This window comes from Diadema antillarum, unplaced genomic scaffold (assembly GCF_040938485.1).
Source record: "Diadema antillarum isolate AM-2024a unplaced genomic scaffold, OU_Dant_1.0 seq00000923_RagTag, whole genome shotgun sequence".
Classification (NCBI taxonomy): Eukaryota; Metazoa; Echinodermata; class Echinoidea; order Diadematoida; family Diadematidae; genus Diadema; species Diadema antillarum.
The window spans coordinates 798329-870417 of record NW_027271774.1 but is presented as its reverse complement, the minus strand read 5'-3'; the positions used below and the strand labels follow the sequence as shown (position 1 = coordinate 870417).

The window sequence follows — 72089 nt, the reverse complement described above, 5'->3', positions numbered from 1 at the left end:
GTTTCATTAAATTTGATTTTGACTTGTAAGTTAGTGTTCAAATTGTGTTCTATTGTCAACCTTCTGTGCAAATTTTAACTTTTCACAAGGTCAATAATGTGTGTGTGTGGGAGTGTGTGGTTGGTGGTGATAGAACACCCAGACAATGCCCACGCAGTAGTTGAATGCTTCATTATTTATTTACGAGGAATTCCACTATCACAGCTGGTGTTTATTCATCCTGAAATGTAGTGTACATGTGCTTACTTTGTTCATGTGCATGTATTTCACCCTTTACCATGAATGCAGCTACGCTTGGTAGCAATGCCCAGGGCAATCCATCAAGAGTTTATTGATAAAACATTCAAGTGCCTTGGAGCAAAAGAACAGACGGCTAGTCAGCTGAGCTCTTAAAAGGTGATATTCATGTGTATTGTTCAGGGTTATTGCAAGCGCACACTCACATGCTATGCTCACAGCACACACTCACACTCACGCACACCCACTTCACGTTTTGTACAGATTGTTATTTGACCAAAATCTGGAACCTAAATCTAGCTTTAATCATGGTTGATAAAATTGATTTTATATGCTTTCATATTAAATCACCTCCAACTGAATTGTATACACTATTCAGTTATTACTCATATCAATATCAATGACAGTGTTTAGTTTTTGAACTATCAAGGATCAAAAGTGGGATTTTTTTATGTCGTGTATATAAATACTTGTATATACACTGTATAATAAAAGTTTTTATGTGTATTTTATGTAAAGAGTGCTGTTTGTCGACCAATTGTAAGCCTACTCTGACATTATTTTAAAAAAAATGGGCTTTGTCAAAAATAAAACTTTGAGGCTTCTACGCTGTGGAATTTCTAATCAAAATGTCTAATGCGACATGCTGGCAATGGCAACAGCACAAATTTATGACCATGCTCTATATCTCTTGATGTACATTTTCTCTTTAGCACGACTGTACCTCATTATATGCCCAAGGTTCTTTATTCCAAAAATGAAACAAGGTTCATTTTTCCGAAACACGCAAATTCCGTATAGATGTTTGTTAATCCGAAAATGAAATAGGGTTCATTAATCAGGAGCATCTATGCGCAGTGTAATTGAATGCACAAAGAACAATTTTAAACTTATGTCAGCTAAACATGTGAGCTGATCTTTTGCAAAGAGGTGCAACATTAAAGGGGGAAATCCAGTCCAAATATAAGTTAGTCTGATAAGAAAGAGTAAAATGTTACGAGTTCAATGATATAAAGTTGATCGAAATCGGATGAAAAATATGGAAGCTATGACATTTTGAAGTTTCGCTAGTTTTGGAGAAAACAGTTCTTGAACAGTCAACATAAATATGTAAATGGAAAGTGAGCATGTCATTCTCTCACAACTTACCATAATTATAGTCTGTATAACATTTTGAAAATTCACGTTTTTCATTCAAACGCAATTATGCCTGAGGCTCAAATCCTCACATATCTAAGTGATCACTATTCTGAAATTATTCAACCAGCAACAACGTCATGTTTCAGACTTCAATGACAGAAACATTGAATTTCCATCATTTTTGCTTGTACTCGATCAATGCTAAATATGTGAGGGTATGACATGGTTAGCTCACTCATTTGCATATTCATACCAGTCCTGCACTGTACAAGAACTGTTTTGGAGAAATTATTGAAACTTCAAAATTTCATAACTTCCTTATTTTTCATCCGATTTTAGTCAAATTTTTACCGTTTAAGTCGAAAGATTCTACTCTTTTTTGTCAGACTAACATATTTGGACTGGATTTCCTCTTTAAGGTGCGATAAGAGTCGTAGACTTAACGCGTGAAGCACTGATGATTACCAGCATACTATGATGCCTTGAAAATAATGTGATCACTTCTTGTAAAATGTGTGTGTTTGTCCTTATCAGCTATACGTCATGTCGGATGTGTACATATGAAGAGTTTGTTTGCAAAAACCGATAAGTCCATATTTGCCAAATAGAGATATTTGCGATTAAAGGTGAAGAAAAATAAAGAGAATAATAAAAAAAATTTGCTTCTTTTAACCATAACTTCAAAAATGTACCTTTATATGTAGTGACCAATGTATCATTTAAAAGGTGTTATTTAGTACCTTATGACAGACACCGTACTTTAAAATCTTCAAAAATGGACTTATCGGTTTTTGCAAAAAAACACTTCATATGTTAATCTTTATCATTTTCATATGTCGTTTTAAGGGTTCAATGACATCTTCTCCAGCAACAATAATTGCTCCCCAGAAACTGTATCTGCTCGACAAGCCAAATATAAATTCTACCCACAAACATGATCCTTATCCTAGTCAGTGGCTGCCCCCTTATTTTTTTCCACGTAACAAAAGAAATAAAAGAAAAATAGGGCCCTACAATTTGTAAAGGCATTCCCTTATACGGATTCCAGGATCCGCCCCTGCTAACTGCTAATGCTAATCCTCACATCAAACTAAACCTAAAACCCTATCAAGACCATAGACTTTACCCTAAACCTAGGTCCTTGGAGGAAATGATACCGGATCAATTGTCGCAGAAGCGAATGTCGTGTCATTTTAAAAAAAGTGTTTACTAAAAGTCAATCGATAACTATTTCATAATAAGGAATGATCATTACAACACGCGTTATACCTAAAATGCCGGTTGCAGATTTCTTTTTAATTTCTGCTTTTGTACTGTTCTTGCAGCTGTGACCGAGAAGCTTTGGCTGCCAAGCACACCGTGTGTCACTAGGCATGGAGTCACTGGCGGGTTCATCGGATGGTACAGGGGTGAAGCTGACCTCTTTGGCACAGGCAATGGTAGAAGGTAAACTTACCAGCCTTGAGAGCATCAAGAACTATTTAGCTAATCACACTAATGAGGGAATCATAGATGCCGCTGCTTCTGATGGAAGGACAGCCCTGATGATAGCATGTAAAAATGGTCAGCTAGACATTGTCACATTTCTCCTGGAGAATGGTGCAAACCCAAGTGCATGTTCTCCCAAGAGCGGCGACACGCCTTTACATGCTATCTTTAGGGAAAAAGAGTTTTCTAAGAAGGACATTATGCGCCGTAAATTTTGCGGTATCGGTGAAGAGAGTGACGACGATCCTTTGGGAGACTACATTACCCACAAAACCAGAATCGAGATCGTGCGGACACTTCTTCAGCATGGCGCAGACCCAAATGCCCCTTCTTCTAAGAGTGGTGACACACCTTTGCACATAATCTGCGGGAGTCAAAATTACGACACTGACATTGAAATTATGACCAGAATCGAGATCTTACGAACACTTCTACAGCATGGTGCGACCTTCAAGAAAAACGGAGCCGGACTGACTCCTCTCCATGTAGCAATATTGTCTCACAGCAATACCTTTGTGGAATTCCTAACATCTACAAACTGCAGTGACATGAGAAGAGCAGAAGCAGAAACGATTACCTCATTAGAAATGACTGGCTTTTCACAATGCATGGACACAATTTGTGACTCTGAGTACAACAAAATCATTTATAATACATTGTGCAAGGTCATTTCCAAGCGCCAGAATTTTCCCAAGAATGGAGCAGACCCAAAGCTTGAAGCCATTTTTCAGTGCACGGAGATGTACTCACTTCCTGATGTTAGAGCTATCAAAGGTGACAAGCATGCCTTAGTATCCCAGTGGTTTCTTATGGGGGATAGAATCATACCCAAAGGGGTTAAAGGGCAATTTCTCTTCGGACACTTGGCCAGTTATGCGTATGAGTGTATGCGGCATGGCGACGCCACCAGAGGTTATAGTCTATTCAAATACCTCCTCTCATTTGAATCACAGTCAGAGGCAAAGCTTGGGACGGTTATGAGTAGCATGTACCCATTGTTTTGGTCATCGTACTTGTATAAACTTGACCGAAGTGTTATCTCTCAGGCGTGTGAGGTTATAAATGGATATCGAGATGTCGTTCAACAAGTGATCAAAACTTGTCTAATTGAACAAGGACCAGAGCTCCTTCTAACTTTAGGACAAGTACTTCAAAATTTCGCAGCCTATTTTTGCGGGCCTGAACTCCTTGAATCTGTAATAGAGACAGCGGGGACAGTAATGACTCACGTTCGAAGTGCATGCTCTTCTCCAGGCCTTGATAAGTGTACAGCTGGCTCCTTGACTTATCAAATCATCTACAATTTATACCTAAACTATCGCAATGATGTTGGCGTTCGGGGGGTTCATTGGTCACTGAGTCGCGTGAAGCGTGTAATGTCCAAACTGCTCTGGTATGATGACGCAACATACGTGGAGGCGGACGGTAAAAACAAAACGATGCTTCATTATTTAGCTTTCTCGGCAGTGCGTTCGCGTAAGATTTCTCCCTTTGTTGACATGGCACGGATCCTGATACGCCATGGATGCCCTTTGAACAAGAAGGATTGTAGAGGCGAAATGGCTGTGGATATAGTGAAGGGATATCGTCCGTATTCGGGGAAAAGTGTAGATACTACGGAGCTTGTGTGCCTCCTCAGTCCTCCGACCAGTGCCTTAACCTTGGAAAAACTTGCATCGAGGGCCATCCTCCTGTACAAGATCCCGTACCGAGAGTTGTTTCCAGAGAGGATTTGTAAGTTAATTTTCCCAAAGACAATGGACTTGGACTTGAGTGATGATAGTAATGATGATCCGGCGACTGTAAGAGATTTTAACTTGAGACATGACAGTGTTAATGATCGGGAGGCGATGGATTCTGACTCTAGTCATGATAGTTATTATGATTGGGAGACAATGGGTTCTGACTTGACAGATGATAGTGACCAAGAGTGATGAAACAGCATTTATAAAGCGCTATTTATCGGTAGAGACATATGCACTCTAAAGACTCACGAAAAGTCTGAAAACTGATTCAAAATCGGACCCCTCCACCCCCCCCCCTCCCAATCGCCACACAAAAATCTTCATTTTCATCGACGGTCATACAACAGGATCGGTATCAGAGAGGCAGTCCAGACGATTTATAATTGTTTGTGGTCCTTGAGCAGAGAAATATATAGGCCTACTCTATAAACCCAGGTACATAACGCCACACAGAACAAGGTTGATGACATAATGCAGTACCTGTAGCAGGCTCACATATTCCAATAACGTAGCAGTGTAATTTCATTGTAATACCACTTGCTTTACTACTTTACCTGTATAGAATTCATGAAAACCCCTTTCTTTTGTTCTGCTCCTTCGGCCCTAAATCATCCTCTTTTATGTGAAGCTGTTATGTCATCAGTCTTGCTCACTGTGATTTCTAATTTGTTACGAATTTTGAAAACATTAATTCTGTTTCTTCATCCCAATGACTTCAAATTCTGAAACTCTGTACCCAGTGTAACCAATTTATAAATGTTCAAATGCAAAAGTCTTGAAATCATCCGAAAGTCTCCTTTAATGACTGTTGCCGTCTTTGTCTACGCACTGGAGAAAGTTGATTCATGTATTATAACATGGACGCTGGGGACAAGCCATTTTTTTCGTTTTTCCCGACATGTGGTCCTCTATAGTGTTCTCTAGATATGACTCATCTTAATAGTGCATTAAAGAATGTGGCAAATACCTTTGGTGTAAATCATATAGCATTGTTATCATACTGCAAGTTCATGAAGATTTTCAACATCAAGTAATTCTAGGGTGTGAATAGTGGCCAAGAACTTGTTTGAAGTGGAGAAAATGTAATTGCTTTCATGGACATTTCCTGTGCCAAAAATACACAATATGTTAGATGGCTTCTGTAACCACTTCCCTAAACTTCAGTTACATTATAAGTATAAGTGATTGTTTAAACAATACAATTTACGCATAAGAATATGTCTGGGTACGGAAAATCGACACATAAAAGGCAAAACAAGCTTCTTGCGAATAATACATTTATCAGTATATTGAATTTGATCTTTCCACATCAAGGTGTCTTTAATTCGAATTCCTAAGAAAGTTGTGACATGAACTTTATCTACAGTATAAGTAGATTATGATAAGTGTGTCAGACTTTTAACACACCTTCTATTACTATTGATTGTCTTGGTCCTTTTATTTCAAATTTACTAATAATCAAATGACAATGCAGCATGTCTGTGCCTCCTTTGATTACTTATTACATTTACATCATTCACGTCACTTTCTGTTCGACTTTAGGGGGAAGTACGAAAAATTGTAGAATCATCAGCAAAATAGTATAAATTGAAACGATAGCAACAATAATAATAACACATTTATATGGTACATTTTTCATAGATGTAGACTCTAACATGTTCAATGCGCTTTACTGTTGGATGATTGATTAAACAAACTAGTATAAAACTAATAACATGTACAGCATTTGTAATGCGCCATCAATCTAGAGGCCTATTCTGGGGCGCAGAGGACACATAAAGAGCATAACATACATTTTATAGTTGTACATAGAAAGGTGATGAACAATTTTCTTCAATTCAATTCAATTAAATTTATTTATTTTCATTCTTCTTCTTTTTTTCTTTTTCAACAAAAACATAACACAAGATAAATCAGGTTTTACATCATAAACAAAGAACATTTGCCTTTGCAATTAATAAAATTGTATCAATAAACATAAGAGCACATACTGGCAAAAAAAAAATAATAATACAAAGTCATGCTTCAGTTGAAAAAAAAGGAAGAAAGAATAGAGAGGTCCACTAAAAAGTAAAGCTTGTAGATTGTGAACCACTCATAAAACTTATGAATTACTTATTTACAAACACTTGTGACAAATATGATACACGACAGGACGGGACAAAACAGAAGAAACACAACAACATGACACAACTTGCCAGAATAGATGAAAAGTATGGAAGGAAAGAAAGAAAAAAGAGAGAATGAGAGAATGCCTACACGCTGAACAAGGGAAATGGAACAGGGGATGGTAGAGAAGGGAGATATGAAAATATGTATATGTTCAATGAATAGTCAACCAAAAACAAGAAGCAAACATATGACTTCAAACGTGTTTTTTTTTTTCAATGTTTCAATGGTTTCTGGTGATCGGATCCTCAGTGGAAGAGCATTCCAGAGAGATGGGGCTGCAGAAATAAAAACCCATTTCTCCGAAAGTCGAGATTGTTCTTTTAACTGTTTATTGTTTACTATTACATGAAAGGACTGATTTCTGCCAGGGACGTATTCTGAAATAAGGTTTTGCAAATATTTTGGAGCTAAAGAATGTGCTGCTTTCCATATATGGAGCAGAATTTTAAACTCTTTCCTTTTGGATACTGGTAGCCAGTGAAGATATTTTTTTTGAGAACCGGGGTAATGCTGGAGAAGCGAGATGTTCCACTGAGGACCCGAGCAGCAGAGTTTTGAGCACGCTGTAGTTTGGCCATTAAGCATGCAGCCTTGAACAATAATGCATTTCCATAATCAATACGAAACAAAACATACGAATGAATAACAGAGGCTGCAACTTTGTGTGACAATGATTTCCTGATACTGTGAATATTGCGTATTTGCAAATATACAGATCGACATCAGAATACTATACGGGGGGGGGGGGGGGGGGAGGGGGCTTCCAAAGAAGAACAAAAGCACTTTCAATGGGTTATGCAATAAGTCAGGTGCGTTGCTATGTCAGTGCAGCAATTATTATTTCTTAGGCATATTTGAACCCCAAGTTAGGACTTGCCATTAAAAAAAAAAAACGAACAGTACCAAAATCTAATTGGTCTATTGGTTTATCTGCTCAGGGACCACAATAGATTTCACAAATCTACACCCTCCACTATCTCATGGTGTGAAATCATGAAAATGGATTGCCCCTTTATTTCAACAGGTACATGCAAATGCCTGTCTCGAATTACTTTCGTTTCCTAAAATCTGTAGCTGAGTGTGTCTTATTTTCATTATCGCAGATTGGTTGCGCATCGTTTGGATTGTTGTGATGTATAAGCGAAACTTAGTTCTATCATTTTACGAGACAAAGGCAGCTACTTAAAGATGGCCCTTCCCTTTTGCATTCCTTGCCAAATAGCACAGAACATGATATATTCCACCAGAATGACAAGACTATTGTAAATCTATAACATTTCTGTGATATTTGAAGGTTGTTAGCCGTTAAAATTCAGATAATGCACCAAACGCTCACCGTAACGTATTCTGTGTACTAGGCACAGCTCACAGCTGCTTACATTAATCCTCCTGTGGTTGTAATATGATACTTATACTTCGAAAAGAAGAATTCACCAGCTTCTCTTACTTCATTATCAATGGCAAATAACAACACACCTCTTACATGAACCTCATGTACAAGTAAGTGCATCACACAGGTCCGTAAAACTATACTAGTAGTTTAGATTTGTAATTTTTTCGTAGTACGAAAAAAAGTATTCAAATCTTAACGGTCAATTTAACTAAACAAATAAAGACCCTCTTGAGTTCAAAATTTACAGGAGTTTTCCAAGTAGTGTTTTCTTCAATACCTAAGTGTTCTCACCATTTTTTTTGTTCAAAAATTTGCATGCAAAAGGGATTGGCTGTCTTTAAGAAACGGTTTTGATGTAACTAAAATTACATCTAATTCTGAATTTCATATCTCTAAGTTGGAAATTTATCATTTAACTATTCGTCAAGTTTTTCAGTCATTTTGTAAGTATTACTGACTATAAAATGGCATGAATAAGTTCAGAAATTAGCATATAGAAAAGTTATATTCACGTGTCACAGTGTGCCTTGCATGCGCTAGAGCTGTTAGACATGTAAAGAGGAAAGATCGCTTCGTGAGCCTACGTACTATTGGTGTCAGCCTACTCTCGGTGATAAACTACTGTGTCAGACGATTTATTTATGCTCTAAAGTGCATAATTATTGCAATAATTTATGCAAACATTGACCTCTTCAATTCGTGTGTATAAAATAGAAAGACATTGTGATTAGCGCTTAAATTCAACTTTCAGGGGAAAATGTCAAATCCCACCTCCTTAAAAGGGCAGTCCACATACATTCATATTCTGCCTGCACAGCTTACTCTTTGAATAACAGTGAGAAAACGTTCAATTGCGAAGGAGTGGATTTCAAAAAAGAGTGAATTTAGAGTGAAATTATAGTGAATTTGAGTGAAAATATGTTATCATTAACTTATTTTGGATTGATCTCAGGGATCACTCAGAACTCTTTGAGTGATCCTTAAGGTCACTCCAAAAATTAGTGAAAATAATGATTTTTCTGCCAACAGAAGTGCAGCAAGCTTTTACGGTGTATTGGCAAAGTAGATATGATAGGATTGTTTCGAAATATTGGTACAATTATTATTCTATGTCTTTTAACACGCAAATAAATATCGTTCGAACTGTTCATGTATTTGGAAGGTTTGTGTTCAGTGTGTCACTGACATCAATACGAGAGATCATAGACGACTGCCTTCCTATGGTCTAAGACGGTAAGTACACATGTACTCTAATAGGTTTATGTATATTCATAGACTGCCTGTAACAAAACGCATGTACACGGTATATGTATTAATCTATGTGTTGTGGCTTCATGATATTAAATACACAGTTGTATGCGTGAAAATAATGAAAGGAGTAAGTGACCGCGAGAGGGCGTGAGATATGTAAGAGGTAATGTAGCACATGATGTGGAAGAATTTAAAGGAGTGTCAGAATTTATCAAGAGAGAAATAGGAGGTGACTACAACTGCGGTGATATGGCGTGGAATGAAGTCATGAGAGATATCACAATTCCGCATGTCCGCGTAAAACAGAGTGTAAAAAGGCAATAGGGAGTTACCGAGACATTGATCTGCGCTTGGTTTCAACATGGACCTACGTCCATGATACAACAAAAGGAATGATTTGTTAAACTTTATCTACCCGGTATACATACTGTACCACTACATTTGTTTCCCATACACTTCTTTCTGGAAAGCTAGAAGCTGGTCAGCACGGGATGGGTGGACAGTTACAAAGCCGTACACGTGTTTGGTGCACAGGTGGTTTGAGGGTAATGTAATTTTTACTTCATACAGGCAGATTCTAACCTTATTCATGCTACATGATTGTATTGGTCTTGTTTCCAATTACACTATATTACGTGGTCCCCGCACCTGTGCCCGTTATGGTGATAGGGCTTTTTTCTGTTATTTCCCCATGTTCGTAATGCTGAAAGTGTTGATAGATTCAAATCACTGTTGAAAACTTATCTGTTTACTCAATCCTATTTTTTTTATTGTTGCTGCTGCTGTTACACCATGTACATAATGCTGTATCTCACCGCAATATTTTTTTTTGAAACATCAGTATTTTAAGCTGTATATAAATGTTAATCATTATCATCATCATTATCATTATCATAATTTAGTCATTAGTCTCAGTTTGTCACATCCGTTTGCGAGACACGGAATAAGGAGTTACTAACGGCATGGGCATTTGAATTTTTGCTAACAGTGTGAGGTATTTAATCCATAGATCATACCGTAACTTGAATCTTTTCCTTAAACATGTTAAAGCTAATTTTATGGGGAAAAATAGAATGCTTAATTTCATTCAACACGATTGTGCCAACTTGTCAATTTGTCCACCATCATAGTTAAACAATTGTTCAAATTTGTCTAAAAGCACAAAATTATGCACACAATTTACATGTAGACTGACATATTATTCCAAGCAAATTTGGATATTGGGCCCTTCAGAATTTTGACGTGACAAATTAGAACAATTATTTATTGATCTGATATACAGTTTATCTGTGCCACTGAACTAGATATGCCCCACGGGCATGGGGGTGCAAAACAAAAGATTGAACAATATTAACAGAAAAAAATCTTTACAACCAGAAATCATAAAATAGAAACAGTACATGTATAATTATACTTCGTTTATGAGAGCGGTTTTAAGTTTGGTTACAGCTCGTTATTCCGAAGGTTCGTTATTCCGAAGGCTCTTTATTCCTAAGATTCGTTATTCCGAAGGTTCATTGTTCCGAATTTCAGTTACAGATTAACCAATCTTCGGAATAACGAACCTTCGGAATAACGCCACAAATTTTCGGATTAACGAACCCTTTTTCATTTTCGGATTAACGAACCTCTAGGTATAGGGAATTTGCGTGTTTCGGATTAACGATCCTTCGGAATAACGAACCTTCGGAATAGCGAACCTTCGGAATAACGAACAGCACCCTTAAGTTTGTAGGCCACTGTGACATGTCAGGGCCTGCCAATCCGGTGTGACGACGCGTGTACAGTGCACTTTTGAATTGGTAACAGTCTATGCCAATACATGGACGTGTCTATTCAATAGCGCTCTCTACGACCAATGTGAGAGACTTGAATCACGCCGATTTCTCACCTCTTCTTCAGCCGAGCTGAATTTGATACCTTTATATCAACACTGAAGCTTGGATGCTGAATCGCATAATTCACTCCCATCTAGTCCGAAATTAATATGTTTAGTCTAGGATATGCCGGCAAAATTGCAAGAACAGATTGAATTCGAGGCGTAGTCACTCCATGGAGGTTTGCCTGAGTCGTCGTTTGTTATCATGAAAATTATTAGACTCGGGCGATATTTTTTTTTTTTTTTTGTCGAGGTGTGCTTTTCATTTGACACCCGATGGACAATATTCCTTTGAGAGCTGTAATAAATAGATTCGAAAATTACCGCTGATATTCATCATCTACTTCCTTTTCATTTTTGTTTTGTCTTGCTCACTCTGCTCTCCTTTATACAATACTTTCTTCTCAGCTACCCTCACCGTAATGCATGTACTATAAAAGTATCCTTTACCTTCTTAGTGTTAGTCTAAACTGTTCTCATCCTCCTCATCCTCCTTCACCTCCTCCTCTTCCTCTTCTTCTTCTTCTTCTTCTTCTTCTTCTTCTTCTTCTTCTTCTTCTTCTTCTTCTTCTTCTTCTTCTTAATGTTTTCCTTGTATAGGTCCTACTTGTTGGTATACTATTAATGTAAAACAGGCGATTTCTATTATAACGAAGTCATTATCGGGACCGGCAGTTGTCTTTCCGTTTATCGAAATTTCGTTATAGCCGAACAGAATAAAGATTCTGAAAAATTGTCATTTTGCGACCTGTAATATACTTCGTTATGATTTCGTTATAATCGCGTTCGTCATAACGGGAGTGAAATCCTATGTGAAGCGGCTACGTCATCACCCTTACTCATTATGATTTGTTTTCAATTTTGAAAGCATTTTATTCCTCGTCCCACCAGTCACTATACACTCTGCAGCTCTGTACCCAGTATAATCAATGTGAATGATGTTCAAACTATGAAAGCCACCAAATCATCTGCAAGTCTTTTGTTTAACATGGAACGTGTCCTTCTTTCTACAAGAACATTATTATTATTATTGTTATTATTATTATTATTATTATTATCATTATCGTTATTATTACTATTATTATTATTATTATTATTATTATTATTATTATTATTATTATTATTATCATTCTTCTTATTATTATTACTTATGGTCATGACCGGCTGAACCGGGGGGAGAGGGGGGGGGGGTGTTCCTCGGACCCCCGCTTTTTGTTGCATGCACCATACAAAAGAATACATAAGGTGTCACCACTTTTTACCAGGGAAAGTGGAAGGAGAAAGATGAACTGAGACTTTTTTTTTCCAGCTCATGAAATCCGTAAGTATGCCCCCGCCCCCGTACTTTTGAAAGTGCTCCGCCTACCCTGTTTGTTACTATTTAATCTTGTGGCAATGGCCCTGATGCATGTGCCAACTCCCTGCGTAATGTGGTGCAAACTGCGTTATAGATATCAGCGCAAAAGAAAAAGTGACAATGATCACGCAGGAGAATTGCTTGCATCTATACGTGCCAAATCTCTCGAATGACTCAATAGAATTGTTGGCCGCAAAAATAGGAGGAAACACACTAATTCAATTCAATTAAATTCAAAGTTTATTTCATTTTTCGACAAAATATATAAGTTACACTTCTTTTGACAACAGAGAATAAGGTAAACAGAACATTATGTATCAAAAAGAATGTACAACAATTGAGAACCTTATGGTAATTATACAATGTAGTAAAAAAAGAAACAGAAGTGATCGAAATGAAGTACATGTATAACTTTGCTTAAAGTGCTTAATGACTGCATTGCTTAATGACTGCATTGAGAGTTAAACAGTTGAGGGGTCGTCTAGAGCGATAACAGTTCAAGACCGATTCAGAGATTGATAGATAAACGGAGAGAGAGAGAGAGAGAGGGGGGGGGGGTTGAGGTGAAGGGTGGGGGTGGGGAGGGGATTAGAGAGACGAAGAAATAAATGGGAAGTGTCAGAAAATCTTGAAACAATGCGTAGCGCTATAAAGAAAAGAAGCTGCTTAAAACAAACAAACAAACAAACAATTAATGCTTACAAATGGGGTATGCAAATCTGAAGGTTTTTTTTTTTCGTAAGTAATGCTATTGTGTAGTTAATACAAATATTTGCATTCATGATTCTAAATCGCATATTTCCAGTTAAAAAGGAAGAGGACCAAGATAGGCAAGGAGAGAGAAAAAAAAGAGAGAAAGAAAGACGGAGCAGCCACACAGAGAATAAAGAGCGTCAAGCAGGATGAAAAAAACAAAAAAACAAAAGAAGAGTTCGCCCATCCGGGCACTTATCCGTTGTGAACACGCGCATTCTTTTCGAGAAAAGATATACGCTCAACATTTTGCAGAAATGACTCGTATCTTCTGCCACTAAAATGATAATTAAAAAAAGGTTTCGGGCTACCATATTATTTCTAGAAAGGGGGCCCAATTGGCAACTATACTATCTTACTACTACACTTCTACTATTTCAGTTTTGACACTACTATAGAGGGCTAGCCCTTCCATTATTATTACTCTAACGTTGTCAGGTAACCATACAACTGAGTCGAGAGGGACATGATGGGTAAAAAACCTCCTGTCCTAAGATCTTGTCATAAGATTTAGACTGGATTCAAACTCGGGTCTATCAACTGAAAGTCAGAAATCTTATTCGCTATGTCACATAGAGTACGTTCATGGGCACTTAAGAAGCAACATTGTAACATTTTTGTGGTCTGATAAAAAGACCGGAAGTAACATATCAGAAACATTCCTACATCGCACATAAAGAAGAGAATAGAAGAGACAAAAAAGAAATGTTACTGCATCAAATTATTATTTTCTGTAAAATCCTGATAAATGTATCAGCTTCGAAATAGGAAGAAAGAATATTATCTTGCCCTCTCTGTTGTCTTATCATTTTCCATTTCTGATAATCCTATATACCTCAGAAGGTATTTTTGCCACTTAAGTTTTACACTTCGCAGTTTAGTGCATTTAATGAACTTTCCTTTCTGACCTTTCAATATTATATAATCTCTATTATCATTATTAGCATTATTATTATCATTGTCATTATCATTATCAACATTGGTGTTGTTGCTGTTTCGCACTCAGTTGCCAAGAAACAGTATTTGCTGTTACATGTTAAAAGTGTGAAATACTAGGGCCCTGAAGCCAGGCAAACTCATTGGAACTGGATTCGGGCAAAGAAAACTTTTCTGGAGCTTCTTTACGCTCCATTTAATGAAGACGAGTGGTACGAAGTCATCGATGAGGGCAGCACAACGATGGAAATGATGTTGATCATCACATATCAGTTGGCAATTTCTCTCTCTGATACATTTTTTTTTTTCCAGCGGTTTTTGACGTGATAGATCTTGGCGCGTGTTTGGTGTCGTGGTTGAGGTACGTCGACGGGCTTGTCGTCTGCTGGTCAATGTTCTGTGTCTAATGCACGCGCAAATTGAGGTTAGGATCCTGCGCGTTTGGATTGCATGATTTCCCATCGAAACCGCGACGCCTGAGATTTTGCACCGGGCAGTCGTCTGCGCCAATCGTCACGCATCAGAAATATGCGCCGCAACACCGAGTATGTGATGGCAGATACTCGCAGTGTCTCTGATGAATAGGATGTCTTATGGTCATAGGCCTACATGACATTACTCTTGAGCTTGATTCGTGCAGGGAAAACCACACGCGGAATGGTATCCGGATTTTACTATTCGATTTTTACTTCGGAGTGCTGACTGCCGATTTGGCTAGCAAAAAATCAGGATGCGATTTCATTTGAAGCGATTTGTTCTCGCCGTGATCTGCGTTTTCGGATTCGTCGGCGTGTTTCACCCGCTTCTCAACGAGAACGTCCGCCGCACTGTCGGGGAGGAGCAGTGGCAACCGAGGGGAGTCGAGCTGAGCTTCGAAACTTTGGCAGTCGCAACGCGGTGAGTGAAGTTTATTTCGATTGTCCCAGGATTGTTCCGGGAAGAGTTGATGTGGTTTTTAAAATCTGTGACATGCAGACGATGACATGAGGTCGTAATAGCCACCAATATCTAATCATCGAACGTGGATTCATGTCTTTCTAGGTTGTTTTTTTATATCTTTGTGTGAGTGTGTGCGTGTGTGCTTATGCTTCTCATTGTTTTTAGTTGTGAGTCTGTTTTGATGTATCCAGAGTTCGGCTAGCTCATTATAGTTAAATTTCAAACAGCTTGTTCAGACTCTAATCGCAACCTTAAGTTTCGCGCTCTGCGTACCGAGATAAATGTGCATGTACCGATTTTATGAGCAAATCAGATCATGAAGGGTAACAAAACTTAATTTTTGGATCATGATGGTGCACGGGGCTGAGTACTGCCAAAAAGTGAGCATCTTTAAAAGGGATGGCTAGTAACTGACCAGTGGGAATCAGTGATGAGTGGAAATGCTGGGGGATGATTGGTCCAATTCTTGTGGGATTCATTTAAGAGTACATTATATATCTATTGTTGTGTGAAAATTATTTGCTTCAGATTGGTCTCATATTCAAGTAATTTGCAGTTTAATGTTTCCAGGTTAGCATGCCTGTACAGTGATGGGGTATCAAAGTCAAGTACTTTACGTCTACCTCGTTATGAGCTTTTTGACGACAATTATCACAAGAATGCAAAAAAGTCAATTGCACCTGACAAGCGAATCGCTGTTTCTGATGGACCACCTGTATATAACATAGTTAATGCTATTTGAGTCAACAGGTCAGTTTCTATATTGTGTACTGAATCGATGGGATTTTTAACCAAAGGATCATGTTTGATTGTAGTTTCAATACACCTTTTGATTGCACTTAATACATCCCCATGTCTTGAGAGCTTTTGTTATGAATCAGTGGTTCTCATGTCGGTGGAGCGATAGGACCATTGCCATAAAAGAATGGCTAAAATTTCGATAGATTTTGCATGCTGCAGCTGATCATTATTAAGTCCAACCACGGACCTGGTATAGGTAAAGCCTGGTATAGAGCTACAGCTGACAAAGTCAATTAATGGTTTTGTATCCGGACGGAACACATGGACAATGACAGCGTGTGTTGGAAGTTGGTTCTTGTTTCATCTTCATTCTTTCTTTTCTTTTCTTTTCTTTTCTTTCTTTCTTTCTTTCTCTTTTTTTAAAGGCCAAAAGTGCATAATTTTGGGTGATGGCAGTGTATGGGGGGGGGGGGGGGGGGGGAGTAGTAGTGCGACGGTTCCGTGGCCCATGTTGACGCAAGAGACAACGCGAAGTGCAATGTATTATTGTAACTTCTCTTTATCCACCTATATCTGGATACCCTAGCATTTTCTGTACGTATGGTGTGATTGCGCCGCATCCACGGAATTCTGTATAATATATACGATGTCTATATCACACGTGGTTAATGATTAACCGAATGCTTTGTGCAGTATCATAAGTGTATTGTTAAAATTTAATCTTGGTATACACAGTAAGACGTCTGCAGTCTGAACGGGAATAACGATCAAGGAATACACCGTACTTCTTTTACAACCATCGTGTAACTGCGTGATGAGATAGAAACAGTATTATTCATATTCTAAACTGGGATTTTGTTCTATCGATTAAAAGAAGTGTCGGTGAAATAAGAAATTGTCGTGGCACACATACCCAACGTGCGCCTTCTTTAATTAACTCTTTGAATCTTGGTCACACGTTTAACACATGGTATTATATAAAGTACTTTAAATATGCTTGCTGTCTGATAGTTTTAGGGAGTCTGTCCTGTATGGACGTTGCTTAAAGGGTAATTGCAGACTAGTTTAAATTAGTCTGAAAGAAGGAGTAAAAATTCACACGCGCAACAATGAAGATTCGATCAAAATCGGATAAAAATCAGGGGAGTCATTATAGGCCTACTGTGTAGTTTCGCCAATTTTCACAAAAAAAAATCTTGAACAGTCACTGTGAATATACCAAAGGTGATGATGTAGTCACTTCATAACTTTCGACATACCCTGTACCTATAATTATCATCTTTAAATTGTCATTATCATTATGACATCATTTCTTTTTAGCCAAGGCAATTGCTTCCCTGTCTCGAATTCTTTATATCTGACTGATCATTGTTTTGGCTTATTCAGCTATAGGAATAACATTAGGTTTTACACTTTTATACCAGAATAAATGAATTTTCGTCATTTCTCTGGTATAAAATCCAATGAAACAGTGTAGTTTATGTGATGACATCATCGGCTCACTCATTCGCATATTCATATCACCTGTTCGAGATTTGTTTTGCAAATATTAGCGAATGGATTTTATAACTAAAAATGTAATAGCACAGAAACTCACAGTGACTCAACATTTAACGGAAGCCAACCACTCATAGGGGAATCACGTGTGGAAAATGTAGCGCCAAGCATCATGCATCCTCACCTAATTTTAGTTATCATTAACCTGTTGTGCCACTTGCTGGTCGACAGCATCCCAAAGGCCAATGAAAGCAAAACCCCCATCGTTTACTCTTCACAGCTTCCCCGAAACCCCTATGATCTACAAACGTGATCTAGCCATGTTATTGTGTTGACCTTGAAGTTGAGAATTAGGTGCAATTATACAGAGGCTTACTTGGTGCAAGGACAGGCATTATTTGTCTGCTGATTTCATTGCTGTACAGTGCGCCAACATTATTCAGCGTTCGCCAAATCACGCTTTGGATTCGTCGCGACATCAAGCATGTAGGTACCTGTATCAAAATTTCACGTGTTGGTCATCCAACGGAAATGAAATGTCCCTAATGACCGAGAAATAAATTGGATCAAATTCCTCCCAGTACAACTTCTTATATCAGTCATCGAGCATACAACCCAAGCCAAGGTCACCTCTTAGATTGACTGAACACTATACCAGTGGAACCTCATTAATAGAGGTTGAATATAATGTAACAAAAGCCTCTGTGAATGAGTTTGCATGTTTTTGTACCTTGATATAGCGAGAAACCTGGTATAACAAGCTTATTATCATTTTTTTCTGTAAGGACCTATACCTGCAATGAAGTTCCCTTATGCCTCAAGTTAATACTTTGTCAACACGACACCAACAAGCTGGTTTCGGGACTTTAAAGGGGCATTCCAGACGATTTATATTATTTCATATCATTTAGAAATCTATTGTGGTCCTTGAGCAGATAATCAAACCAATATTCTGAAAAGACCCGAAGCATAATACACCGGACAAGGATTATGACATATAGGAGGCTTACATATTCCAGTAATTTAGCAATTTCATTCATTATAAAGCCACTTACTTCACAAGTTCACCCGTGAGAGTGTAGAATTCATGCATACTTTCTTCTTTTGTTCTGCTCAGTAATTCCTTGAGCACCCAATCATACATTCTCATGTGAAGCTCCTATGTCGTCATCCTCGATCACTGTGATTTTATCATAAATTTTGAAAATATTCTTATTCCTCATCCCAATCACAATTAACTCTGAAACATTGTACCCAGTATACCCAATTTATAGATGTTCAGGTGAAAAAAAAAAATAATAATCTGGAGGTCTCCTTTAACCAGCTAAACACTGAACCTCTCTGATTGACAGAATGTAATCGATGAACCCACTAGATATGATCACATAAATGAATCCTTGTCAAAATCATTATCAACGTCAATGAACATTACTGAAGTAAAAGGCTGGGATCGTCTGATTTACAAGTTCATCTGATTAATCGATACACTGGCAGTGGTACATTCATGTATGGAAATGAAAATAAAGATGAATGAATAAATGAAATGAGTGAATCAGTTAAATGAATGAATGTTAAACCTTGTAAGGATGGTGGATTAGTTCACAGTGTTGGCGCAATATCGCTAATGAGAAACACTCGTGCTTTCTTTGCTTTACTTTCTGTCCGCCATTAGCGACACTTCAGTCGTGTTGTTGTATAAAAACCATGACTTCCAGAATTGAGTTTGTTTTTTGTTTTGGACGGAAAATCTGCCTTACATGACAACAACCTGGCAACACGAAGGAGGTTGAGAAATACGATGATAGGAAGTATAAAATCAACCCAAAAGAAATATTGATATACTACCGTACTCTTGTCGCATTCAAATGAAACATTCATGAACGTTGGATCAAAATGCGAGTGATGCCTGGATAGTATACAAAGAATGGAGCTCGCACAAGTTCCATGACAAGACTCGGATGATGACTTTGAAATTTTTAAACCGTGACAAGTTTATCTCAGTAATATCCGATATTCAATCAATCAACAGTGATTGTGCAATGGTATACAGACTGCACTTTCGTATCACTCCCTCATTTGGTGATGTTTTGTTTAAATTTCACAACCATGTGAATAGATTTTGTTTTGATTTGAGACGCAGAATAAATACGAACGAACGAACCTCAAACAACTTCCCACTTACCTTCACGTACCTGGGTATAGTTCTGTCGTTATTTCCAATATCATGCACATCAGAAACGTCCGTTTTAAAGAGACCGGCTTCTCGATACATTCAAATAAGCCGGTTTATCAATGAAAGTCAAAGAAAACATCAAAGAAAACAAGAACAACTCGTTATTTTATATAAGGGATTCCTTCAGTACGTATCACATGGTCTCGTCATAGGGGTGGCATTTAGTTTTGGTTGATGTGAGGAATCAGCTTTTGACTGTATTTGAGAGATACTTAGAAAACGCTTTAGAGGAATTCAAAGTTTACTTGATGAAAATCGGTTTTGAAATAGCTGAGATATCCAAAAACAAAGAAAAACGAAGCGATCCTGATAAAGGTGGGTATCATTCCCCTTTTATTAGGATCGCTTTCTTTTGGATGTCTCAGCTGTTTCAAAACCAATTTTCATCAAGCAAACTTTCAATTCCCCTAGAATTATATTCTCTGTCATATTTCATAAGAGGTTTCTCATTATCTAAAAAGATTATCATCAAAAGTTGGAAACCTGAAAGCCCCACCTCAACCGAAACCGTACCATCCCTGAAAGGACATTACTATTCGATCATTGCACCCATTTTGCGTACATTGTTTTTTTTTTGTTTTTTTTTGTTTTTGTTTTCTAATGTCGCATAAGCATCGGAAAGCTTTCTACGTGTCAAAAGCAGCTTTCGTTCATAGGTTACGCGCAAGACCATTACTATACGTCCTGGCAATCTATGCACACTTCCGCAATAACCGTAGCTCCTTACAACAATAACAAAGACATATCAGTTACCCTGCAATGTACATGTATGTCACTCCCATGCTAATTAATACAGAAAGGTACAAACATACTAGAAACAGGTGAATTGGTGAATTGGTACTTGTAACCCATGACTATTCGAATATACAGTATGTGGTAATTTTACAAACGGTGCTGCCGGCTGGTGAGGAGACTATACCCCTTCTTTATAATGGACTCGAATGAAAAACGACCACTTCGAGACAGGGCTCTGCGGTATTCTTGTAATAACAAACACGCGATTACATCGAACATGCGTCAAATCAAAATCGCACATCACGTTTCAAATAAGCTGCCCACTATACAGAGTAAATTGGAAATTTCATTTAATTTGCCCATTGTTCGGACAAAAAACTACGATTGAAAAAGCAATGTCTGTTTGTATACTGGCTACGGCATGATAATTCACAATTTGAATTCTGAGGAATTACATGGATGCGCTTCAAATAAAAGTATTGCACATTGAACATTACGAATGCAATATACGATAATAAGATATACTTCGCCCCATACAGCGCTGCGGCTCTTACAACGAGTGAACATGCATCACACCGCTGAAAACAAGAAAAATGAATGACAACTGAAAAAAAAAGAACGTTATGCAGATGGTTGTCATAACAGATATCTTTGTCAGCGCTGTAGATTATTACACACATACACACAAACACAAACACATGCACACATGAACAAATATTTTATATGCATATAAAATCAAATTTTACTGTATCTCCAGTAATGTAAATAATTCTCGTAAAGATCAGTTTGGCAACGCTGTAGATTATACACATTGACACAAATATTTTATGTGCGCATAAAATCAGATTTTCCTGTATTTCCAGTCTTTACTCGGTGTAGGCTCGTGGAGATGTAAACGCAGCCATAAAGATGTCTGATGAAAATCATAAATCAGAATAATAACCTTCCCCCAAGCAGCGAAATCACAGTCCAGGCATTCGCTGCTCTGTCGCTGTTAATCCATGTTGCAAAATTATAGAGTCCAATTCCTAGTGACAGAGATTTCATCTCCGTCATTCCAACCATTTCATTTCGATTCTACCCGTCAAGGAAATTGAGAATGGTGTGTTGATACCCAACAAAACCAACAATATAAATCTTAAAGGGGCCATTTTGTAATGAAAATATTCAAAAAGCGTCGTACCACATCTAAGTGATCTGTTCTTACACAGCCTTACCAAATCACGGAAAGGTACGTTCAATGACTAACAGTTCAGATATACAGCACATTGTCCTAACATAGCTCATAAATTATGCAGTTTAGAGAGTATGCGTTATACAATATGTAGTATTTGTTATTTAATGCATAATCTTTCTCATTGCTTGAAGATTACATTTTTGATGTGTCAAAGTATAGAAATATGCCTTCTACCATAAACAAGCAAACTGATAGAGTTTTTTAAAGATAGTATACGTGCATATTGGCTGCAACAACATCTAGATAACAAATATATATGAAAAAGAAAAGCGATAGCATGCCGTTGGACTTTAGTTAGACGAGATAAGGGGAATTAAAAAGAGCCTTCAAACACTGTTAAAGGAACTATTATGAAGTGCAAATGCATAACTGATTTGTAGTATTTGATTGATAATAACTATCATGATCGTCACTATACCTATGTGGCCCAAAGAATATGTGCCATAGTATATTTTATAATAATATTTTGGTATTTTTCTTCATCTAATTACTTGGATGCGTCCACAAAAAACAAAAACAAAAACAAGACAAGAATCTTCCCAACCAAGATTATGCCAGTGACATCTCTCAGTCACAGCAAAAGTACTAATATGATTATGAATGCGCCTTCCCCTAGACCGACCATACCTTCATGACCTTGCAAGCTTCCCTGCGATGTCTTTTGCTAATCATAGCTATAAACATCGAAACATGCTAGTTATGCTCAAGTCAAGGGAGGTGCATTACAATATCTTGTAAATCATATCAGTTCCTTAGCAATGATTGGCAGATGATTTCACTGGCAAAATCTTTATTTGGAAGGTGTTTTTTTTGTTTTGTTTTTTTTTTGGCGTATCAAAGTAATGTGGAGAAAGATAGTAGAAAATTATTATACGAAATATGAAGAAAACGTATTTAGATATTCATTTGGCCACATACAGAGGGTATATAGTGTGCATTAATCATTCAATCAACGTGTACTTGTATTGCATAGTTCCTTAACCGTTAAATTCTAGACCTTACTCGAGGTGAATTAAAGGGACATTCCAGACGATATCTATAATTTCACATGATGTAGTACGCAAATCGATAGTCCCATTTGTATGGAATTGTGGAATATTTTGTGGGTTTTGAGCTTCAGTAGTGAAACATACACTGAATGAGGAAGATGACGTAGCAGGCTCACGTATTCCAATAGGCTTGACATGCCTAATGTATAAACAGGGTAATTCCTTTGCAATACCACTTGCTCAACAACTTTACCTGTGTAGAATTTCTTCTTGCTTTTTTTTTTTGTTCTGCCTCCTTGAACATCCATCATTCATCCTTATGTGAAACCGCTCTGACACCATCCTCGTTCATTGTGATTTGTAATCAATTTTGAAAACATTCGTATTTATCGCAATTATTTATAGATTCTAAAACTCTGTATAACTCTGTATAACCATCAGTCACAGATGTTGAAATACTAAAGTGTACAAAGAATCCGGAGATCTCCTTCAAATAGATTGGGTAAACTCAAACAAATAGAAAAGCTAACTTATCAACAAGAAGAACAAACACGTGGCACTTACGACTCTCCTATGTTTTCAAGAAGCGGAGATTCCAGTCGTAGCAATATACCACGCAAATACAAAATGAGATAGACCAACGAAATATTTGTATTTGCCCGTGTTTCTATTGCATTGTGATAACCGTCAATATATTCATAATTATTTCGATTTTTATTATTGTCATCAAGAAAGCTTTGACGTCAAATAGCGTGTAAGTCTTTCGTTTAAAAGCTTTTTGTCGATGTCCCTGTACGAAAGTTATAGAACTGTATAAAGGATGTATCAACTTTGTTTGTGGTTATATCTTGATGACAGTTATATACGATGTGTAATCTGACGCCCGGGGTTTAGAATTCTCCCAGTTTTCTATTACGTCATACATGGTATTAATATCATGACAAATATTTACATGAAGGCTATGAATTTAGCGTCCAAGCTCTTAAACCGAATATGACTTGTAATAACGACGAACAGAATACGTGTAAATGCAGGCGTATTATCATAGCTGGCCGTAGTCTGATACGCTTATTGTTTGCCCGCATATTTGGCATCTCTTCGACAGCGAACGCAGTGGTCATAGCGATAGCCTCATGAGCATGCAGCTCGCGTCCGTCGAAACGACGTCCGCGACGCTGATAAGATCTCTATAATATATCCTAATCCCGAATAACGCGTGTTTGAAGTATCGATCGCACTCAAGCGATAAGCACAGATTAGAGAGTGTCTGGTCGGAAAGGAGAGGGGGAGGGGAGGGGTAAGGTCACTCCCCTCACTGCCCACGCTCTCCACCCTCCTTCCCCATCCCCTTCCCCTGCGAATCATGGGTAAAATATTCCTCACTCTTTTCCTATCATCATGTTACTTCCCATATACCAGGGAGGTGGAAGAGAGACTCATTCCACCTCCCTGCATATACCAAGGAAGAATCATATTAAAAAAAACAAACAGCAAAATGTGTACAAACAATTAAGTAGTTCTTGTCTCTGCAGTTACGATCTCCACATTATCGATTTCAGTCATGACAGAATTGTTCCATCTAACCACATAGAATAATATCGGAGCATGTACATTCTCATTGTTACTTTAAGTTGTTAAGTTGTTTGTGTGTGTGTGTGTGTGTTTTTATTCATTGAAGCTCATAAAAGTACTGCGAAGAGCTATCCATCTTTCTATAATTTTTATTTTATAGACTTGTATGGAGAAAATAGATGTACCTCGACGAGGCGTCGCTTACGTTGATTAGTTGTTTCTGTTGGTCGTTAATACATCTGCAGTGAGGATATGGAATTCTCAAGTAGCGGAAGAAGGCTTTAATATTTAACGGTATTCAGTGGTATTTAGCGCCCCTGCATGTGTGTCACAAATTTGATGCAAGTGTAACTGATTAGAGAACTTTTAATGTATCGCTTTCAGATATGGCAGGTATGAGGTGTGCACAGAGTGTGTGTGCATGTAATGTGTATGATGATTATTTTGTACTTGAGGGTCAGTGAACTTTGATGGGTTATTGACCTCGTTAGGAAACTGTTGGTGTTCATCGCATGGAATCGGGCAATGATATGTAGTCATCTTCTGTACAATCTTATTCGACCATACGAACATAAGCACGAATAAGGCCACATTTTCGGTCATGACGTGCTAGTAGATCCCATGTAATATGTTGCTATGACGACTGGCCATACGACAGCCTGTTACGATAATAATTCATTTCCGTAATATATACGCTTGCGTGGTTGTACATATTGTAAACCATTGTGGCCACATCCCCCCCCCCCTCTCTCTCTCTCTCTCTCTCTTGTTCAACTACGGTCGCATGGATGTCATCATAGTAATATCTAGTCGCGGCATACTCATAATCTATAACTGGAGGTCTATAATGACCGTTAATTATGACTGTGAATCATAAAAAAAGTCGCAAAGCCCAACATTCTTACATGCCGGGGCATGAACACACACCTCCTTGCAAATCAGCCATGACAATATTTGATCTTCGATTTAATTAGTTTTTATATACTAACAATATATATTTTTGTTAGATATAATTAATTTATGGAGGAGATCCTTCCCATGTCATACCGAAATATGGAACTGGAAGCATGATATAAGGGGAAAAGGTGCTTATTTTTACTGCAGTGCTTTGCTGGCCCGTTATCGTCAGTTTTACAGTGTCTTCTTTACAGCTAATGGAACACAATCCAAAAAAATCGTTTGGATTCTTTAGGGGGTTCGCTAATTCAAAGCCCCTTTCCTGCATACACAATGAATAGTGGGACGATGCGCATGACACTTGGTTGAGTATGCCTACATAGAGTAAATCGAACAGATATATGTATATCAGACGCAGAATATACGAGAGCTATAAACTTTAGCATCTAAACCATATCGATATCTAAAGGGAAATTCCAGGACCGTTTAAAGTCAGTCTTAAAAGTAATAGTGAAAATTTATTAAAATTGGAGTAAGAGTAGGGAAGATTGATGTGACATTTTAAAGTTTCCCTATTTTTTTTTTTTTTGCATTTTGTTTGAAAAGTTGACCATGAGTATGCAAATGAGTGAGCTAATGTTGTCATCACAATTTTTTCCACTGATTTTGTAAAAAGAAGTTAGTTCCTCTGCCATAAAAGCGTAGAATTTAATGTCGTTCCGAGCTGATCAACTTCAACAATCATGATCAGTCAGATGTATTAGTTGATTTTTATTCCGTACAGTCTAAAAGAACCCCCTCGAAGGTAAATTCTCAGAGTTAGTTGTTGATGGTTATATTCTATTCTGATGACTAACATTTATACATAACTTTAAAAGTTGAGAATATCCTTTCCATTGTTCGTGGCTTTATGATGCACAAAATAATGCTATACATTAAAGCGCCATGTGTGTGTGTGTGTGTGTGTGTGTGTGTGTGTGTGTGTGTGTGTGTGTGTACCATTTATAGTACTATTGTTTTTGTTTAATTGGTCCCTTTTTTTTTGCCTTTGCATGTGGATTATGAGTAACATAGGGCAATCGATCTCCGAGGAAGTGGAGACAGTAAGACACCGGGAACAGCTATTGTTTGTTATCGTGGTTATGTTCAAACTATCATTGTAATTGATGTATTCCGCGTATAGTATAGACTAAACGTCATTATCCGCGTTTGGCCCCCTAAACCACATTCTCTTTCCCCTTTGCCAACTCCATCCCGACCACCAACGGAAATCATTAATGTATTTCAAAACCACGCCCCTTCCCGTTCTCTTCTTCTATACAGGAGATTGACGCAGTTACTGTATAGTAGTCTGCGAAACTTCTCAACGGAATGCAAAGTCGTCATACTTTGCCTAGTGACGTTGATAGAGCGAGTCGAGTCATTCTTCGCACGTTGCCGATGACACATACTAACGTAAATACTATCCAAACACACGCACACTCTCGTTATTTCTTCAAACTATCCAAATCTCTTCATCAAAACACACATCTGAGCAAACAATTCACAAAAAATACCAATAAGGCCAAGTTTTTGCTTGTGACGACAATATCCTGTAGAGTTTGTACATAATTATGGTTTTGTTGCTCTTTTGCCTTTGTTATCATGTTACATATCACGTTATGATATACCTCGTGTAATTGCCCCGTTTCCCGTTTTATTTTATTTCTGTATTATGTTTACATTATATAGTTTCCATTGATTGGTTATTTCATTTAGACGAAATTGCAGAAATGAACTTTATCGAATAACTCTGGCAATCCGTCAACCAATCAATATTATAGTCAATATTCACAAGACTGGATACTAGGATCTTTCGAAGCTTCAGATTTAGACCTGATGTTATTTTTTTTCCACCCCCGATATTTTTATCTCTGACATTTTTGCCTCATTTTTACCACCTACATCTCTATCTCTGATATTTTTCCCTCTGACATTATTACCTCTAATGTTTTTACCTGTGACATTTTTATCTATGACATTATTACCTCTGACATTTTTCACCTCTGACATTTTTCCCCCTGACATTTTACCTCTGACATTTTACCTCTGACATTATTACCTCTGGCATCTCTACCTCTGACATTTACCCCTGACATTTTTACCTCTGACATTATTCCCTCTGACATTATTACCTCTGACATTTTTACCTCTGATCTTTTTATCTGTGACATTTTACCTGTGACATTTTTACCCCCTAACATTATTACCTCTGACATTTCTGACATTTTTACCTCTGACATTTTTCACCTCTGGACATTATTATTTCAGGCATTTTTCTTCTGACATTCTTACCTTCGACATTTGTTGGGCTCTGACATTTCTGACATTATTACCTCTGACATTTTTCACCTTTGACATTATTATTTTCTGACATTTTACCTCTGACATTATTACCTCTGATATTTTTCACCTCTGACACTTTTACCACTGAAATTTGTAAATCTGACATTTTTACCTCTGACATCATTACCTCTGACATTTTTACCTCTGACCTTTTTTATCTGTGACATTATTTCCTGTGATATTTTTACTTCTAACATTTTTACCTCCGACTTTTTTACGTATGACACTATTAACTCTGACATTTTTACCTGGCACCATAGCGCAGAGGAACGGACGGCCATAGTGGCCTATACGCAGCTGTCGCATACCTTCCACAGACCACAGATGGAACCGCGAGAATCATGCAAAATGGACCATTGGGGGGTTAAATGGAACATTTTATTGACTTGAGCCGATTTGGGCACGGATAGTATTACGTCATCGGTTTTCAATGTTCAATATTTCTCCATACCGCCGCGTCATGCAAATCTTCTACAGCGCTCAGAGTACAGATTGCCTCACTGTTTGATAGCATTGATAGTAACGTATAATAAGACAAATCTTATCGTAACCTTCTAAAACACACAAAGTCGTGTTTGCCTGGGATAGGTCCAAATTTCAACAGCTTCATGAGTACCCCATTTTTAATAGTAGCAGATTTTTTTCCCCCGGGGAAGGGGGGGGGGGGGGGGGGGTCTGTTTGTTTCAAGGTTCAGATGTCTTTTAATTAAAGCTTTAACCCAAACCTGGTGTCACACTTTCAACAATTCGGCTGACTTTCACCAATACACTCCACCGCTCCACAGAAGCCGCGGGATGTCGGGACGGCACAACACCAGTTTTTCAGCTGATGTTCAAGTAACCTGGGCCCCGTTTTATCAAGAGATAAAGTCAAGTTTAAATTTCCTTACCACACAGGCTGCCATAGACTTATAGTTGAAATCAACTATATAATTGACTTTAACTCTTCATAAAACGGGGCCCTGCAGTAATACATGTAAAGGGTTTGTTTGCAAAAACCGGTAAGTCCATTTTTGAAGATTTTGAAGTACGATCTCTGTCATAAAGTACAAAATAACACCTTTTAAATGATATATTGGTCACTACATATAAAGGTATATTTTTGAAAATATGGTCAAAAGAAGCAAAATTTTTCTTCTTATTCTCTCCATTTTTCTTGACCTTTAATCGCAAATATCTCCATTTGGCAAATATGGACTTATGGGTTTTTGCAAACAAAGTCTTCAATTCCTATTTGGCTGCGTCAGGAGTCTCCTAATTATCGTATTTGGAAGAGAACATGTAGTTACCCTTAGGGTATCTCGGAGGATGGTGTGGATGACCTTCGTCACAACAAATCATTAATCATAATCAATTTAATTTACTTCACTTCACTTCACTTCAATTCAATCTAATTCTATTTTATTTTCATGAAATAAAACGTAATACGTAATACAAAGTATACATTGTCAGTTCATAGAATTATATTTCAACAATTTGAAAGAAGTACAAGCAGAAGTACAATCAGAACTCGAAATACCTTTTGAATAAATTCATATTTCTTGGAAATCAACGCTATATAGTCCTTTTCAAGTTTCGTTCACCTGAATAAATTGTCCAATTGGCTCATTGTATTCATATATCATTGCAATGTAACGCTAGAATAATAGATTACCTGGGGGGTATTTCATGAAGCGTTTGTCCGACAAAGTTGTCGGACAAATTTGCTTTCAGCCAATCAGAAGCAAGGATTTCAGTAGCTTTTAACATTTTGTCAGACGAAATATCTGACAAAACGCTTCATGAAATGCCCCCCTGGTTTCCCTTTTACCTTGTACATAATACATCTATATATACGTTTTATCCTTTCCTCATATACGCTACCAGCTGTTGTCTCTTCTATTTGCTTATCACGATAGTCTTCCATAAAAGCATCTGTTGCTTCATTAACAGTAGTCAGGAGAAATAAATCAATTCAAAATCAAAATTTGAATATCGCGACCCAAGGGCCACAGTTTGTATAAAGCAAAAAAGTGCACACTGGGTACCCCGGCGGGTTAACGTGGATAAATTCTCCTGTTTGTTGGTGCCTGTAGTATTGTGGCGCACACTGCCTTGTGAATATAGGTTAGTAGAATTTGATATTGTAATCGCTTTCATTATCATGATTATGCTTCAACCTTCAAAATGAACTCTACCTGAAACTGCTATTGGCATCGCTTACAGTGTTTATGGCTGCCTGAGGGGAATGGCAAATATTAATCTCTGTATTGCTTCGCGGGAATTGATGTGCTTGCCCGTCCGGTAACCACAGTAACAGTTTCAAATTAATCAATTACTATAGTAGTCAGGAGGTTTGAATTCGTCAAGCGTAACTGCACGATGAATATTGATATTATGACATCGGCAGTTAACAAGGGCCGCATCGAATTTGCGCTCTTGATCATTGCAGAGGGTAATTTTACAAACGTGTTTATTACGGACCGTCTGTGATACGTGCTTATATCGTCAGTTTGTTTAATGAAATATACGTATTCGTAGATACACGGGCCTTTTCAAAAACGTATTGTTCTATACGTACAAACCAACTGTACGACGTCATAGGCAAATGATGATGTCATTATGAGCTGATGATCGTCTCTAGGAGCAGCTGACGTCACAAGGGAAAATCTTTCACTAATGGGGTTGTTTGTTGAAAGCCATCAAAGTAGATTTGCGAACAGTGTAAGAAAACAGGCGTGCATCTTTACAAATAAAGAGTAGGACTATAACGACATTAAAAAACAACAACTAATAATCTCGACTGTCAACTCATGGAGGATTGCAAGCTATTATAAAAATGACGCCTACAAATTTATTTCGATGGAAATAGAAAGACAACAATTAGTGTCACTTTTGTGAGAAATTGGTTCTGTATCACATACATGTACTTTCTATTTTTGTCCTCACTTAAGATCTGTTTTTGAAATATATTGAAACTGTTATTGTGCGGTACTGTACTTTGACAAAAGTTTTGTAATGGATCCAAAAATTTTAATCTATTGATAGGACTTCCAGAATGCAAATCTAATATTAGAAGTTCAGAAGTAGACTTAATTATGAATTATGCCCTCTTTCCGTTATGAAGGGTGATGCTATTTTTTCAAAGCAAATCGGACATTAAAGCATAATAATTCATTTCTGTAAGTATACGAGAAATAGTTTGATCGGAAAGAGCTTCTTGATCGAAAAAACCTTGGAACAAACGATAGATTGTCATTTTTGTCAGCAAAATAGAGTGAATAAGATTACCTGAAGCATTGTAATCTGCTTAACATCTTGTTCAGTATAATTGATTGTACTCGAATTATTTTGTCGTGAACCTTGCAATAAGTGAATAAAAAAGACCCAGAGTAGTACCACCCCCCCCCCACAACGACAGTGATAACATCAAAACTCTACTTGTACTACTATTGGTAAAGATGATGATAATATCAAAAACAATATTGATAATGATAATCCAGTTAATGGTGGTGATTATCATTACTATCATTATCATTATCATTACTCTTAATTTTCAATCATTATCAATATTATTTAGATAGAAAAAATACAGTACACGATAAACCTGGTATAGAAACCGGATGCCAATATGTTAGTTTATTAATACATTCGTGAAAGCTATTGTCTCTTGAATAGGACCAAGTTAACAAGCTAAATTCACAGTTCATCTCACTTGAATACATTTTGAGTACTCTTTCAATATCAAATGGTCTGAATTTTTGGAACACGCTTTGAATTCGTCGGGTGTTGCTATGCCGGGCAAGTCTCGACTGAGGGTCATGGCTGTCAAGCACAACTCATACACCTCTATATCATGATAACTATGTGGTTTGCATAAGCTTTTGAATATGACAATAAACTGGTCGTCTTGAAGAATATCAAGTGAGCATTCGATATACAGAACGGCGAGTCGAACTGCATAGATAATACTCTGGAATCTTTGTACATAAGACGTAGGGGAAAAGGATTCTGCAAATTCTCGGCTGATTTTGCCCGGCCATATCGTCGCAGTGATACACGAATTTCATTTTGCATTGTACTCGCCGGGAGCGTAAAGGATCACAGACTTCCTTCGGTGCAGGTGATTTTAACGCGACATATATCGTCCCCCGAGCCTTCTCTCCAATCCCCTATACCTGTCACAGTGAAACATTTTAATATCGACAGCAAACATTGTCTTAGCTGTTTGCACGGTACGCCGCTGAAGTTTTTTCACCCCTTGCTTGCGGATAGCTCTCGGTCACATTTGTCTGTTTATCAATCCCGTGTATACACTATAGCATAATAGAATACAGAATCAGATACATTATCATAATACAGTTATACAACAATACTATAATGTGGGGGGGGGGGGGGGGGAGTGCATGTATTTATAAGAGGCATTCCAAAACGTAAGTTCATCGGTATTTTGACGTTCATGTTTCCAATGGGTCGACCCTTGTCCTGTTTTTAAGCTATTCTTTACTTTTACATGTCTCTGAAAGAAAAAAAAAAGCTGACAAGGTCTCCCAACATGCGTGTTACAATATTTTCGTCATGTCTTGAATATTGTATCATCACGATTATGTCTGTATGTGAAGGTTTTGTTTTATGATAAACAATCACGCCTTTTCCCGGACAGGTGTCATCCGAGCTGTCGTATCAATGTATTTTGGTTTAATGTCATTGCAGGGATGAATTAGGATTTTTAGTTCAAGCAGTCACATCAGACATGATGACTCCAGGGCGTGAATTAACTTTTGTCAGCAGCGCGAAAACCTAAGATCTGGATCGTCAGTGATCGTCGCGGCGGAAAGTATTGCATATTGAGATACTTCATGGATAAACAAGTGATTAAAGCAAGTAACCTACACGGTGTACTTCCGATATTTTCAAGAAGCGGATGAAGTGTGATTTTGAGCATCACTTCGCGACAAAATTTTCATTATCAAAGTTACAATATCAGTGGATCCTTCCTGTTAATTTTACTTGCATCATTATTCTCCTTATAATGAAAAATCAAATACATTGTACTCGTAGTATTTCAGCGCGCACAAGATAAGACAAATGCAATAAACGCGTAAGACGTTTTATGTTGTATACATTTCATAGATAAACATTGGTTACGTTCAGACGGGAGCCCTTAACCTCGAAGTTAGGAAACTTCGAGGTTAGAGCTTGTAGTTAGGGACCGTGAAGACGCACTCGTAGTTAGCAAACCTCGAGGTTTGCTCGATGTTTCGAGCCACGAGAAATCTTATGGTTAGCGCTCTAACCACGAGCCGCGGGGGGTCCCACTCGTAGTTAAGCACCGTGTGGACACAAAAAACAACGAACTCGAAGTTAAGAGTGACCTCGCCGTAAACTCCAGCCCCCACAATTTCCCTCTGCTTCCGGGTCAACCTCCCAAACGTACACCACAAATACACTACACGTGAAAAACCTATGACGCACGACACAACAACATCATCTTTTCTTCCCATGCGCTTGATCTCTGAAACTGAACACGTCGAACTAGATCGCTACTGTATTCTATATTCTTCTCCGACGCTTAAAAAATGTTTTCGACGAATATCTTCATAAAGGAATAAAGTCATCAGTGCAGTGCTATCTCGATCTGCATACCATGACAGAGAAAAAGAGTACCTGTAAGCGAGTCCGACAGGGTTGGACAAAAGAATAAATAGACGCCTTGTTAGCGGTGCGGGCTGAAACTTCCGGTTATGTGGTTCTAACATGCGTGTTACGATGTTTTCGTCATGTCTTGAATATTGTATCATCAGGATTATGTCTATTGTGAAGGTTTTTTTTTTTTTAAATGATAAACAATCACGCCTTTTCCCGGGCAGGTGTCATCCGAGCTGTCGCATCAATGACATATTTTGGAGCAATGTCATTGCCAGGGATGAATTAGAAGTCTTAGTTCAAGCAGTCACGTCAGACACTATGACTCCAGGATGTGGATCGTCAGTGATCGTTGCGGCGGAAAACACTGTATTGCATATTGAGATACTTCATGCAAGGAACCTATACTTTCGATATTTTCAAGAAGCGAATAAAGTGTGACCTTGAGCATCATTTCGCGACAAAATTTTCATTATCAAAGTTACAATATCAGTGGATCCTTCTTGTTAATGTTACTTGTATTATTATCCTCCTTATAATCAAAAATATAATATAGTACTTTAACGCGTTCAAGATAAGTTAAATGCAATAAACGTACAATACGTAGTATATTTCACAGATGAACATTGGCTCTTCAATTGTAAACAGATGGTTGATGAATGAACCTTTCAAGTTTTTAAATGTGACCCATTTGCCCATAAAATACGGTAACATGTGCGAGCCGTTCGCAAGAGAATGATGCTGAAGCAAATCATAAAGCCGTCGGTGTTATCTGGCGACCTTTTAATTCCCCGAATCCTCGCAAAGATAGGTGAATCCGACCATTTCGAAGCTTTCGGAATGCATGCAGACAATGTGAATGTGGCCCATGGCATTTGTGTGTCTGCATGCGTGTGTGTGTGTGTGTGTGTGTGTGTGTGTGTGTGTGTGTGTGTGTGTGTGTGTGTGTGTGTATGGGTGGGTGGGTGGGTGTGGGTGTGTGTGGGTGTATGCTTGTGATGTGCTCGCGCACTACTGTATAGGTTTGCTAGTATTTCGTATGGCTCAATCAAAGGCAGGTAGAAGCAACTCAGACCACATTTTGAAGGCCTTCACTTTTTATATGCCATCCGACTGCTTGTTTTAGCTTGATTGTACGTTTTATCGCACTTGAATGCTTTATAGCCATGTTATCACGAGTGTCAGATATGTATAGGGCCTATATATGAGGAGTTTTATTTCAAAATGGGCGAAGGGCCATGTCTAAACATTTCAAAGGAAGTCCAGCATCAGATCTAGCAAAATCAAACCTTTCAAGTTATCCTTCATTTGTAACATAACGAGGAATATTCTAGAAGTTATAATTACAAATATCCTGTATTTTCTTATAATTTTCTTTTTTTAGCAGATGTAATCACAAATATCTCAACTAAACAAGAATGGGGTCAGCTCGTTTTGCAATAAAACTCTCTCTATATAAATAAAATAATGTATCATACATACAATAAGTATACCTGCAAACACACACTCGCGCACATAATTATATATATAATGTATATATATATATATATATATATATATATATATATATATATATATAACGTGCATGTATAGACAATTATACTGTATATTATTATGTGTGTGTATAAGAATTCCGTATTGTATTTTTTCATGCCTAATGCTTTGCTTTTTTTTCTTTTCTTTTCTTTTTTTGATCTTGTAAATCCGGACAGGGATTACAATTTAAATCACATGATACTGTAACCAAGAGCCAAGTCATCTGTCCTCATGACTGCCCCCGTTATTGAATTTCGGTAATTTAAGTATGCTGCGTTATTGATATTCTATATTGAGTTCACGGTTGAAATTGCTGGTATTTAATAGCAGTCACTACATGCGATTATCTTGTTTTTGTGGTTTAGTTATGACGGCAATAGTTATTAGCATAACCTTAGCAATTGGTTTTTTGTTAACTGCCACCATTAATGCTGCTTTTCCTATTGCAGAAACATCCTTATTATATGCGCCTGATAAATGTATGAGATCATTTGTATCAATAAATACAGGCATTAACACAACCACACATTAAACGTTTGGTATATGGTTTGGGGCCTATGAGTGGGATGTAGTGTCATGACGGCATTGCAATAGTTGCCTGATGGGAGATCGATATTTTGTTTTCGACTATAACCCCTTTTCGTCACTGTGTTTCCATATTTGAAACCTTGTGTCCCACGTATATCGTCTATCCTGAGTACCCCTCAAGAGAGGCCTCCTTTTTGTTGTTGTTCATCATCATCATCATCATCTTTCCGAGCATCTTTTTTTTTCTTCTATATCGTCTTCCTCATTTCTTTTACCCACACCGTTTCACCTGCCAGATTTCATCCTCTCAATACGCTGAAGTCAGGGTCAGGAAGTCAGGCATTTCGTATCGCAACCTTGATGTTTTCCGCACGTTCGCTATACGACGGAGGACGAGGCTGTGCGAGAAAGATGTGCGCACGCCATTGATCTTCTCTACGGAGAGGGATAGAAAAGAAACGTCATATTTGGATATTTGGATTGTCCACGTTGGAATGCTTGCTAGCTTTGCTGTCCTGCGAGAAATGTCAAATGTTTACCTTGCATTAAGCCGTGGTCCGAAGATCGTTGATCAATCAACGATTGAGGCTTCTCAAACATGGCGATCACCCTCCGCCGTTGTCATGGTTTCACCCTCGATCGTTTTGTCAGAAACATTTTAGAGCACTGCAAACTATGATCTCTATCTGTCCGTCTTTCCGTACTCCAACTCGGGTATATACTCACTTGCACACACAAACATAACAGGACTATGTTAACATACTGTATATGATTATGATATATACATAGGCTCGACATTAACTCTATCCCTCTCTCTGCTTCTTTCTCCCCTTGTTCCTCTCATGATTGGGGAAAGAGTCTTCCTTAGATCTGAAGATATTTTGAGAAACTGGTATAAAAGATGACATGAAATCGCTGAATATATGAAATCTCTTCACTTCTTTCCCGCTCTCTATATACTTACTATTTGCAAGTACCTGACCCTGTTACTGCAGAGTGTTTAGTATTGAGATATATTAGGAGCGAGGGAGAGAAGGGAGGGGGATATGAATGTTGGAATTGCGTTAGATCGCGATTGATCAAGCAAAGTGTTTCACCGCGTTGGTACAACGGCATGCAGTAATTTTACATATTGCAAGTGACGTTCAGATGGGAGGCTCAATAAATGTATGCATATTTCAATTTTGGTAACGATTTTGATGAACATTTACATAAATGGACAAAGTCGTAAGATCAAATCATGAAAGAGTGATGGGGGAAGGCTTCACATTAAACATTAAAAAAGGTTGATAGTTTACCTCGACGATAAACGTGTCAGTTTTTTTTTCAATTGTTATTGAGAGGCACTTCGACGAGAATTTGAGTGCTTTTATTTCATCTTGTCTCGGAAAAGCTTTAGCAAATGGAGTGAAATCTAAATCGCATCTATTTTCAAATTTCTGATTGCAATAATGGAAGGTTGCATGTTTTATTTTATATTTTGGTTTATTCATTTGTGAAGCTTTAGGTGTAGATGAAAAGTGATGGGATATTCAGGGTTTGTGACAAAAGAAGATGGATATCACGTTTATCTGAACCCTTGTCATACGTATAAAATGGCGTTCAAAGAATCCGGTACTTGTTAGAACTATAGCAGCACTCTGTATACGACATCCTGTTATCAGAGTTTGAATTAATGGGCGCCTGGTTGTAGAATATTTGATATGGAAATCCCATAAGCAAGGTTGTTGCTTTTTTTTTCTCCTGGCACGCCAAATCCCATGTCTTTGGGCGCAGTGTGTTTGATTTCTCAATCCCACACGTCTCAACGTATCATCGTATACCCATACAGGGAAGAGATGGGGTGGGGTGGGGGAGACATTGATCTGTTTAGCAATCAATTGGAGGGTTATTGACAATCACTATATTCAGTCTTAGAAGAAGGCATCAAAATGTTTGAGCGTCCAGTGGACCGCTGGAATAAACCAAATAGGAAACCTCTCAACGCGAAGGATAAAGTATGTTGGCAGAGAACAAGGTAAGCCTTTGAATAACCAGCGAGGCAGAGAACAAAAGAGGATAAAAGGATTGCTTGAAAGTGTTTATTCAAAGCGGATAATGGACGGAGGCGGACGGTACGCACAGACAGCCAATGAGAAGTAAATCCGTTGAAAATGCCATAGATGAACGGGCTGATAGAAGTGGAGATGAACAGTTAAATTGATAGACGGGGAAAGCACACGCTTTTAAGACGGTAAGAATATATAAGACGTGGAGGGAGCACTGATTGACATACGTTACTTCCGATATGAATATCATGAAGAGCTTGCTTCCAAAAGGCACTAAATCCATTGAAAAATGATGGATTTAGCCCCTTTTGGAAGCAAGCTCTTCATATGAAGAGTTTAATGCAAAATCACTTAAATACCATTTTCTTTCTGTAAGTGCGATTATCAAATAGAGAAAGATGAAATCTTTCCAATGATGATACTCTTGGTACGTAAAGAAAAAAAAAGATTGAAGTTTTTTTTTTTAGATTATCACATTTTATTTCATATTTTAGGGCCTACTTTTCTCTTTCAGCAGCTTCAATCTCAAATTTCTTAAACTGATAAAAATGGAGGCACCTGTTTTTGCCTTAAACATTTCATCTATACGACACACGCACACACACACACACACACACGTATGTATGTATATGTATATATACATATATATATATATATATATATGTGTGTGTGTGTGTGTGTGTGTGTGTGCGTGTGTGCAGCGTTGTCCATATGCTACCTGTCACTACCAGTCATGATGTCGAATAAAAAAAAAAGTTATCAAAAAATGCGATGAAACTAAGAGTATATAAAGTGGCAGATTTTACCTTTAATCGTCACAAACGTTTTCAGAAAAAAAAAACAGCAACAATTGTTGCGTTGGGTTTATAGCTGTGGCAGCACAATTTTCAGAATGGTTATACAATATGTTCGCCACCCAAATTGATAGGAATGAATTTGATGGTAAAACTTTGCTTCTGTGTACAACTTTTGCTCATGCTGCTCCCACACTGTGGAACACTGTTCCATGTTATATAAGGGATGTTTCTGCAGTGTTAAAGTTCAAAACTGTCTTCAAGACATTTCTGTTTAAAAAGTATTATAAATGAGTTTTGGCTTGCGTCTACGGTACATACATTGTACAGTACATTTCTTTTTCCATTCTCATCCCACTCCCTTGAAGCGTATACAGACACTGACTCAGGTATTGTGATATGCGCTATATAAGCACTGTATTATTATTATTATTAATATTATTATTATTATTATTATTACTACTACTACTACTACTATTATTATCATCATCATCGTTACTATCCAATTTTACTCAAAACTATATGTTACTGTTCTATTTTCGCTGCGTAAATGATTTTAAATTGAAATAAGAAAAAAGAAATAATATGGAACCTTTAGCCTAAGTTTCATATCTTAGACATCTAGATAAAATACTGGTGAAATCTGTAAAATCTGCACATCAGAAGGAAAATTCATCACCTTAGTTCCATTCAGTGATGGAAATTAAAAAAAGTAATTGGATTTGAATGGATTGAATTGAATTGATTTGAATTTAAAAAAGAAATTCATCACCTTAGTTCCATTCAGTGATGGAAATTAAAAAAAAAAGGAATTGGATTGGATTGGATTGGATTGAATTGAATTGATTTGAATTTAAAAAAAGTAATTCATCACCTTAGTTCCATTCAGTGATGGAAATTAAAAAAAAGTAATTGGATTGGATTGGATTGAATTGAATTGATTTGAATTTAAAAAAGAAATTCATCACCTTAGTTCTATTCAGTGATGGAAATTAAAAAATAGAAGGAATTGGATTGGATTGGATTGAACTGAATTGATTTGAATTTAAAAAAGAAATTCATCACCTTAGATCCATTCAGTGATGGAAATTAAAAAAAGGAATTGGATTGGATTGGATTGGATTGAATTGAATTGATTTGAATCTTGAGAGAGAAACCGGATCATAACGGTAGCATGGCTATGACTTCTGTGAAGAGAAAAACCAAGAATTTGTTAAAGGCGTTTACAGAACTTATCGTATTCATAGGAAGGCTCTATGATAGACTAGATAAGACTAGTTATATCCATAAAACATGGTCGAATTTACCTGAGGGTAACCTGTCAACGCGGACTTATCATTGTGAGTAATTCCACGTGAAGAACTCTTCGAGGGGCCTCTTTAATAAAGCAAAGAACAAAAACCGATATTTCTTTCTTTTTTACAATGTAGGTTCGGGTGTTGTTGTTTTTTTTTTTCCATCATAGTGAAAAGAAAAATCCAGGGCATGATGCTAATAAGCCCTTCAGACGACAATGATACTACTCCTCGAACAATGAGCCCGTTTACAAATCATATTGAAATTTATGTAATTTTCTTTCATCCAAGGACCCTGTAAGAATTTTCTTCTTCAAGCTTATAGCTTGTCTACCGAACTTCCAATAACAACCTCAATCTCATATGCCTACTATTGACGCCTAGTCTGATACTCTATTATGTACATATAGATATGTGACTGTTTCAACTACATTTTGTTTGGTTCGCTGTAGTTATAGCACTTTCTTATCAATTATTACTTGTCTTGTATAAATCAAAACACCGAGGTTTAATTTAGCTTGCAATGAAGCAAGCTTGATTTTGTATGTATAGGCTGAATCATGTTTCTCTACATTTCTTTTGTACTCCAACATTACTGTGTCGTTAGACAGTTTATACATTACATGGGTTTATGATCAATAAGAGTTGCCATTTTGATGTATCTTCAATTGTGAGAACTGGTGAATTCATTGGCTGTTGAATTACGCCACTCATACTAATTATTTGAGTGCAACTCAAGCATCTTTCTGAAAATTTGACATGCACCCTAGCCACACACGCGATTCGCACAAGTTTCTATCTTTTCGATGACCACTCTGCATCTTTCCCATAGGCATTGTGAAATGGAGGGAACAATTTGTGTAAACCTATGGTAATTTCTTCATGACGGTCTCACAGTCAGTGCAGCAAATATTTCAATTATACATCGGAAGGTGCTACACGATTTCTCAAAATTAACGGTCACTCATTCTTCTTGCAAAGACGTTCACCTCCTCAATCCCCGTCGACTTAGACTGATTAAATCTTAATCAAGAGTTATTGAATTGCCAAGGCCCTGAGTGGAATATCATGAATACGGAAAGGGCATGCAAAGCTTGGTTATGTAACGACGGTAAATTTGATGCTGTTGTTGGTTTTTATTTTCTTTAAAGCAATTTTCCCTTCTGAGCAGAATCACTTCGTCGGGTTGACTGATTTTCTCTAGTGTGTAAATTGGTTCGTAATTTATTGGACGCCAGACGCAATACATTACAGTTCGTTTACGCCATAACGTCAGAGGCAGGCGGTATATTCGTAGCAGAGAAGTGGCTTATAAAAGAGGACAAGAAGACGCGAAAGTCATATAAGGCATCATATTACGTAAGTCAGAAAGAAAAGCTTATACACTCCTCGCGTTTCTCGGTGGGAATCAGTTCCATACGATGATCTTAATAGATTCCAATCAATTGGACAAAATGGCAAAAAAAAAAAAATCAAAATCCAACGAAACGGTTGAAAAATCATGGTTTATATATTCTTACTTGTTGTTTTTAAGAATCAGAAATGCTGGCCACAATCACGTGTGAAAGTCAAAATAGGTGACTTCAATTGACAAGCTTCGTATGTTAGTCATGAAATATTGTATTAAAGCCATGTTTTATTCAGTATCAACTTCGACCCTGCCCTTTTAGATATCATCATTAGTTGGCTATAGTATACACGTAACTGTAATTTAATAAAAAGGATTCAAATACTAGTATCTCTGTCGGATTTTATCTCCCAAGAAATATCGAGTGAGATTAGTGCGCAGGTCATTGGTAGACTTTCCGTGCAATTGAATTGTCATCAAATTGAATGTGCTTTTTGCTATACCATGGACCTATTACGTCCATGTTGTTACAGCTTGTGCGTTGCAGCTCCATGCTTCTACGCGATTGTCCTTATCATGCTTATTGATGCTGCGGGGGAAGAAAGTGTAGCTTGTAATCCCGGATACGAAGACTCGTTAATTCTTATTTCAAGATCAAATGCGATACGACTTACAACATTCGGCTTAGATTTTGATGTTACTCAATTTATCAATTTTGCTTAAAATTTGTTTTCTTTTGTTCTGTTTTCTTTTCTGGCTTGCATGCACAGATGAACGCTACGGGCAAAATTTGCTCGGTTTCTCTCGCAGCTCCGGCTTTGATATCAGATAAATGAAATTTCCGTAGTACGACCTATTGCAATTAAATGACATATAGGTGGGTATAGGGTCAACCACAAAAGCGTATACCGACATAATGTTTTACAAAGGGACAATTGCATGTAGAGGAAATAATTGACAGAGAATATACATGACTACATTTCCTGCAGGTAATGAATTCAATTACTAGTCCGTCGTAATTTGTCAATCGATTAATGTGCCCGCAGCAGATTTGGTTATTGGCTACAAAATTAATGCTTGATTAATGAGAGGCTATTTCCCGAAGTGATTAAAAAACAGAATGTACTCAAGATTGATAGTGAGTAAAACGAACTAACAGAACTTTAACAAGAAACTACTTGTTGGTTGGAAACGCTGGTAGAGTAGCATAGTATGTCGTATATATAGCATTGGTAAAAGTCACCATTATAATCATAACATCAGTGATGATGATGATGATGATAATGTTGATAATAATAATAGTAGTAGTAGTAGTAGTAGTAATGATAATAATAATAATAATAATAATAATAATAATAATAATAATAATAATAATGATAATAATTTGCACATATTATATGTAGCGCATCCTTCAGACTCTCTATACTTGCATTGTGTATAAAAAGCACTTTACAATTTTCTATACAGCGGAAAAAAACCCAGTTTTCAAGGATGTAATTTACAAATTGCTTAGCGTCTGACTCTGTCCTAAGTTTGTCTGGCAACCTATTCCGCAAAACGTATTCCACAAAACCCATTTCACAAATTATAATTAGTGGCTGAATGAATTCTGTCAGAGGTTTTATAGAGGGTTCAAATTCAAAATCTTCAAATTCAAGTTTATTCCGTTTCTCGACAGTAAAAAAATAACATAACATACATCACTCTTTCTTCAGTGATAAGAATCGTACCAAAAAAAAAAAAAAAACCAATCAAACAATCAAAGTGAGTTTAACAGAGTAAAACAGTACTTGTATACTTGCAGTAAAGATACATTACAATGCCTGAAGTAAATTAAAGTAAAGTTGAATATCAACGTACACAAGGCGAAAAACGGAGGGACCCACTGAAAAGACGAAGCTTGTAGAGTGTGGGCCCCTCAGGAGAGAAAGAATCAGTGAAAATATTGGTAATAATTATCGGCATCAGGACAGCAACGAAAATGTCTGAAGCAACAACAGCGAAAATAGTTGTAACAGCAGAGAAAAAAAAGTAGAGAGGAAAAAATGTTTAAAAAACATTGACAAAATAGAATTAGAAATGGAAGCCCATAAAGAGTCAGACAGAAAAGGAAGAAAAACACAAAATGACAACATTAACATATAAACGGACATAAAACGACACTGGGACATCGACGAGGCTATAGTTAAACGCAAAAGACAGTCTACGACAGGAAGTAAGACTAGCACAACGGAGATAACGATACACGAGGGCTGGACGATGGAAAACAAAAACAAGACAGAGACAAGACCGGACGGAAAACAAAAACAAGACAGAGACAAGACCGGACGGAAAAAAAAAAAAAAAAAAAAAAGGGTTTATTCATTGTCAATCTTGATTATAAACGATTTCTCGTAGATGGGATGAATATGTTGACTTTAGTCTCTAAGCACTAGGTGTCAAAAATAAAATCGCTCCTGCCGGGTTTTGCCATGGTAACAGCTGAAATTGGCTTCTTTCGAGCGCCTGATGCTTATTATCGGATTCAGCCATATCAGGATTACAGCCCAAACCGATGAATATCTCATAATTCAAACGCAAATTTAATTCATTGGCGCGGTTCTTGTTAACTGTATAATGTCAATACCTACATATCATAAACGATGCTTTATAGACAGTATCATAATGGCTCTATGCGAGTATGTCTGTCTCTTTCCATCAAATTTGGACCTGTATCCAAGAGTATAGGTAGAATTAGGTATTAACGTGTTACTTACTCGATTTTATATTCATTGATATATTCCTATTTAACTTTTTTATTCATTTCTCCTTGTAAGGCTGCTTCGCGTTCGGACTAACTTTCTATTCCAATTTCCGTCGATGTTAAGAATGTTGTACGTCTCGTAATTTATGAATATACACATTGTAATCTGTAAGATCATCAAATGTTCGTAGGAATGGTTTCCTCTTCATTTTCTTTTAATGTCCATCATTTAAACCATAATGAGCTATGCTTTCAAATCAATATTAAGAAAAATAATGTATATGATTGTTTTTTTTTCTTGTGTGTGTGGGTTTTTTTATGTCACGGACAGCGAAATTACCACTAGGCTATCCCAGGAATGGTCAGAACCTGGAACATTATACCAATGTTCTGAATTCCAACATTGTTATGTTAAAATAATATACATAGCACAACTCGGACAGCGCTTGTCAAATGAAAGAGATTATTCATGCGGAGGAGAGATCATAATATATTATGTTGTAACATATTTTAATCCAATTTTGTCATCATATATGTGTTACTACACATCTGCTTAAATGAAAAATCTCTTTCCTCCAATTAATGAGCAACTTATTTAAGAAATGTTCAATCACTTAATGAACGGAAAAATGGATGATGAATAAATCAGGTATAGGGGAGACACTTAAATAACAAAAGGATGCTTTTAACGCTCGGATGAGCACACGTCGGATGGTGCCATGGGTTGCATGATGAGGGTTTTTAAATGACGTCAGTTGGTCCCAGCAGGGTTTAGTCCAGTTATTTGTCGTCTCAATGAGCAATTGCTATCTCACTTCTTTTCTTGCTCCATTAAACACTAATAGAAACTGAAATATATCCAGATATTATGGAGTTATTTCCAAGTGGTTCTCAGGCCAATCTCAAGTCTAGAATATCCATTATTGTTTTATCGTCTTTACTATTTATTCATGTCATTATATACGTATGGGTTATTTTCTTTCTATTCATTTTATTTTGACTTCAGCTTTGTCTTGCTGTCTTGGTCAATTTGTTTACTTTTATTGTCGTTTTGCAATTTCTGTTGTTTTGTCTGTTCAATGCCCTGTGGTGAATATCATCGGGCTTTATTTTTGCAGGCTTTCCAAGACTGTTTGTTGTTTTTTTTTCATGGTGGACGGGTTTGAGGAAGAATGCAGAAAAAAAAAACCACGATTTGAAGTAGACAAAGAAGATGTATCCACGATGACATAATCATCACATGAAATGAAACGTGAGTCTGTAACATTTTGAAGTGTTTTGCGAGGTTTAATGTTCAGTGCTCTCATCTTTTGTCTATCAATCTATCCGCCAATCTTTCCCTTTAGAGGCAATATTCCTCGATGAATGTTCAGCAAAATGATTGACGCAGAAGGGTAAGAAGAAATTGAAAATGAAATACCAGATGATTGACGTACTGTCCTTCATCGACGTATAAATATGCAGCTGCTCATTCACCGTCATATCCGCTAGACTGCCGGGCTTTTCTGCCCGAAATCCAGGGATGATTTTGATCCCTTGTGGAGGTGGGTACTGCTTATATTTCTTCACATCAACGATTTTTGCGTCGAACTGATTTTATTGCAGCTGATTGGCAAAGTAGTCGGTTATTTATCAGTCAGCTGCAATAAAAACAACTCGATGCCAGAATCTTGAATAAGGAAGAAATGATTGCTGTCTTTACCGTTCATCTGCACAGTAATGATAAGCATGAGATACTCTGCCGTAAGCGTAGGGGTAGTTATTGAAAAACAATCATAAAAAAAGAGACTTTTGTATTTTGGCTTAGAAATGACATCATAATAACCATCTTGAAAGACGCGGTCTTAAGAGAGAAAAATGAGAGGGAATAGCGATGATAGTCGCGTATGATTTATTTATGAAAACATTCGACATCATTATGTGACGGGTAGTCAGTTTTCGATTCAGATATTGATAGTTTTTTATCACTTGTTGGGAACTCAGAATCAGTATCTGCAGTAGCTGTCATCGTATCTTTTAAATTGTCTACGCGAGAGCCCTGGGGAGGTGTACATTTTGCGGGACGCGTTGTCCCGTTCCGATTGACTACAACACGTTCCCGTAATGACAGAGCAATTTCCAAGGTAGACTCATTCGCCGAGATTGTGAAGTAGGCCTTTTTGAGATAACGGGGGAAATTTCAACGGCGGCAGTGTATTCGAAGAAAAACTAGCTTTGTTCTTCTTGTGAATGGTTGATTGCAAAAACACACTTCTGCTTCACCTCTGAAAAAAAAATCAAAATAATCACAAACATTCCAATGACCATGCAAACCAAATACATGTAATTATGAAATTATATGAGTATAATCGCTTACTTTTATGTTCACCTTTACCTGTACCTCCCGTAATCATGAAATCATTTACGATTTGCGTATCATTATACGGAATGTAATGCATTTTCTATCAGATGAATCTCCAGTTACAATAATTTGCCTTCAGACCTGGTCCAAATGCAAGGTAATCCGTAAATGACGAAGTGTTGAAATCTTCGCAGGATTTGAGCACACCCTTGCAGATTACGTAGGTATTTGGTATAAAGCCGAGAAGAATAAGATTGCTAATAAGAATAAAGCAAAAAAGAGACACCGTGGAAAATCCATATATACATCGTAGTTCTTTATGCTGATACAGCTTGGCCTTTGTCAACTATATAGAGCGACGACGTATACCAGAGATACCCGGTCCACAGTTGCCGAAAACTTAGAGAAAAAAATGCTTTTACCGACTGAACATCAGCTCATGACATTGTAGATTCATTCTTTCATTCAATTTGGTTGAAGTTATAAATGTTTTAAAAATATCGGCAGTCTTGTGGAGGAGGGGGGGGGGGGGGGCGTCAGATGAAACGGTTTCTAAGCCATCATTCTTGACCGTATACTGGTATAGATTCAAATTTTTACTTGCGATGTGGTATCATTATAGACGTGTTTAAAGAAGTATAAATTCTTTCTCGTCTCAATCTTTAACTGGGGAAAAGGATACTGGCAGTATTGGATATTCTCCTCTTCTTTTCAAACATTAGTGGACCTAATTTCAGGTTTAACATCTGCCTTTCAGCTATAAAACGACAAATCTATAATTGTTGTTAATCTATATTTAATATTTATTTCAACTTCTTCTTTGATAGCCTGCGATATTTTCCCTACCTCTTCGATTTACAGCTTTTGCTGCAAGGAAAAAATGCTTGTACCATCGAATGTGCTTCTCATCACTTAAGGGGATCGTATAGTTTTGGTTGAGACCTAATTTCAGGTTTCTAACATTTTTTTGGTGAGATAATGAGAAACCTCTTATGAAATTTGAAAGAGCATGTAATTCCATGAGGAATTCAACGTTTATGTGATGAAAATTGCTTATGAAATGGCTGAGATATCCAAAACAGGGCGATTCTAACTTTGTTTTACTTTGTTTTTGGATGTTTCAGTTATTCCAAATCCGATTTTCATCAAATAAACTTTGAATTCCTCTTAGAATGGTATGCTCTATACTATTTCATAGGTGTTCTCGTGGTAACTCGGAAAAAGTTAAAAGCCCAATTCTTATCTCCACTAATACTGTACCATTCCTTTAAAATGATAACGGTGATGATAACGAAGAGTTTGTAGTTAGAAACTGAAGTTTCTTTACACCAACCGAGACAGACATATACTCGTTTGTCCATGATTGTGTATGATAGGTATTCTAGGCGGCAAGAAACGGAGAACAGCCGCGGTACCACGCGAGCTAAGCTTTCTTCTCCTTTTTTGCCCTTTTCTTAAATGGGCACAATGATCGAATGTGTCTTGCGTTTAATGATGTAGAACCTATTTCCCAGGCGAAATCATCTTATTCGAACGCATCATTTCTTTTGATGGAGTGCATTGGCGAGAAAGCCATGACCGTGAAATAATCGGACGGATAGGCACGTTCACTCCCGTGCTGTAGGCTACACACACCTGGTGACACCACTGTCATACACGTAAACACACACACGCATACATACACACACACACACACACACACTCACTCACACACACACACACACACACACACACACACACACACACACACACACACACACACACACACACACACACACACACACACACATACACACATTCCAACGCCGCTCACACACACAAATGCGCTATTCAGAATTACTTTATCATAACGCTGTACGTCACAGAAAAAAAGAGTATCCTGTCCTTCACAAAAATTTTGAAATTTTTTTTCTTACTATCGATGTACCGTTATTCCCCGTCCTTATCGTTGTGTTCGTGTGTTCGAGTTTTATCTGCCTTTGCAGTCCATCAAGTGTCCATCCGGATCACTTAAGTCCACATCTCCCTCTCTCATACTCATTCTTTCTCTCACTCATTCCATCTATCTGTCTATTTACTTGTTAATCTACTTTTTTTTCTTCTCTTTTCTTTCTCTTTTGTCATTTTCACGACGCGTCGCCTCGTACCCGAGAATTACATTGTCACATCGATCTGAACGGATCTTTAGAATGGTTGACGTTGGTCAATTGTTGGTGTTGAATCCGAGATCTTACAGAGGGGAACGTACGATTTTAATACTTCCACCTATGCTGATATTGATGTATTTTCAAAGGAGGAAAGAGAAGAAAAATGCATTTCGTAGCCAAAAAGGGTTTAAAGAGGGATCATTCGATAGCTATCTGTGATCTATCTAATGCTAGAAATGGAACGAGTATTTCTTCTTTTTTTTTAATCTATGCCTGCCTGGTGACATGATGCGCAGTGGAAAAACTCGAAACCGTCAGGGGTGTGGTCGTCAGAGGTGTGGTCGTCAGGGGTGTGGTCGTCAGGGGTGTGGCCGTCAGGGGTGTGGTCGTAGGTGTCTTTTCCTCCGTTGGCTTTGTCTCCAGGGGGCATTTCATGAAGCATTTTGTCCAACAAAATTGTCGGACAAATTTGCTCTCAGCCAATCAGATGCAAGGATTTCAGTAGCCTGTAACAGTTTGTCAGAAAAATATCCGACCAAAATGCTTCATGAAATGCCCCCCCCCCCCCCCCCCTAGGATGTCCACACTGGAAAAGGACGACTCCAGCCCTATACACAGTTCGCATGTGTGACGTCTTTTTATGCGTCTTGGATGAAGTTTTGCCTACCATGGCGACCTCTTTACCTTCGGGACCATTCCATCTATCTCCCTCCATCCGAGTCCCTTTCGTCCCTCCCCTTCTCCCCTCCACCCCCCTCCATGTCTTCATCTTGCCCTCTTTTTCTTTCTTTCTCTACCCCTCTCCCTTCCCCATACCTCCCTACTTCTCTCTCTCTCTCTCTCTCTCTCTCTCTCTCTCTCTCTCTCCCTCTCTCCTTTCCTCTCCCTTTCTCTCATGGCCGGCGCCACGTTTTCATTTTTTTTTTTTGGGGGGGGGGCAGTTCATATTTCTGGTGCCACTTCCGGGTTTCCTCAGCGGACAAGCAAGGCCTTCAGCGCAACTTTCTGCTGCCACTTCCGGGTTTCTTCAGCTGACAAGCAAAAAGAAAAAAAAAAAAGAAGGTCTTACACGCATTTTTTTTTTCTGCAGCCACTTTACATCCGTGGTAAAAAAAAAGAAAAAGAAAAAGTGGTGCCCACCTAGTCTATTACCCTTCGGACCCCCCCCCCTCTCTCTCTCTCTCTCTCTCTCTCTCCTTTTCTTTCTTTCCTTTACCCTCCCTTCCCTCCCTCCTCTTCTTCCTACCTCCCCTGCTCTTCTACCCTCCGTCTCCCTCTCTTCCTTCCTTCCTTCCTCCCTTGCCCCCCTCCGTTCCCTGTCTCTTTTTCCTTCTCTTTCTCCCAAATATGCGCCTTTCTCCCTCGTGTGTCCCCTGTCCGCCTGAAATAAAATTCTCGAGCTAACGCGCATAGGATGCTTGTATGATATCTGATTATCCATCATCACATCACATCACATCTGATACGGAAGTAGAGGACTGGTCCTGTAGTATTCCGGTCTCATCATCTTCAACTTTGTTGCTTTATGTGCGTTGAGGAGCAGAGGTTTTGAATTTTTCCCCCCTCCAATGTCTGTCTAATAAATCTTTGAAATTATTAATCGAGGAAGCTTCAACAACATTAGCAGGCAATCTGTTCCAGTCGGCAACTACTCTCTGGCTGAAAAATATCGCATTTATTCTTGGCCAGCAACTGGTATAATTATGCTTATAAACTGCATGAACGAACATTTACCGCCAACACCTTCCAACTAAATGTGGACAAACTCGTCTTTGTGACCGTTTGCTCGATTCTTGCATTATTAACCATCCGCACAGCTCAAATGGCCGTTTTATAAAAGCAGCGTTATGATTATCGGCGTATGAACAGTGGACTATAAACGAATGCAAAGTGGTGATAAAAGTAATGAACACAACTATAATCACTTCGCGCCATTATCCTCTAAATGCCGGTTGCGGGGGGATAATTATATATATGCGGCCTTCAAATATTTGACGCCACGCCTGAAATAATTACTTTAGGCGAGTGCTAATAAAGGTAAATGGGTCCAAAATGACTCTGGTAGTTTCGTGAAATTGCGGTTTTCACCTGGCCTTGTGTTTGAAACTACTAACGAAATGTCTCCTTAGCGGAACATAATGGCAAAAATTATGCCTATTTTTACGCTCAGATGGTGGGTTCATCCAGCATGATGGTTAAATGTAATTAGTTGCAGAAGGGATGATCACAACGTGCAAGGATACACACACACACACACACACACACACACACACACACACACACACACACACACACACACACACACACACACACACACACACACACACACACACACACACACACACGCTAACACACACATACACATACAGAGTTGGTTTTATGGGAAGCTATTCTGCAATGATGATTTCTAGCATATTGCGGTTTCATGTTTCATGGAGCTTTAAAAAAAGGGTATAGTTCTGGGAAATCCGTCAAAAAAAGAAGAAGAAAACATTAAAGGCATTATGTACCATTTGCAGATGAAACAAAAAACCCAGCTTCAGTGTTTCAAAATAGTTCTAAAATGTGAGTTAGGGATAGAAGCAACCAATGTAAAAATTTGAATCAGTATAGTCAATGTTTAGTATTGCTAAATATGCCAAATGTGAACAATAGTTATAATAAAAATGTTTCTAGACTAAACCGTCTACAGTTATGGTTTATTGAGAAATATAGTGACATCTCCTTTTATTTTAGGCTTTATTGCGAAATGTTTATATGATAGGATGTTTTGTGATACAACTGACCAACACATATGCATCAAACCCTAATGTGATATCTCCCACATGTTTTTTTTTTTTTAATCACTGCTCCCAATGGTAAACAGTACCTTTGAATTACAACCACGTGATTATGTGAGCAAAGTGCGTAATAAATGGATAAAGGTCGTCACGTACATAACTGATGCGACGTTGGTTTGATATCAATTTTCACTTCAGGATGAATTATGTTAACATTACTGTTAAAAAATTGAAGAAGTTAAGGTGATGCGAGACCTGGTTTAATGGCACTTAAATAGTCAATTGTTTGCATGTGTGTGTGTGTGTGCACATTCATAATTTGTATGCACAGATTTGTCAATCACACTTTGATAGTAATGTAATGTCATTATGCATTATGAGACATTATATTTCTGTTTTCATTTCTGTTATGCTGCATAACGATAACCAAAAAGACCCTCCCCCCCCAAAAAAAATAATAAAATAAAATAAAATGAAATAAAAAATCTTAAAAGATTGTCAATCTAATGCCTGACTAATTCACGAACGAAAAAGAAAGTTAAGGTTGAACTTTATTCTTATACGATACGAATATTGATTTCAGTTTACATTATAGAAACCATCTACCAAAAAGCCTGCAATTGCAATTTTTTTAATGAAAAGGGGGAAAAAGAGAAGGGGAGTTAGGGAGACTGTACTTGTAATGACTTTTCAGATAATAATCTATGCGTGCTTAGCTTCCTAGGGACCTTGATGGAACCTTTTAGGTTTGCAATACATCTTAGTTACTCAAATGAGACCGGTTACCTCTGAAGAAATGAGCCGAAGTGTAACGTTGATAGCATCGGAGACATGGTCCATTGCAGATAGTGTTAAGCCAAGGAGATGAGATGAACCCCATCTCCCATATTTTCCACTCTGTCTCTTTTTCTATCTCTATCTATCTCTCTCTTTCCGTCCTTTTTCCTTCCCTCTCTCATCTCCGCTCAGAATTTGGCATGCTCGTTTCGACGGTCTGCATGGGGAGCATATCGCAAAAAAAGTAATCATAAAGATCTGAACCGATGAAGGGGAAAAAATGGATATGAGAGCTAAGCAATCAGTGCGAGCGAGGGGATTCGAGAAAAGTAAATAGCTCCACACTCTCGCCCTAGCCCCAGAAGACGACACGGCCCTTGCCCCGCGCCACTCGAGAGGTGTGAGGTTTCCCGCCGCCGAGCCGACGGAGCGGCACGTCGCTATACGGTGTCCCGGATGAAGGGGACGTGGGTAATGATAGGTGACCGTGCGACTTTTAGTTTGCAAGGGAGAAAAGGCGAAGAATGCCTCTTCATCGAGAACCTCTCGTAAAACACTCTGACGGTAATAGTACAGTGGATGACACTTAAAGGTCAACTCCACTCCGCGTGTAAGGTGCCTCTTATTATCAATATTGAGATTATCATCTTCACATCATACTTTTATTAGTATTACATGTACTACTAAAATAGTACCCCTGGAACTATACTATTATCTACAGGCCTAGATCATTACTACATGCAAAAGGCGAGAAACTTTCAAACCTGCTCATTTATCGTGTTGTGTGTAATCAAAAGCGGCGCGGGGAAAAAGAAGGGATAGTCTAAAGCATGTTTTCTACAGACCATACTCTCAAGCCCTAGCTGTTCAATACACATCCAGCCATACATACATACATCTGTACATACATCATAGGCCTACATACATACATACATACATACATACATACATACATACATACATACATATACAACGTACAAACATACTTGCAACATATACATACATACATACAAGATTATACACACGCATGTACGTAAATGCGCGGGGAAAGGTCATGCGAGGAGATTGATTAATAGCTTTAAAGGTAGGGGGTACCTTTTACAGACCTCCCAAAATGCAGCAAAACATTAAATATGAACCTCAGGGGACTTGTTTAGGCCACTGCTGAGAAATTTGGAAGTCAACAGTTATCTACAATTTGAATAATGCACAAAACTCAACTACTCAGTAGTTCTGTGTGTCAGCCACACTGAAGCCTTTTTGTTGCAGTCTTCTGTATTTTTTATCTATAAACACAAATCTAAAAGTATAAGAGCTGATGTAATAACATATAGAGTGTGTGGCAAGAATGTATATAGAAATGTTTGAAAGTTTTGATGAACTTTCTTTACAAAATATACATGATGGACACACATGCAGTGCATGGGTCTGCAAAGCTAGCCTAGTAATGTACTGGAATTTACGGTGAGCCCCGAAAAAAATTATATTCAAAATCTAACGGTCAATAAAAATGTACTAAATGTTACCTTCCACTTTCAATACTTTATGGGAGTTTCTAAAATGATACTCTCTTCAACATACCACTGTATTTATACAACTCTTCATTTAAGGCATGCAAATGGGATTCCCTACCTTTAAGGATTTTAAGGAAAGAACTAACACTTCAGTGTGATTTCTTAACTATTTAGGAATATCATGAGCCTGAATTCTAAAATCTAATGATGTGTTCGTGTGTTCGTGTGTGTGTGTGTGTGTGTGTGTGTGTGTGTGTGTGTGTGTGTGTGTGTGTGTGTATGTGGGGGGGGGGGTTCTGAATCATGTTGCTTTGTTATTTCAAATTTACATAATATTGCATTGGATACCTGATATTCTTCGCCTCGTCGTATAGCACGTATAGAGAGGAGGTTTATTGACATGCAAATGCTTCTGTGCCACAGGCGAGTGTTTTCATGTATCATACACATTGTCGCTAGTCAGAGAAACCTATGAAACTAATTGAAAATTCTAATGCAGAGGCGGGCGAGGCCGATAATGAAATATTTATGAAACACGTATATGAAATATGAAATCATATGAATATGAAATGCGCCATAGACCGATTTTAGCGATATTAGCGCATTGTACAGAGGGACCGTCGTGTAAGGTTGATACGAGATGTACCTGATTAAGCTGCTCGATTCCTTGACTTTAACACAAAAAAAAAGAAAAACAAAAACCGAAAACCGGAAAAATCATCACATGAAACTGATACCGCCCAGGTAGTAATAAGAAGCCAACATGACACGACAGGGGTGGTGATTTGGCTCAGTCGGTAGCGCGTCTGCTTCCAGATCCAAAGGACCTGCTATGGGTTCCATTCCCGAGTCTAGCTGAGTGAATGCTGTATGTAACCATACCGTCCCCTCTAAACACTTTGTCCCTCGGATAGGCAAAACACTTTGTCCCTTGATCGGATAGGACATAATACAGAGGTTCCGTATGTGACATGCACGTAAAAGACCCCGCTTCATTCTTTATCATAAAGAGCAGGGCGCATATAACCCGGTGAAGTGGCCCCGCCTTTCTACATCCAACTGGATCCCATGAAATACCACTTTGTGGAGCTGAATATGGGTATCCAGCCATCTTCTCAGATGGAAAATGAAAGAAATATCAGCCTCTTTCAGTGGGATGCGATAATAGAGGGATGTCTATCAGTGTTACATCTCTCCATTCAGGAGGATATCCGCCAACAGGGACTTTGAACAACCGTACCAGCTTTTAAGCTGTCCAGTCTCAAATATTTATATTCCTACTATACAACTGGCCTCATCAAAGACCGTTGTCTGCTCCATCATGTCCATGTTCATTATTAGATAGCAATTGATTATAGTCTTCTATGGAAGCCCTTTTAGTGTTAACACCATTCCTCCAGAGAGACCTACCATTATTGATACCCCAGCATTGTCGAATACCCATTTCTACACCCGAGTGTAAATGGACATGGTGGCAAAAACATCTTGTCCAAGGACGTAAAGAGGGCTTGAACTTTGCGACCTCTCCTTTTCAAAGTTAGGAGTCTTATTCACTCGTATGGATAGATCATAGTGCCCCCACCCCAACTATTATGACGCTGGGCTTTGCTTAGAGTTTGTGATCAGGGTAGGAAACAAACAAACAAACAAACAAACAAACAAACAAACAAACAAACAAACAAACAAACACGACAAGTAAAGAATGATAGAAAATGAAGAAGGACTGAGGGGTAAGTGACAGAGGAAGATATTTAAATGGAGAATGGACAAAAATGAAAATAGAGAGAAGGTAGAGAGGAAGGTTGGGGAAAAGAAGAGTTTGAAATAGATAAATACAAGGTCCTGAAGGTTGTCACCAACTGGAGACAAACGTATCAACACTTTAGGAGCTGGTGAAGAGGGGGATGTATGGCGAAGCCTTGGCCCAACGTGTGCCGATGCATCTCCGTTGCCATGGTGCCTTTCAGCACTGTCGCTCTCATCCTTCATCACGCCGTCATCCAGGGGAGGAGCCGGGGGAGCTGTGCATATTTGATGTGACCTCTTCATTATTCATGGCTACAGCGATGAATGAAAGACGCGCCAACACTTTCTCGACATTCTTACGAGTCAATTATACATCATACAGATTGATAAAGTCGAGGCACATTTTTGGCAAGAGCGCCCGGCGTGCGTTCATCAATATTGAATTCGGAGCAACTTTTAAAAGACTTCACAATCTCACACGGCGGATAAAAGAGTAATACGCAATTTATGCCAGGTGTTTAACCGCGTTCAGGATTCATGTCCATGAAGACTGTTTTCTTCTGAGATTTGTCTGAGCTGTCACATTATTGCATGATTCCCAAAGCAAAGTGAAAATAAAGCAATCGAGTTTCAATGAAACTTGAAATAATAACGATGAATTGCTGCTAGAGGTCACCTTGCAAGCACTCAAAAGACTCTTCGAACAGAAACGGAAATGAGCTCCTATTTTTGTCCTCATGGATCAACGACACCAGATGGTACACCTGTGTCTCTCTAATATTTTATGAATTGGAATTCTATTCTGAGTTAAACGTACAATAGGGGGAGTGAGCCATTTGTCTATTCACAGTGAACCGAAAATATCAATATGGTACAACATAAGGATTTCATACCAGCATAAAATTTTCGAAAACATATCATTACACCACCTGCCTAGTTGAATAGTTCCACTTGTGTACTACTCCACCGCATCTGATCAACCAAATTGACCTAACCTAATGGGTATATCTTGCTATGAATGGAGTCTAGAAATATCTCTGATGTACGCGTGCTTCTTCAGTATAAGATGATATACTGTTATAGCATTTCCTTCACGTGTGTTGTATAGTTACGGTATTTTTCTATCTGTTAGCGAAAACACCCGAGTCTGAGTCAATTTGCATTACTAGTCATCGGGTTTATTGTTGTTATTTTTGGTGTTCGTTTTGTTGGCAAAGAAGATGCATTGTTCTCAGGTAATCCTAAAAGGGGAATATACCCCAAACATATTTATGTGCATTGAATAAATGCAGCAATATTAGCGGAACACATTAGTCCACAATTATTCCTTCAAAAGGTAAGAATTTTTCTTTTTAAGTTTCAGTACCGCCACTGCTTGTCAAAAAGACTACTATAATTCGAGGTGTCACAGAAGGACAGCAGTATAAAGCAAAAATAAAGATAATTCTACAAACTTAGTTTTTGTAAAGAATATTATCCCTTCGACTTGACACTGATATTCCGTCTTTCTCTTTGAAAGAGATACTGTAGGTTCAAAGCTCTTTCATTATTACAAGCAAAATGTGAATATGTTCAATTTCTTCATATCGTGACAGCGCGAATTGGTATACGTGGTCTTCTGGATATCCAGCGATGACCATCAATTAATAAATGGATTTGACTAAAACTTTAAAAAAAATCACAAATATTGAAAGAATTGTCCAATTTTCCTCAAATCCACAAAATTATTTACGTTTGTACACAGTGAATTCCGTGTGCTAAACATGTCTTTAGCGACCTATAGGTATTGGATTCTACTCTACTCTTCCCCACCCCTACTCATCCACACACACACACACACACACACACACACACACACACACACACACACACACCCACACGCACGCACACACACACACACACACACACACACGCACACACACAAGACTTCTACCATTAGCATTTCACCCTCAAGGGAAAGTAGTGCAAAACCAAAATAATAGTCTTCTGAAAGTTCAGAGGTGATATCGGCCATATTGCTGTGATCACTGAAGCGGAATGAGCGATGCATGGTTCTGCCTTTCTGCCCTTTTATCTGTCGTCATTGCAAGCTCCTGTATCAGAATTTACGTTGGCCTCAAGAAGGTATATCATGTTTGGAATGCACTATAGCACTACTTTGTAGACCAACTTTGACTGACAATTCTTGTGATTATTTTCTCCTGTCAGTGTTTATTCTTCACTCTTATGCTAGTTCAAGTTCAAGTTCAAGTTCATTTATTTCATTTCCAACAAAATGATTGGAAGTACAATGAAACATTCGTATACACAGATGTTAGAAAATCAGTACCACAATGCGATGAACAGAAATAACATTGTAAAACAGATACAGGTAAATTTCCAACAGAGATAAAAAAAAAAACCTCATGTCACTGTGGTAAATGCATAAACAATATTGCTGGAAATGGAGGGGACTGCTAAAAAGCAGAGCTTGTAGAATGCAGTTCCCTCGTACAAAAAAAACAAACACATAGTAGCAAAAACAATAACAACAACAGTTTCCCTAAGTGGTAGTAAAGAAAAAAACACATACATACACACATATCAACGCACATTGACAAACACAAGGCGGCTCTCTTGTAAGGAAAGATTGATGAGAGGATAGAGAGACAGTGAGGAAGGTAGTAAGTCCCGAGGTGGACAAGGGGGGGGGGGGGGGGGAGGGAGAGAGGAGAAGGAAACGAAAAGGAAATGCTACTATGGACACAGACAACAAATGATAAGGCATAATACTATAAAAAAAATTTATATAGTCTCTATGATGTAACAATCTATGCAGAAATGAGCAAATCAATATATATGGCTCAAAACTAACTTTTCTTCTCTATAGTGGCCCTTTGCCAGTTAAATCCTTAGATTTGAAATTTTGGTAGCCAGGAAAAAGAAAAAATATCTCCCGAAATAAAACGGAACATAACAATCCATTCTGCATCAAAGATATAGTGCCACCAGAAGGTTACCTTTATGAAAATTTTGTGGTCCGACATAAATCTTTAATAGTGGTCTCTGGCCACCGGGCTACTGCTAATATCGAGCCTAATTAGCACACATTTTTACATAATTTTGTTCTAGTATAATTTATATGGCTGAACATATTCATTATCACATGTACCTATACTCCGCATCGAGTAAATATGGTTGTTGTTGTTTTTTTGCTTGCATGGTATAACCATGGACTCTACTATAACAGACTTTAGAAGAAAACAAACACGCTTCGTGGCATAAAGAATTATTAGTTCTCGCTTTTCAAGACAGCGCGGTAAATGACGACCATAAATCTCCGACGAACGCGATAAGCATCATGGGAAATGCGATAAGCATCATGGGAAAAATCATCATGACACACCAAATCAGGTTGAAAGGAGAAAGGCGGGCTTAGGAAAAAACGGCAGAAGGAAATCGCGGATTCATAGAGTTTTGTTTGCCTTCCCCCTAACGGCCCCTTGGGACTGCCTCGTCGGGCATTTGTTGTTCATGACCGGAATTGAGGACTATCAGCAGAAGATGTGTCGGGAATCGTGCCTCTTCTTGGCGCGTGTTGGTGTTGAGTAGGCGGGCTTGGATGGATGATAAATCTGGAAAGTATGCTATATGTTATTGGCTGTTTTGTTTTGTACGATTTGCATTATTAAATCTGCACTTTATCTCCTGCATCATAACTTTCCACCTTGTATTTATAGTCAGTCAGTAATACAGTGCACTCTAGTGTTAACAATGTTTAACGAACACAGTTTTAACGAAATTTTGGATATAACGAAATCAAAATTCAGGTCCCAATTTATTATCATCTCTTCATGTACTTTAGCTCGGATATAACGAAATTTCGGTATAAACGAAATAAAACTGCCGGTCCCGAGAACTTCGTTTTAAAACGGGAGTGAGTCACGCCTGGTTGGTGTGGTTTATGTGTGTGAGTGGGCGTGCGTGTGTGTGTGTGTGTGTGTGTGTGTGTGTGTGTGCGTGTGCGTATGCGTGTATGTGAGAGGGTCTTTGTGTGGTGTACGTGTATGGTGTATATTATGTATTAAACTTAATTCTTGTGGAAGGCACAAATGTAAGCGCGTATGCCTCTGAAATTGCAAGGCACTCTTGATTAAGAGGAGTGATTTAACTGGCAAATGTAGACAAAAAATAGCAGACATCTTCTTTAGGCAATAAACGCAGACATTGTCATCACGTGAACTGTTCCGCACTGAGAGAATGTGTCTTGGCAAATTCTTACACTGTATAGGTCTTCGTACCCGCATTTTGTTATTATGCTATAGTACAACGCGCTAATCCCTATATCGATAAAAAAGGGGATAACATATGACATTTTCACGGGTAGAGGGACAAGGTAGACGTAAGGGTTCAAGCCATGTTTACAACTTACGAGCCAAAATTGACGGATCTTCTGGCGGGCGTTCCGCGCTCGTTTGTGGGCAGGCGGCGTTCGGCCGGAAAGCCCCCACCGTTTATCAAGCTGCACCCAGGGCAACGTCTCTCGCCTAGACCCTCTCGCGCCCGCCTCCGCTAAATGCTATTGGCACTATATGCAAAGAGGTTGCCAGTGGTATCGAAAGGATTTAATGGAAAATAGTTTCCCCGTCACTATCACTTATTATTGACCATATAATGGTGTGTCTTTGCCATATTCGCATTATTATCGGCATTGTTTGCGAGATCTTGGAACAGCTGCATCAGTTCGTTGACTCCCACCGACAGGAAAATGCAGTTCATGCCACTTCACACTTAATTTTCAACTTGGCACACGGATTCGAACAAACGAAAATATAATATTTACACGGCCCCACTCTACCCGATCCTCAAAATGAATCAATATTAATAGATTCATAAGTAGGTAAACGAATAGATTAATACATTAATTTTTAATAATAGTTACATCTGAACTGTGTATGCTGCTACTGCTAATGTTAATAAACTTGAATCTTTTTCTTGTTCTTTCAGGTTCTACAGGTTGTGGAAAGGTTAATTTGCAAAGACTACCAGAAACAGAAAAAATATTTTCTTTATTTACATGTATCTTCTGAAGTAGTAGTTGTACCTTTCAAAACCAGTATAAATGCTCTACGTTATGAGCCAGTACGAGCAGTATACGCTCTCAAGACAAAAAAGAATTAATCTATTAAAGTTAGAAACAGATAAACAAACACACACACACACACACACACATTTTACATACTAGTACTCTCTCACACACATACACACGGAGATCCTCTCGTATCTTAATAGCGTTAAAGAACAAGACCACTTTCAAAGACATGTGGATTGAGTGAATGCAGCAATAATTAGTAGAAAAGAAAATACAAGAAAATTCAACATATTTGCACTTTTCTCGCATAATGAAAGACCACTTGACACGCCTCTTTCAGAAGGCAGGGGGAATGATACTACCTTAAACATATATCAGTATGACAAGTCGAGAAAATGTGTACTTTTTTTTCAAAAAAAAAATAAAATTTTGAGAAATTCTCTTTATATTTTCCTTATATCGTTCTACACATATATATGACATCATACACTGTAATAGTCTTCTCATCAAGAAGTAACTGCGCAGATACTTTCAAAATTCATAAATCTTGAACGAATTTTCAGATTTTCCCCAAACTCTAACTGATGTGTTCTACTAACATTGCTGCATTCACTGAATCCACATGTCTATGAAGGTGGACTTGTCCTTTAACGACTCGCCACTTCGCATCCTTGAAGAAACTAGTTCACTTCTACACCCTCACGCACATATACAATAATCCTCCTCTCCCCCCTCCACACACACACGAACTCATGCAAACGCACAAACAAACAAACAAGCAAACAAACAAACAAATGGCTATTCCATGAGCTCAACTGAAATGACGGGGATGATTCCCCAAGCTGTCGTCTTCGCGGTCGCTGCTCGAGCTTCGACTGAGATACCACGCGTTTCATTAGTCTCTGGAGAATTCGTGATTACAGCAACTGCAATACATATTCATGAAAATGGCATATTGTTTGTTGTAGGATGAATTTCTCCGAAATAGGTCAGGTCCTGACCGCAACCCAAACCTATACGTACGAGGTTTCATTTGATACCTCTTTGGGTGATCATAGTGGCGCTCTTTTTACCCGCAACTTTCCTTACCTGTCAAACCAAGCAACCATCGCGACGCGTCGGTGGACAGTGATAGATGCATAAATGCATGTACATAGTATATAAAATCCATCGACACGCTTAAGGTCTTGAAATAAGAGCTTGATTTACTGCAATGACCTGGCGGGCCTACATGCCCAGCTGAAGGTTTTATGGATTTGTTTGTAACACACCACATCAAATCTACATGGTGTATTCTACCCAAGAAACGAATGGCGACCACGTAAACGCGTCAACTTCTCATTGGCGTATATAGCTGAGAAATGGCAAGGTTTGAAATGGCGCCTGGCAAGGGTTGTGGTGGGTATGTATGCGGAACATGAGATGCATCTGCGCGTATTATGACGTAAAGGTCTTCAAACACTTCTTGCCTTTTACGTAGATCTTACTATTGAATATACTTTAGTACACTTTGCAAGTGGTATGTACCTAAAGAACCTCTGTCATATTTTGTCGTTTGGACAAATTTTCCACTGTCATCATGGTCATTGAATTGTATGATAATAATAATTATTATGTTAACCTCAAACTCAAACTATTGTGGTTTTATGCAGTCAGGGGTATACTGTTTTTCCAAACTTTTCACTGCTATACTGGCATCTTCAACTTGTACCATCTTCAGTCTTCTCCTACTTGTCGCTTGGTAGCGGATGTTTACGCTATACCATGCAGGGTGTCAGAATATTGAATTATAGATATCAGCAGTGTAATAGAACAAACAAGAAACCAAAGTTTTCCCCTCGGCAAACCAATTGGGTCATCTTCGTTTCATCTCTGCCGGCGTCGCCCGACTTCAACGCCGGTGTGGACCCGGTCTATCTTTTGGCGGGTGACATTGATCGAAAAAAAAAGGAATAACGCGGACGCGAGAACACAATAAGAAACCCCAGCGACCTGACGGGAATAATAATTGTCTGGTTTTCCTGTTACCACCAGGTGATGTTTTTCTCATCCATGGGAAAAGAAGAAAGGAACATGGAGGTATAAGCTAACAAAAGTTGACGTGCACCCGATACCTCTTTCGATGGAGAATGGTTGAGTTTAGCGGAGGGGAGGGGTAGGGGTCTTGATGGAGAGGGGATGCAATCGGTATCAGAGTACAAGGCAAAAGACTTATAGAATATCATGAGTTTTTGCTCGCTCTGACTGTCAGTAAGCATTCATTGCAAACGAGTCATTTATTTACACATTTGTTTTATGAATCGTATTTTTTTTTTAAATTCGTCCAACAATCATACTGAAATTTATTTGACAACTCAAAATTTCCTCATGAATGTATTCCACAAACTCACACAATCAGCTGACTCGTTTTGTGTCATTTGAGTATTTGCCACGATATAGACGATTATAGTACACAAGACGACGCTAATAATGTAGGAGTGAGGCCATTTGCTCTTTTCATACTTTTTTTCTCAAGATGTCTTTTCAAGATCCGAGATGTTTCCAACAGTTTGCTGCCTCTTGAATGTTACAAAACCATCAACAGCAGCATCTGCAAAATCGACATTCACCACTTAGCAGCACACACGAGCATGGCCATGTGTTTTAGTAGTCTGCCCAACAGATGTAGGTCGGTTCTGGTAGAGCGCTTTGTAGTAATCTCCCAAGCACCAGGGCAGTTGATTAGGCGTGATCCACGCTTCGGGGAGAGACGGAGACCAGAAACAGGCAAATGTGCAAAGCATCATGATTGATGAAGAGAACGGTCTTGTGAAATGAGTTTTTTTTTTTCATTATTATTCATGCGTATGTTTGTATCTAACGTAAACGTTGAGTTTGTCTGTAATCCCAACGATTCTTTTAAGACAGACTATTTATCAACTATTCATAAATTTGAACGCTAATCAGTCAATAAACCGTCACTTTGTTTACGTTGTTTGCTTTCATATTTTGCATACGAAAAACAAGGAAAAACACCCACATAATGGGGGAATGTGCCAAACATTATCTTCTTCATTCATGTCTGTTCGTTCTACTCCAGGCGTCAAGTATAAAATGTTTCGGGGCTATGGTGGTCTGGTTCTTTTCAGACCCTCAAGCTTGTAGTGCATTATTTTACGCCACCCAATCATCCCACAAAATGTACAGACATCCGTTTCATTGCGGGAGAAGCATTTTCCTTAAATTACTATGATGCACGCCCTCTCTCTCTACGTATCCCCCCCTTTTTTAACTATTCCATCTCATTTTCCAACCTATGTTCTTTACACCCAGACAATAAGGGGAGAAATAATAATGATAATGAAGGCTTATATTCCAAAGCTGAGGGTCGGTTATTCTACACGAGAGGAAAGGCTATTGTCCGTGAAAACGAAGGACAGAAAAAAGGGCAAAATTTCAGTGATCATTTCAGTAAGCACTTCAGGGGGAACACTCAAGGGAAATATGCCAACTTTAATCTTGTTTTTATCATGTGGATGTCAATGAGTCACTGAACATTGGGTCCCCGAGTATGTCTCAAGGTCATCATCGTCGTCATGAACAGTGACGTCATCAACAGATCCTATTTATATCGTGCTTTGTACGTGAATAAATTCACAATATCTTGATAGATATTGTTTTGTTTTATTTTGTTCTTCATTTTTTGGCTGTCATTTCTCTCCTGGCGCATGAAAAAAAAAATGTGATATACTCTTCAAAGAAGATCAAGAAAATAAGTAGCAAACAGACACATGATGTCTCTAAAAAAACAACAACAGCAGCTCATAATGAGAATTAAGGAGGCGCAGATGATGTCATAGTCACGTTACCTCGAACGCTACGTCACAGTGGCCACAGGAGAACGCGTCAGATAGAATGATCCTATTTTCCCATGGTTATATCAGGAAGGTCCCTGGTTATTTCGTATAAAGTGTATATTAGCACCATTCACCAAGTGCATTGACCCTGCCGTTGTCATTACATTATAGCGTTGCCAGACACCCATCTATGCCCATTTTGGTTTAGAAATCCTCTTCCTCTCCTTATATTTGCAATATTTATGCATGCAGTAATTTTTGGTAAATTTTAGTAATTAAGTGGCTTAAGATTTTTGTTTGTTTATTTATTTATATTTTATTTATTTTTTCCTACAGAAGCAAACAACTGTACTTGAACAACGTTTACCAATATTGGAGCTCAAAGGAAAACCTGGCACGAAAATTTAACGGCATTCACTTTACAATATTTAGTGAACTACAAAAGTTTTTTTTTTTGGATAATTCTTTATTCAAATTTCGTTCCATTTCATATCACAGAAACAGAAACGTTCACAGAAACAAAAACAAAACATTAAACAAAGACAAACTGCAGTATACACAAACATTGTACAAAATAATGTCAATCTTACATTGTAACTCTTATACATGTGAACACACACACACACACACATATGTATATAATATGTATGTATAGTATACATTACAGCTGTATTGGTTCTACATAATCCAATATGTGTTATGTTTATATGTGTGTATATGATTATATATATATACTCATATCTCTATCTAGCTGGATAGATATACATGTACATAATAGATACAAATGTACACATATTGGATTATATTATGTAGAGAGAGAAAGTTTTTCCCATTACTCAACCAGTGGACATCAGTACCGAGTAGCTGTTTTGTCTGCATGGCAGTGCAGTACGACGGCGCGTTTGAAAAATACCGATCACCGATCGCGAAAATCTCGCTGGAGACCTGCAGCTCAATTTAAGCGTGGAAATTTGGAGGGATTGAAGCGACGGGTATCCCCCCGCGATGTTTCTTTCCTCCCAAACCATGCATAAAAAGCGTATACATGATCAGAGCTTGAATGCCATCACACACACAGTTGATAAGTAGGGAATAAGCACATTTTTGATGAGATTAAAACGAGACTACAACAATATTTAGATCGCTTTTTTTTTCATTTCCGTGAAGTAGGTGCAGAGAGGCATGCAGAATGGATAGTACATATTCACCAATTCAGGCAATGACCTGATGAAATGGGAAAGTCGACGGGGTATACAAACATCCACAAAATAACACGACATGATGTATGGTACTCAAAGCACCGAAATCGATATGCCAGTGCAATCTATGTTACTTGACGCGCTCTAACAAGACAATGTTTTGTCGTTGTTTATTTGTGCCTTTTTGTTTGCGTGGTTTTCAGGGCAGGTAGCCATTCATATCGCGGGCATTGCAGAACGATAGACTGTGGACGTAGCTGCACATGTTGAGTGTAGTATTCCCCTATAAACAATGAACATTCAATCACTAACGTTATTATAGAACGCTGACAAAAATAAATAAATAAATAAATGGGTATTAATCATAAATGGCGCGACTCGAGGACGCCAGGATAGTCGACATTTTCATCCGTCATCGTCTATGTTTGTGTGTATGTGTGTGTGTGCGTGTGTGTGTGTATGTGTGTGTGCGTGTGTGTGTGTTGTGTGCGTGTGTGTGCATTTGATTTCATTTTGATTTGATTTTTTATTTGATTTATTTCTGCATTTTTAACAACGTATATACAACGTAACAAACAATTTTCCAGTACTAATCACATTATATCCAACGCAAAATGAATATTATATAATTATATGTATAATACACTTGTATATCAATAATGAAATTATTGTATAGGTGAATTATAATCACACAAAATACAATTGGAATGTCATTGCTTATTCAATCAAATTAATACATACAAACTGCATGCAGGATACCGTCATCTTAAGCTGAAGCTTGAGTTTGATGGCGGCCTCTGGAAAAGCGCATATAACTTGTACTTCTTTACAAATCATTTAATACATATCAAATTGCATATTAAACCGAGGAGGGTGACTACAAAACGCATCAGTGCAAAGGGGAGTTAGGGTGCAGGTGCATTTGTCCAATTTTGTTGTTTTATTATTGTAAATGCTAATTAACAATAATATGGGTGATCAGGAAGATTTGGGTTTGATTTAAAGAGTCATGGTTTGTTCATGTTCACACAAATTCTTACAGTGTACAAATGGGTTATTTTCAACACTGTTTAAAGCAGGAATGGATGATAATCAGAAGTTACATCGTCTTATTTTTTTTTGTACATTATGCAAATCTAAAATAGACTATGCCCAGGGGACGTAAAATTAATCAGTGCCGTTTGGATAACGGACTCTGTAGATGACAGAACAAGAAATGCACATAATGAAGTTGAACGCAGACTACAAGTGAAATTGCAGGATTGTCAAGTTTGCGAGATATTATGACGTCAGTCTTACTTCAGATGTGGTTATCATGATAAATACAGCTGTAAAAAAAGGGGGTCTTAGCAGATGATGAATACATGCTTCTGGTATCAATTTAATGCTTGTGAAAGTCTTATTGTCCTTTTTCATCGCTATTTGACTTTTTATACCTCTGCCAACTCCATATGGCATACATGTACTTACATTTTTCTTTGTTATAATTATACAAGACTTCGTTTTTGCTCTCCGTTTAGCCATTTCGTGATAAATTGAAAAGGTTGTTACTTGACCTTGTATCTTCATCTTTTTTTTTTATTTCGCAGAATGTATGCGTTTGTTTTCGTGGTAATTATAAACATCAAACATCACTTTAATTTTTGTATATCATTCAAATGAATGTTCGATTGCAGTTATTACGATGTATAATCTTGTGAAATAAGAACATAAACGTAAAGCTTGAATTGAATTCAATTAAAATTGAATGACGGGTTCACCATTATTCCGCCGTTTGCATTAAAATTTTGTGTCTGAGAACATGTGTGTGTGTGTGTGTGTGTGTGTGTGTGTGCGTGAGTGTGTATGTATTATGTATTTTATGACTTTATTTGTATAAGTGTACCGCATGTCTCTGTTTGTTGGTTGGTTGTTGTTTTTTTTTTAATTCATAGCATTTTATATACTCTATACTCACTATACAAATATCATCATGCACTTGTGGCCTATACCCATATTAGGGAATGGGGCATGGCCGGACGTTTTGTTGTGGTCATTATAATCCATTTCTCGAATACTACAGACATTGCAAGAAATACATTCCATAGAGCATGCATGTAAAGTGAATACGAAGAAAGCACCATTTTTTCTAGGATTGTGTCTTGTCTTCGAGTTGAATAATGTGCATGACATATTGCCATTAGTAATCCCGAATGACACGGTGGTATACTGGAATAATCAGACTGTAATTTGCGCTGGAATCTCAAATGTGTCCCGCGGGGAGCTAGCATACAATTGATACGAAAACTTGCTTTCTCCGTGACACATACATACTGCCAGAATGTCTTCACTTGTTTTGTGCAATGTAGAACGTCTCTACTTGTATCACTATGATTTCGTGCCTGAAACCTATATTCGAAGCAGATAAGAATGTATTGCGCGCACTGAAAAAAGAAGAAGAAAGAAATGAATGCTTATTTACATAGTACGTCTCTATTCATTTTGTCGGTGCCATCATGTGTGTGTCTGTGTGGGTGATTATAAGTGAATGTGGAATTTCACTAACCATGATTACACACGCTGGTATGTAAGGTAATTTTGACTACTGTAACGAACAACTACAATACTGACTCCAATGTAATAATCAAAAATTATTATAGATTATTGAAATTACCGTAGCTGTCGCATCGATATAACTAGACGAATACATGTATGTTGATTTGATCTTTAGTTTGCGTGTTCACGATGAAAACTTTTAATGCGCAATCACGATTTTGTTTTGTATTGTTTCGTCTCAATTTAAATACCCATCTGATGTTGACAGTTATACTTATTAAGCACAGAACATACCTTATAATATTTGGCTGGGACACCTCAGGGCTATCGCTCATCATGTATAATGATTATAGCGAGAAAGGGAAGAACAAGTGCATTACCAACAATGTGGGACCTGCTCTGTGCCCACTTCAGCCGAGTAAATAGTGATGTGGTATTTTGTTTTATTTTGCTTCTTTTTTTATTACAACAGCGCATTGTTGTGTTGGATTTAGTCATCATTCATTGACTTTCTTGTGTCTCATTTTGCCTTTGCAGAAAACCTGAGAACCTGACGGCCAGGCCGCCGGCAGCGCCGAAGTCAACAAAGACGTATACAGTGCCTGATGTCGCTTCTTGGTCCGTCAACGACTCGCTGCGTCAGTGGCTGCCAGATGCGCGCAACACTCTGCCAAATTACTTCACGATGAGAGACGATTTTCGGGCTGACGATCCGCGGTACAAAGAGGGCGCCCTTGTATACTCGCATCTCAACAAAGCGGCAGGAACTACGACCAAACGATGCCTTAGGATGATCTCGTCCAAGACGGTCCGCAGCCTCGGCCCCGTCATGGACAGCAGCGGAAGGAGCAACATGCAGGTTCGCTTAGCCCGGGACAAAAATCGCTACAAAATTCTCATGGGCGGCTATGCGTTCGGTATATGCGACTTCATGACGAACTCCACCTGTTCCTACTTCACCATCCTGCGGGATCCGTACGAGAGGGTCATCTCTTCCTACACATACTGCCGGAGAGCGGGGATGGACCAAACCTGCCGTGCCTTAGGCCCCTGGGACGCCTCGCTCAAGGAGTGGGCCATACACCAGGGCAGTTATTTCTTCCGTCAGCTCCTACTCAAACCCTGGTTCTGCACCGCCAACTCGCGCGGAAATGCTCGCTATGGTGACCTAAGCGGCGTCCCGCACTCGCCAGGCGCATCGTTCAACAGCGCACCGTGCTGGTTCAAGGAAAAGGTCATCCTCAAACAGTCCCTCTCGGAAAGCGACATGGACCTGCTTCTGAGGTATAGCGTCGGCCATCTCGAGGACTGGTTTTCGATGATCGGTATAACGGACGAATACGACTTGTCGCTTGCGATGCTGGAGCGCGTCTACGATCTGCCTTTTCGTAAAACATGCTCAGGAGACAAGTCGAATACGAGCGATTACAAGAATCTGTCAGAAAACAAGCGAAATACCAGCGACACCACACTCCCAGACATGGTGTCGCAGTTGAAAGCCGAACTGCAGGCGGACCCTGAAGTCAGAGCCGCGCTTCACGCAGACATCGCCCTCTACGACAAAGCCCTGGATATCTTTGCCAGAGAAAAGCGCATATTCCTTGACAACTTGGAAACTTGACGAAGGCGTTTTACATCTGTAAAACAATGTTGCATTCATTTTTAGTCTCTATGCCATCTTCAAAATGCTTTAATCACCAAGTGATTCCATCCAGACTATGTCGTGGTACGATTTTTCATCATTGGCACCATCATCACGCTCTCAAGTGTAAGCGGTTGCCACCAAGATATTTGTAATTCACAAAATTACGTGAATCATGGGTTTCTCGTGAATGGAGAATGAAAGGGGTCCTAAAGGATCCATAAAAGAGGGGATGACTTCATTAATTTAGCTCTTCATAGAGTCACCTATTTAGATTTAAAACATTTTCCAATTTCTTGTATTCTTTTATAGGCTTAGGTAGAATGTCAAAATTATTTGAAAAAGAGATTGATTATTTTATAAATGATTACTTCGCACTGATGACATAATTATTCGGGTAATTAGATGCTTTATTTTTTTAGATACGAATGATTTTTGGCTTCCACAACTACATAGATGACTCTGGGTTCGTGTTTAGATATAAAAAACAAACAAACAAACAAACAAACAAACAAACAAACAAAAGCAAAGATATTTGGCAGGACTATCTGGACATTTTCACTTCCAATCGAGATACTAGTGCTATCCAAACTCTTTCACACGCTTCTTTGATTCCAGTAAACCCCAGTTATGTTGAGAGGGTTTGCCAAAAGAAGAGACAAAGCTGCCTATGTAAACCTGTCATGTCAGGTGTCTTCACCTGCGCGGTAATGAATTCGTTAGGACCCGGTTAGCCCAGTGCGTGCGGGAGCCGATTACAACATAATAATGATTTCCATGGTGCATGACCACATGTAAGAAATGACGGGTTTATTATTAATTATGTATATTGGTGCGTCATATACAAGTACTTTGCCTATTGGCATTACAGGTGGTATGTTTCTTGTCTCAATATCAGATAAATATGTCTATTGAAAGAAGCAAATTACGATGTAACCATTGTCTCCATTCCATAGCATTACACTCAGTAGTTTGTGATTATGTTCAAGGTTTCGTATGTAAAGAGCGTCGCTTTCACCGCTTTCTTCATCTCTCTTCCCCTTTATTTCGCTTGCTGTCTTTCCCAGGTCATGACCCCTCCATGTTGTCCGTTTTTAATATGGTGAGAATGCCATTAGAGTTGAAGAGTTTGTTCGCAAAAACCGATAAGTCCATTTTTGAAGATTTTAAAGTACGGTCTTTGTCGTGAAGTACAAAATGATACCTTTTAAATGATATATTGGTCACTACATATAAAGGTACATTTTTTAAGTTATGGTCAAAAGAAGCAAATCTTTTCTTATTATTCTCTTTATTTTTCTTGACCTTTAGTCGCAAATATCTCCATTTGGCAAACATGGACTTATCGGTTTTTACGAAAAAACTCTTCAGTTGTTAGTTCAATAAAAAAAAATGCCCGTTTCCCTTAAACGTCTACATGAAAAGCCTCAATTATTCTCCTTATTGCACACCAAGCACCACGCCCCGGTGCATTACCCCTCTACCACCCATTCCATACCCTCCCCTTCCCCCGCCTGTTTCATCCTAAAGGTTGTAGCGATACTTACAAACATAGTATTATTGATCACTGGTGTAAATTCAAATACGTTTTAAATTGTTCTTATTGCGTATAACAGCAGGTTGAAAGTTCTGAATGCACAAACCAAAGATATTGTGTCTTGTTTGTCTGTTTATCCCATATACACTGTATTGGCGATGCAAGCCCCCAAATGGCTCTGGCTATTTGATGTCAAGTCAATTTCAAGTACATAAATTTGCTCTTTGACACAGAGCATTACTTACAAGCTAAAATCCGTAGTCGTTCAGAGCTTCTTTCCAATGTATTATATCTTCAAGTTTGACTTGGATGACTATGCACACGTTGTGTAACCCTTTTCTCTGCCCGTGACTTCAATGTGCACAAATTTCATACAAAACCAGCTATGAAAAGGAAATAGACATGGCGCTCAAAGAGTTAATCTTGCAGAGACACAACTCGAGCAAACTAGGACATCTGGCACATCTTGGATGTTGCAAACACCCGTTGATATGTCTTAATCCAAAATGATGTAGGCCCTATACGTGTATACCAGGATGCATAGAACACCATTCTGCGGAGGGCCCCATTTATTTTAGAGTTTCGCCATTTGACATTATGTACGGATAATGTATGTTAGATTATTAAGGAAAGCCTGTTTGACTATCTGTACTTAAGAAGTGTTAAGTATTAATTTATCCCATTCAACGCCCTGTAAAGTGGAATAAGTCAATGTGTACCCCCATCTCCTCCCAAAATTCTTACAGCCTAGTCTATATGTCCGAAGCAGACTGATATGAAATTATGGCGTGGATTTCATATGACTAGATCTGTGATCTCACAATTGCAACCTGCTGAAAGAACTTGTCAGTGTGTAAGGTAGAGTGTAACATTGATGGATTGAATATCATATTTTTATGATATTTTATTAAATGTACTATATATTTATTTATGATATTATCGGTTGTTGGGAAGGAGTGAATGACAAAACGAGTTGTGTTTGTACTCCATTTTGATTAAAATAAACCGACTTTATGCCTTAAGAATCCTGACTCTTGCGTGTGCTTATAACTGGTGAAATTTGAAATGCTTTGTTCTCATTTTGTAGGACAAGTAATAATTATTATTTCCCTGTAGGCCTTCTTATAACTTCAAAGACAACGAACAAAATTAATGAAGTAGATTACACAAAGCTAAATGTAAACAAGATTACAAGACTTTTTGTTGTCGCTAACAAATGAAAAATAATGCCTTTGATTGGAAAGTCTTTGGTCCCTGCTCAATCCAAATAACTACGGCGTTGTAACACGACGCAACACACACAAACAAACAAATAAACAGGCACACACACATTTTGTGAATTACTTACACGCACACATTCAAACACTCACGCACACATGCATATTTTTTCTGTATTTTTTCTTCTTGTCTTCTTTTTTTTTTTGGGGGGGGGGGCTGTTACTACCACCAATATTAGGATGATTTTCATTAT

General features: G+C 38.1%; 1 protein-coding gene across 1 annotated transcript; it reads left to right on the top strand.

Moving 5' to 3' along the window:
* The first annotated feature begins 15081 nt into the window (after nucleotides 1-15081).
* Nucleotides 15082-69304, top strand: LOC139741361 (uncharacterized). Its single transcript, XM_071651942.1, has 2 exons — nucleotides 15082-15248; nucleotides 67977-69304. The coding sequence occupies exons 1-2, from the start codon at nucleotides 15082-15084 to the stop codon at nucleotides 69058-69060; spliced, it is 1251 nt and encodes a 416-aa protein (XP_071508043.1). The 3' UTR covers nucleotides 69061-69304.
* Nucleotides 69305-72089: the final 2785 nt, after the last annotated feature.

Excerpts from the sequence above, each read along its gene's own strand:
- LOC139741361 (XM_071651942.1), top strand. The coding sequence starts at position 15,082 with ATGCGATTTCATTTGAAGCGATTTGTTCTCGCCGTGATCTGCGTTTTC. Across the intron at positions 15,249-67,976 it reads ACTTTGGCAGTCGCAACGCG|AAAACCTGAGAACCTGACGG; the intron begins GTGAGTGAAGTT and ends TTGCCTTTGCAG.